The sequence below is a fragment of the Tiliqua scincoides genome, chromosome 14 (assembly GCF_035046505.1).
Source record: "Tiliqua scincoides isolate rTilSci1 chromosome 14, rTilSci1.hap2, whole genome shotgun sequence".
NCBI lineage: Eukaryota > Metazoa > Chordata > Lepidosauria > Squamata > Scincidae > Tiliqua > Tiliqua scincoides.
Window position 1 is genome coordinate 8,549,781 of NC_089834.1, and position 71,662 is coordinate 8,621,442.

Below are 71,662 nucleotides of genomic sequence, written 5' to 3' on the forward strand. Positions count from 1 at the left end.
GTAGGCAGGGAGGCAGTTCCAGGCATCACAGAGTGGAAGGGAGAGGTCGATTAAGGGGGGATATAAGATATATAATAAATGTATGCACGGTGGGCGAGAGAAAAGCTTTACTCCCTCTCTCTCTTTCTCGCAATAATAGAGCCAGGCGTTAGTCATGGAAACTGATTGGTCAGAGATTCAGGACTGGCCAGAGGAAGGGCTTCTTCCTGTGGTGTGTTGGTCATCTGTGGAATTCCTTGCCACAAGGTGTGGTGATGAGCTTGGATGGCTTGAAAAGGGGGGTTGGGCCAATGCAACAGAGGCTTGTCAATGGCTGCTAGCCAGGATGAACCTCTGGGTTCAGCAACACACACCCTGTTGGAGAGACCTTTCTCCCCGACTTGTAGGCTTCCTGGAGTGTGGCCTGCTATGGGAGACCAGCTGGTGGATGAGGTGTGCCTTGGGTATACCTGATCTTCTTATGAGTCATTTGAGGGAGACCTTTGGACAGTGAAGGGTGGTGGAGCTTCCGGTGTAATAGTCACAGGCAGGTATGCTACAGGTGACTCCTCCCTACTTATCTGCACATGGATCCTGACCAGTTCCCACTGCCTTGGTTACTGGAATCCACCCTTTGCTTTCCTTTGCTTTGTCTACTTCCTTGTATTGCAAGAAAATGAAATGCCCCAGGAAAGACTGCAAAAAACCCCATCCCGGAGGACTAGGTTAGTTGGTTCCCGTCTGCATATTCTTCAGGCAGCAAGGCTAGCCTCTTAGCTTCACCACTGGTCCCTCCTCGCCTCTGACAGGCTGTAAGTAGAGCTTCCTCTTCGGCACACGAGTGCCAACTCATGCTTCCTGTGTGTAGTAATTCACCCCACGTGAAGCCTCACAAAGAGAGAGAAAGAGACAGCGCAACATGATGCCACACTGTGCTTCAAATTGGAGAGGCAATGTTGATTGGAGTCCCACCGTAGGCACGTTTACTCAGAAGTAAACTCCATTGCATGTGGTGGAGCTTGCTCCTAGGAAAGCGTGCATATAATTGCAGCCAAGAAGGGGACCCAAGGAAGCCTTTGATCTCTTGGCTAGAGGCACTTCCTCCAGGTTCTTGTGAAATTTGGGGAGGGTCTTCTTTGCACCAAGCCTACATTCGTTGGTACAGCAAAAGATCCATTTCTCTATGATCTCATAATACAAACAACTGTTTGATTTTCAGCGTCACGGAGGAATTTGTTTGCTTCGGAACCCGCAGTGAGAAGGAAGTGAATTGGATCGGTTAGGGCATCTATTTTTTATTTGTCATTATGCCATCAGCATCCAGGGTGCTTTCTGAGAACGGGGGGCGGAAAAGTCTCTGCCCTGAGGGGCTTACAGTCCAGATAGATCAAAGGGAGATGCCAGGGGAGGGGAAGGGGGATGGAAGCAAGAGTGAGCAGGGGAAGAGAGGGCAATTGTAGTACTTAAACTTGCTGGCAACAGGGAAGGAGGCTGGATGCAATCCGGCACATGTCTACTCACAAGTAATAGTGATGTCAAAGGCCTCCCAGAAGATGTGGCTCTTAAGAAGGGATTAGAAGGAAGTCAGAGAGCAAGCATTGCACATGTTTTCTAGAAGGTAGTTCTAGGCTTAAGGGGTGGCGAGAGAGAAGAGTCATTTGAAGTAAACCTCGGTGTGTTCAGCGGTGCTTACTCCCAGGTAAATCTGCAAAGGATTGTTTCCTGAATGCAATTATCCCCACTTAAGTTAGAGTTTCCATTGCATTTGTTTTTAGAACTGTTTATTTTTGGGAATTTTCCCCCCAAAACAAAAATGCATACAACTGGATTTAAAAAAATGCTAGGAAAACGTGAATCTTTGCAATGGAGAGTGGAACCCCCCATTACAGAACTGCTAGTTTTGAATGGATTACTGTGCTTTGTGTTCACTTCTGTTTCAAAGCAACCATTTGAGGTTTGGGTTCAGTTCTGGGCTGCTTATCTCTCTTCCCCAAGTGATTTTTGCGTTTTGGTTCAGATTTGGTTTGGATCCTTGGGGGTGGGGTGGGGATGGCGGTGGAAGCTCCGGAGTTGCTGCAGTAGAGGGATGGAGGGAAGGGAGCAGCATGTTTCTGATGTGCTTTCCGTCTCCCCCTCCCCCAGCTAATTGTAATAGCAATGTGGAACTTCCATGTTAGTGAGCAGTCAACCTCTAAATACCAATTAACTGGGGAGGAATGGCAGAAGAGGGCTATGGCTATCATGCCTTGCTCAAGACTTTTAAATCTGCCACGTGTACTTGGACACGTTGAGAAACAGGGTGCTGAAACTGGGGGCTTATGTTTTCTGAAAACTTAGCTCCTTTGGTGCAAGAAGGAAAATATTTCTCTCTTCCACAGAGCCAAGAGCCTGTGTTTGGTTTGGGAGAATGGGGGAAGAGAGGCAGCTTTGAACAGCAGGTCTAAACCTCATAGCTTGCCACAACTATGACAGTTATCTGTTCTGTTTCACCCACACCATCCCCTGCCTCGAATCCATCACCTTCCCCCGTTGACTTCCTGGGTCGAATGAGCAGACTGTTCCTCATCAGACCACAATAAATGTGTTCCTTTTAAGGAACCAAATTCTTTATGTTTTGCTGCAAAAAGCTATGGGTTAGAGCAGTGTTCCCAAACAGTGAGTTGGGACCCACTGTTGGGCCACGACCTGATTATTGGTGGGTCCCATAGCAGCCAAGCAGAGCCTCCAATGAAAACATGGGGGATGGAAAGATCAGAAAACTAATTGCCTTAAGCCCTGAGGCTGTTCAAAAATCCAATCATCATCATCATCAACTGCTAATTGCCCCACAAAGAGCTCAGCTTCTTGCAAACTGAGCTGCTGTGATTTGCAGGCATGTATAAATATAGGGAGATAAATGTTTGAGCATCTTTTTTTGGGGGGGGGGTTATAATTACTTGCAAATAAATAAATAACTGTTTTATAGATCTCTTTTTAAGTTTCGTAAACCTAGGTGGGTCCCGATAAAGTGTCGTTTTAAAAAGTGGGTCCCGGTGCTAAAAAGTTTGAGAACTACTGGGTTAGAGCAGTGGTGTCATTAATTATGTCTCTCCCCACGGCGGGGGGGTCCCAGTTGACTGAAAAACTGCCTGGTTCTCTTGTGATGTGTGCCCTCTTCTGTTCTTCTGACTCGAGATCTGGGTCCCCTCAGCATTTTGGCTGATCAGTCATGCTTTCTCTGGTATGTGGTTTCTGAGCATCTCATCCCTATCTGCATTTGGATGGTCTCTGTTGCTAAATGCGAATTGAAGCCATTTCTGCTCAATGTTGCATATACGCAACAGGGATCGAATGTGTACACCCGTGGGCTGGGCAGAAATGGGTTAAACCATAATCAGTCTCCTGATGGGAGAGGCAGCAGGAAACCAGATACCGAATACAGTATGAATGAGACATCTTGCATGTGAGGAAAGGGCTGTGGGAGGGGGGGATAGGTTTGCAGAGCTGGGGAAAAAATGCACAAGGAGGCTGACACACATTTAATGCCAGTTTCCACCCCGGCAACAGCACTGACCATCAGAAACTTCTACCCAGTTCCCCGTTTGCAGAAGATGTTAAACCTGTTGACCTTTTAATCTTAGGTTAAAAAACACCTTTGGTTAATCCTGTCGAGCAACTTTGTGTGTGGGTCACACCTTCTTTCCCTTAATAGCAGAGTAAACTCGCCCTGAATTCCGCCAGGGAGAACAGGTCACAAGCAGCATAGGTGAGACGAGCAATTATGGGACGCATAGAACCGATATCCAATATGGCTGTTATCGCGCGGGGAAGCTGCCATTGCAACAGCTTTATCCAGCGCTGAATCCATGCTTTGATCTGTCACTTCCCGGAACCCTCTGAACATGAGGACCGACCAGCTTGTGGGTTCTCCTTTGCTTCTAGGGTTGACTCCTAACGATGCCCAGAGCCGTGCTGAAGCTTATCGTAACTGGAGATGACTTTGGCTACTGTCCAAGAAGAAACCAAGGCATTGTGGAGTGTTTCCTTGCTGGCGCCATATCCAATGTTTCTCTCCTGGTCAATGGCAGCGCTGTGTCAAACGCCGTAGAGCTGGCAAAGAGGTAAGAAGGCCATTTCCTTGGTATTACAAGGAAGAAGACCCTGGAGGGGTCCTTGGCTACCCCTGCTGTAGCCACACACTCCATCCCCTGCTGCCACCCTGTTGCCTACTGGAGTGTGTTGCACACTGAAATGGAGCAGGGAGTGTGGTCTTGGGGGACTTCCAAAGAGCTTTTCCACAAGTGGGCCTCCATTTCTGTTCTACTTCCATACAGTGGACCTGCCTTATCTGCGAGTCCGGCGTCCGTGGATTTCACTTGCAGGGCACTCAAAGACACTCTAGAAGCCACTTTCGGGTCATAACAGGGCCAAGGGAGGGGGTTGTGCAAACCAGAAGCGGCTTCCTGAGCACCACTGAGCACATGCCCTGCAAATGTTGAAGTTTTGTAGTGCTACTGTAGGAAAGGCTATTTTCTGACTTATTTTGACTTTTAAAAACACACTTAAAAGCAGACCCCGTTATCCGGGGAGGGGGAGCAAAACCGAACCTCCATGGATACCAAGGGCTGACTGTATTTGCAAAATGGCAGAGACGTCTCAATTCGCCTGTGTTCATCCAGAGGCCACCAACAGTGTGGGCCGAGCCATGACTACTCAGAAGTAAGGCCCATCCAGCCAATAGGACTTACTCCCAGGAAAATGAGCATAGGATTGCAACCCAAGTCTAGTAATGCTGCCTGCCTAACTCCTCACTGCTCAGGGAAGAGGGAAGCCCACAATGAGAGTTGGATCACCTTATTACCCCAGTGGAAATCTTAACACTATTTTTCCTCTTGCATGGGAGTAGGTGCAGTTTTGCTGGTGCTTTTGCAAGTGAGTAATCTCTGTGGATGGAAGGTGCAATGCCTGCCTAAGCATCTGTAGGACTGTTTCCTTGGCGTTACAGAAGAGCTCTGATCTGGGTCAATCTTTTTGCTTGGTGCCATGATAAATATAGCTGTTGATTACCAGCTCTTTAATCCTTTTAACCATCTCTGCTGACGGAAGAGCTTCTTCCCATTGCTCATTGGATCAGCGGCACCGTTTTCTGCAAGGGTTTTGAAGTTCCCCTCCATCTGCCGTGCATGAGATAGAAGCATGGACTGATGTAAATAAGTGGTAGTTGATGGGGAATGGGGCCACCCCCATTTTGTCCTGCAGCCCCCATGCTCAGCCAACTGAGCATGTTCTGGTCCAGTTCTGGTCGCTGCATCTCAAAAAAGACATAGTGGAATTGGAAAAGGTGCAAAAGAGAGCTACTAGGATGATTGCAGGGCTGGGGCACCTTCCTTTTGAGGAAAGGCTGTGGCGTTTGGGCCTCTTCAGCCTAGAAAAGAGATGCCTGAGGGGGGACATGATTGAGACATACAAAATTATGCAGGGGATGGACAGAGTGGATAGGGAGATGCTCTTTACACTCTCACATAACACCAGAACCAGGGGACATCCACTAAAATTGAGTGTTGGGAGAGTTAGAACAGACAAAAGAAAATATTTCTTTACTCAGCGTGTGGTTGGTCTGTGGAACTCCTTGCCACAGGATGTGGTGCTGGCGTCTAGTCTGGACGCCTTTAAAAGGGGATTGGACAAGTTTCTGGAGGAAAAATCCATTATGGGGTACAAGCCATGATGTGTATGCGCAACCTCCTGATTTTAGAAATGGGTTATATCAGAATGCAAGGGAGGGCACCAGGATGCAGGTCTCTTGTTATCTGGTGTGCTCCCTGGGGCATTTGGTGGGCCGCTGTGAGATACAGGAAGCTGGACTAGATGGGACTATGGCCTGATCCAGTGGGGCTGTTCTTATGTTCTTATGTTAACTGAATTGTCAAATGAGGTCTTGAAATGGTGCATGGAGCCCCAAAAAGGTGCCTTGGGGAGGTGGAGCCAGTTGCATAATATCTTCTTAAGCAATGATTCATTTTTTTAAAAATTGGCTTTATTTATTTTTCACATGGTTATCCTACCCTTCCTCTTGGGCTGGTGTACCTAGTTCCTCCCCTCCTTTTATCCTCACAACAACCCTGTGAGGTAGGTGGGGCTGAGAGATAGCTGCTGGTCCAAGGTCACGCAGGAAGCTTTGTGGCTGAGTGGGGATTTGAACCTGGGTCCATCAGGCCTAAATCCAGCTCCTGAATCACTACGCAATCCTGGCTTTACACACACACCCACAGTTTAGTACAGCATCTGGCTCAGGGTTCGGCTCATGTTCCAAACAAGCCTGGTTGCAGTTTGAACCTGGGTTCTTGGGAACTTGAGAAAAATAAAATTCAAGGCACAAGGGCAAGTGAGGGGGCAGGCCGAAGGTTTAGGGGTGGCTTTAGTGTTACCGAAAGGGCTGTTTTGTTGAGGGGAATTATTGCACTGCCCTCAATGGAACCTTAGGATCGTAGGCTGATCTCGGAAGCTAAGCAGGGTCATGCCTGGTTAGTACCTGGATGGGAGACCGCCTGGGAATACCAGGTGCTGTAGGCTTCTACCATAGTCTTTCGAGACTGAAGGTTGCCAACTAATGCAGAGAAATTCCCTTTTGCTTAAAGAGGAGACTGAGAGAAAGAAAACTTTCAATAAAAGATTATAGTTTTATTGCAGAAGCACAAAGGTAAACATAATGCACATGGAGAAATGATAAGTGTATGTTTCTTGGTCCTAGTACTTGAATCTAGTGTACCTAGCTTTCATGGTGGTTGCGTGTAAAGAGTATTTGGTGCATCCGAGGAAATTAGAAAAAGGAAAGGATGTAGGGAAGGATTTTAGGGGTTCCTGATCTGCCAACCCTAGCTGCTAACTAAAGATGGGGAGAGAAGGGGAGAAAAAGGGGGGGAGAAGGGAAAGAGTTCCAGGCTCAAGATAGTTACCTGTCCTGTAGAGCAGTTGGGGGGGGGGAGTCCTGTGTAGAGGACCCTCTGACGTGACACAAATGTGTTGGTCCTTGGAGGGAGAGAGAGAGAGAGCATGTGAGAGGATGCCTTCTCTTAAAAAGGGGTTTGGAGACGGTGCTGAGCTGGATGGTAGCTTGATTACTACCACACAGCAGGGTGCTTGGAGTATGTAAAACATTGAAAGAGGATCAGGATGTCAGTTATCAGCAAAATTCAATGGGGTCTATGGCTGGCTTCCTAGATGGGGGAACTTAAACAATAAACAGTGATTGGGTTAGGAGACACTTACACAGTGATTGGGTAAGACACAAGAAGGCAGTTCGAGTTTGCATACAGTTCTTAAACGGTGATTGGGTTAAAACAATACAATGAATACAGTAATGTAGGAGACACTTAAACAGTGATTTAAGACACCAGACTGTGTCTGGTGACATTAAGACACCATAATGTGTGACTATGGGGGTGGTGGTGGTGGTGGTTGTGTAACCCTGAGCTTGTGACTTGACCAGAGTTCTGGAAATGTGGCCTGTGTGCTGGGAGAAGTTTAGCCTGCACGATATTTTAGTCCGTAGTAACATAACCAGATAATAGAGAGAACATCACAACTAAAAGGCAAAAGGGGATTTTCACGTAACATTAGATCCCTGTCTGATCGACCTGTAACTCAGGAGCAAATTTTTCCCCACCCTCTTCTACCCTGCTCCATGTTTTGAATGTTTGAATGCTCCCCTTGTTGGGATGCTCAACAAGGAACTTCCCTAGCAAAAGACACAATCTTCCCTAGATATCCATCTCGTATCATGACAATGCTTCTTACAGGTAACCTGCATTTTAATATATTCGTTTTCTAGGTACTGCATCCCGATAGGACTCCACGCCAACCTTTCTGAGGGCTCCCCTGTTTGCCCAGCGTTAAAGGAGAAGTCCTCGCTGCTCAACAAAGAAGGCTTCTTCCATGGAAAAATGGGGATCAGGACCGCATTAGCAGAAGGTGTCCTTAAGATGGCCGAGGTGGGAGGAAAAAAACACGCAAACTTTCAGCATTGTCTGTAGGAGTTACCATATGGAGTTTATTAACTTAAATCACCACCTGCTATGAGTTTGGTCTCTCTAGAGCAGGGGTGCCCAAACCCCGGCCCTGGGGCCACTTGAGGCCCTCGAGGCCTCTTAATGTGGCCCTCAGGGAGCCCCCAGTCTCCAGTGAGTCTCTGGCCCTCCAAAGATTTGCTGGAGCCCACACTGGCCCAACGCAACTGCTCTCAGCGTGAGAGCGACTGTTTGACCTCTTGTGTGAGCTGTGGGATGAGGGCTCCCCTCCACTGCTTGCTGTTTCACATCTGTGATGCAGTAGCGGCAGCAAAGGAAAGGCCAGCCTTGCTTTGTGCAAGGCCTTTTATAGGCCTTGAGCTATTGCAAGACCTTCATTCATTCATATAAGTTCATCTTTAATATATTCATTTATGTAAACTTATGTAAATTTATTCAAATTTTAAATGTAAGTTAATTCTTTTTCCCCCCTGGCCCCAACACAGTGTCAGAGAGACGATGTGGCCCTCCTGCCAAAAACTTTGGACACCCCTGCTCTACTAGAGCAGTGATCTTCAACCTTTTTCATTTCACGGCACACTGACAAGGCATTAAAATTGTCAAGGCACACCATCAGGTTTTTGACAATTGAGAAGGCACACCATGCTGCCAGTGGAGGCTCACATCCCCCATCGGCCCTACTAACAAATGACCTCCCCTCAAATTCCTGTGGCACACCTGTGGACCACTCACGGCACACCAATGTGCCATGGCGCAGTGGTTGAAAATGGCTGCTCTAGAGTCATGCCAGCCTTGAGGCCCATTGGGCCTGTTGCTTCAGGAAGCGACTGGGGGAGTGTCACCTGCCTGCCTCTTCCTTCTCAGATTTTTAAAAAAAGTAGAGGGTAACAGAGCAGGCGAGGAAGCAGGAAGAAGAGAATAGGGGGCTAGAGTGTCTGCTGGTTTTAAAAAGGAAGAGGCAAAAGAACAGGAGAGGATGTGTAGGTGAGAAGAGAGTGGTTGGGTAGAGTGCCTGCTTCCTGGATTTGAAAAGGATGAGGGAATGGAGGAGAGTAGCGTGGTGGGCTAGAATTACCTGTGTTCATACCAGCTTTCATTCTTTCTTCTAGGTGAAACAGGAATTAACAGCTCAGGTTGATTTGTTCTTTGAACTAATGGGCCATGCACCTCATCACATGGATGGACACCAGCATGTTCATGTTCTCCCAGGTAGGGTGTGCTGCGCTAGGTGATCCGAATGTCCTCCTACACTTGGTAGTGTAGATGCTTGCTGGAAAAGAATCAATGCTTTGCTTTTGTACAAGAGGCACCAAAGATTCAAAAGCAAGCATGCCTTAGGAGGTATGGAGCATGTTTGTGTGGGTGCGTCTCAGCGCCTCTCCCCACTCCCAGCATGGATTTTCCATGTGGCCCAGAACCTTGAGATATCTCAAAGCTGCCTTACTCAAGTCAGACCCTTGACCAGTCAAGGGTTAGTATAATCGTCACTGATTGGCTCTCCGGGCTTTCAGACAGGTGGTCGTTCTCACCCTACCTGGAGTTTCCAGGGTCACCTGGAACCTTCTACATGCAAATCAGGAATTTGCCAGGGAGCTATGAGCAGCATTGGCTCAAAACATTTACAGCAATACTTTGACTTTCATCCACTTGACATTCATTGCTTTGCTCTTTCAGCCATTTTCAGTTATAACCATCTTTCAAATTTTGTCCGCGTGCTTTCCTTCCTTTGTCCGATTTCATCCAACCTTCCACAATGTTCGCCAATGTTCATACGTTTATTTTTATTTTATTTAGGTTTCACACACATTCACGTGTTATGTAGTTTTTTATGTACGTTAATGTGTTACGTACACTTTTCGCTGGTTCAATACGGCTCTGCTTTGATGTTCATTCATTTTTGACTTTTATCCATGCTCTGGTCCCTAAGCAGACAAAAGCACAAGGCATGGCTGTACTGGTTGAAACAATGGTTGGCAACCTTTAGTCTCGAAAGACTATGGTATAAGCCTACAGCACCCGGTATTCCCAGGCGGTCTTCCATCCGAGTACAAACCAGGCCTGACCCTGCTTAGCTTCCGAGATCAGACAAGATCGGGCGATAGTGTTCAGTATAGGGAGATGGTTGGCAACCTTCAGTCTCGAAAGACTATGGTAGAAGCCTACAGCACCCGGTATTCCCAGGCGGTCTCCCATCCAAATACTAACCAGGCCTGACCCTGCTTAGCTTCTGAGATCAGACAAGATTAGGCATGTGCAGGGTAACAGTTGCTGCAGTTTTCAAGTAGGGCCCTGCCAAGAAACCCTGGAGAACACTGACACTGGTATCAACCCTGGTTAGATGGTTGACAACTTGTTAATGACACTGACACTGGTTAATGTTGACACCAATGAGCGAGTTGGATCAATGTTCTGATTTGGCTTTGGAAAGCTTTATATGTCCAGTTTAATTAAACCAAGTCCAGGAGGACAGTAGAAATGGTTCCCCATCTGTTATTCATGCAAGAGCCTGTGGCTACATGGTCTCCACTTTCCGCTTGCCACAAATAGGAAAATAAGCTGCATCTTGGTTTCTGACCAGAAATAACCCTTTGCCTTTTTTCTCCCTATTTCCCTTCCAGAGATCAGGCATGTATTTGCACAGGTAATGGAGGATTACAGGATCACATACACACGTGTCCCCATAGAGCCAGACCTTCCCCGCTGTGATTGGATAGACCCGCCGCTGATGGACTTCTATCTCGGCGTGGAAAAGGATTCGATTGATACAGTGGATGTGTTCAGGAAGCATGGGATCAGGTGACTCGCCCTTACTTTGAAGTGATTTGTCTTGCCCAGGGTCAACCCAAGACCTCCCAGCTCCTGCAAGCCATACCAAATGCCACATACTCCCTATTGTAACCCCCACTTCTGCTGTTCCTCCTTGCTGGTTTTGATGAAGGCAACGGAGCAGAAGAGGAAGTGTGTAGGAGAATATAGTGCTTGGTTAGAGAGTCCGATGTTCTCCACGCCTCCACACTTCCCCCTCTGTTCTGTTCCTCCTTTTGTTTTCTAATTCAGGCTGTGGAGAAGCAGGTATAAAAGGTAAAAATAAATCCATTTGTGCTGCAGTGATCTCGAAACTGTATGGCTGGTAATTGTTTGGCCAAGACCGTGTTGGTGCAGCAATGACAGCGAAAAGGCTCCAGCAGCTGCGGTTTAACGGCTGTGTGATTTTAACCCCCTCCTGCTTCTCTTCACAGGTGGCCAGATATATATATTGGTCTGAGCACCATGGGGAAAAACATGTCTGTCGGCAACATCCTTGGCGCCATTGATAACGCGACAGCGTCCCTAGAGAAGCAGACCCCCTCCGTCCCTTCTAGTTTCGCCTCGTCCCCAGGTCAAGACATCAGAACTGTAACCATTGAGTTGATGACGCATCCAGGGTACCCCAGCGTCCCCCCAGTTGGAGGCTGCGGCGAGGGACCCGATGATTTCTCACAATCCTGGGAACGCTTGCACGAACTGGAGACGTTAAAAAACCCAGAGCTGCAAAGCCAGTACCACATTAGGAACATCCAGCTATGTGCGTTTAAGAACTTGGAACTGTGATTGTGAGAGGAGGGCACTTTCATATGTGGGTACTTGGTGGATTAATCATGATGCTAAGTTACGGTTAACGCCCCCAAATGTGGGCAACCGTGACGTGGCAGAATTACAGCAGAGTTTCCAGTTAGAGAAGTCGGAAGAGAAGAGCCTGAGCTCTTGCAGAAGGAAGAAGAGCTGCAGCCCAGCTTGCGGGAATAGCAGCGTTTGAGCTGCACTGCGTAGAAGATTCTAGAAGCAGGAAAGAATGTATGGGAGACTGTGCATGCTTCTCTCATAGCTGATCCAAGACTTCCTGGCAACTGGGGTGGTGTCCAAAAGCCCTCCCCCTTTACCGGACAGCACTCCAGCTGCTTCCTTGTCCTCCCTGTTCACTGGGTTTGCAGAGGAAGTGTAGGGGAGTGAGCACCAGCTTTCCTCTCCTCCGTCGCTTCAGTCTTCTCTTCCTTTTCAAATTCACGGAGTGGGTGGAGGGGAAGCAGTGGAGAAGGTCAGGCAGAAGTGGGTAGCCCTCCCCACTACTTTGCTGCCAGAGGCGTCTACCTCAGTCGGCCTCCTGAACGGGTCAGCCCTGCTTTTTATTCCTGGACGTATCCTTGTAGACTTGCCTCTGGTGCAAAGCAAGACAGCTGCAATGGTTAGCAATTTCTAGTCCGTGTATTCTGTGTTTTTGGCAGCCTGGCCCATTCTACAGGGTCTTTATGATCCTGCAAGTTCTGCCCTAAATCAAGTGAAGCTGCTCCCCCCCCACGTCCCAAACACCATGCCAATAAAAGCCAAATTCTGCAACCTGCGTAAATGGTCAGAATGTGCATGTTTCCTTGTTTGCATGCTTCGGGTTGTGAGCAAAAGGGGGAATGCAAGGCAGGCATGGAAGCCTGAGTTGTAGCCAGTCTACCCAGCCTTCCAGAGACACAATTTCCATAAGTTGCCTTATGCACATGGCAGGCTCTAGGCTTAGGGGATCCTCGGCAAACTGGCCTCTGGTGCACACCTTTTTCCCTGGACAGGAGTTTCTTTCATTTTTGGTGGTAGGAACAGGGCCTGCCCCCTGCCCTGTTCCCCACCCCCTCACTGTCCAAAACAGAGCTCTGCAACACTGTATGAGGCCATACTATATAGGGCCAGAGATGACATCATGGGCATTGAGGATCTGTGCCAGCCATTTTCAACCATGTTCATCTCATGGCACACTGACTAGGCACTGAAATTGTCAAGCCACACCATCAGTTTTGGGACACTTGACAAGGCGCACTGTGCTGCCAGTGCAGGGCTCAGATCTCCCAGTAGCCCTACTAATAAATGACCCCCCAAACTGCTGTGGCATACCAGCGTGTCACAGCCTAGTGATTGAAAATCACTGATCTATGCCCCTCTGAGGGCCTGTGAATGCCAAGCAATAAGGAGGACTTGCTGCTCATTTAATCTGCTCTTAAACTGGCTGGAGGACTGGGCCCATGGCCAGGACCATCCATGACTATCAAACCCGCCCCCACGCACAGCGAGCGCTTCTGTTTATCTGACTGAGAAGCATCATCGGGCACTACCTTGCCAGGAGCACCCCTGCACATGCCTAATCTAAGAAGCTAAGCAGGGTCAGGTCTGGTTAGTACTTGGATGGGAGACCGCCTGGGAATAGCAGGTGCTGTAGGCTTCTACTATAGTCTTTCGAGACTGAAGGCTGCCAACCAACCATGTCTCCAGACTCATCTGTGGGGCCAAGGTGGTCGATTTAGGGCTTGGCAGGGAGGCACCCCTCCACCCCCACCCACCTTCACATTCAGAAAGAAAGAGGGGAGTAACGGAGGAAGCACAGGGAAGAGAAGGGCAGCAGGCTACGGTGGAACAAGGACGATACACAAGTCTTTGCTACCGTTTTAATTTCAGCATCATCACTGGTACTGTCTGAACACAAAACATCAGTTTGGGTAAAGCAATCGCTTTGACTACCTGTATTGTCACCAGTCTCTGCAACTGCTCTACCTCTTAGCCTATCAAGGAGTCGATATTTCAAATTAAATCCCAATTTTTGTTGTTGTGGTGTGAAGCAGATGCTTCCGCCTACTTAAATTGGATTAAGCCATGCAATAGCCTCCTGGGTGCCATCTTGAAATGTTTCACAACAGTATCCTAGGTTCTAAGCAATTGACTTTGAACGCCCACACACCAGGCAGAACCACCAGGGCCTCTGATGGGGTGTCCAACGGCTCCTGCCAGAGCTTGGCAGAAGCTGCTCCGTGTGGCATGGCGTAGTTGAAAAAGAAGTCATTGATGTAGATAAGGAAGTATAGAGGAGCAGAGGATGGTACACCAGGTAAGGGGAACATATTTACCGCAGAAAAATGGCACCCACAGAGGTTGAACACTGTTGAGCCTTAGGCTTGCCCTGCACTCAGAGTGAAATGCCTGCCAAACCCCCCACCTATTGGAAAAGAATTCTTGGGAAACGGCAAGGGAAGGTTTGAGAGCATTTTATTCATTTACTTTTATTTCAGGTAGCAGAACGGAATTGCAAGAAAGCCTATACCAGTACAAGTAGGGCGGTGTAGACTCGGATCTCAAACTACACGGGTAGAATTCAGCTTCGGTTAGGGAACCAGCCAGAACCAAAAGAGAGAACACGCCTGAATGCTGCGTCGTCATTGCCTTGTCACCTCTACATTCGTGCATGCCACAAGATCACCACACTAAGGCGGGCTTGGTTTCTCTCCCCCCCCCCCCCCGCCACTCTATTCCTAGACAAAGTTGGCCTTGGAAGTCTTCCACTTTTCTCTGCTCCTCACTCCATGCCTTGAAGCAAACAAACCATCTAAAGCAAATGGATTTGACCTCTGAGGACAGGCTGTGGCGAAGTAAAGAAGCCTGAGGATCAGGCGTTTATTTCTATATTCAGAGCTACACCTCTCGAGACCTACCCTTCATCACACAACTGGAGAGTAGAGAGCAGTGTGAACAGCGGGAAAGTTAGTGTGGGTGCAGTGCTGGAAACACTGGTCCCTGTTGCAGCTGCACAGAAGTCTATCTCTCCTCAGCACTCATTACTGCGGATGTTTCACTGTCGCCCCGCTTCCCTTACTGCCTTTGAAAATGCCTGCCTCTCTCGCCTCTGCCTGAGCGGCAGGATTTTGTACTTGAGGGGCATTAACTGAAGATCAGTGAATATCTCATGGAAGAGGTACCGGATCAGAAGGTTTCAGGTTCAGGTTCTAGAGTTTTCTTCACAATGTGTGTTCCGGCTTTTGGGTGACCCAGTTCCTCAGAGACCCAGTTCCTTCAGTGACACATCTGCACTCAAGCTGAAGCAATTTGTGTGACTATAGAAAATGTGCTACTGTGATCACTAATCAGTTGCTTGGGGGCGTAGCCAATAAGGCCAACAGCTCAGATGCTGGACTGACGGGGGGGGCATGCCTGCCTCCACTGCTTGCTAGATTCAAGGTACAAAGCAGAAGAGACTGGAGAGAAAGGTCAGAGCAACCCTGGCATACTAGCTCACCACTCTCACCTCCAAGTCCAAGCACACCGCTGGGGAAGCCTCTATTGCTATGCCATGAGGTTTTGGACTAGAGACTATGGCTGTCACGCTGGAGGAACAGGGTCATGCATCATCAATGTAAGAAAATTCTAGAACACATGAATCAGCTCCTAGAAGCAAAAACTACTGTTGGCTAGCATGCGGTTTCAGGTTATCAGGAGGGGGAGGGATAACGGGAATTTTCTACCATCTCCTTTTTAGGTGCAAGGGAGAAGAGCACACCAGCATGGCAGAGATAGGTGTTAATTCTGAAACAGCATTTCTCTGAATTGCTAAAACCCGCCAGTTCCCTTTTTCAGACAGCACCAGTTCACATATATGCAGCTTGACCTGAGAGGTTGACAATTAAAGAGAAGAGAGAGATAATATTTCTCACTAGCAAAGTAACAAGAGCGACAGATAAAATGGTATATAGAGAAGTGCACTGAACAAGAGGCTAGTATGGCAACAGCTGTAACCAACGTGAAAATGAACACAGCTCATTTCGATGCAAGGCAGAACTTACATACACTTCAGTTCGACAGAAAAAAAAATTTGGCATTTTCTTTTTATTTTGAATCTGCGTGAGCGTGAAACTAAACAAAGTCAGTACCAACTTTCGGCAAATGAAGACACAAAAATTGTGGAAATTTTGGTAAATCGACAGTGCTGCTCACCAAGCCTGAACACACACACTTAGGAAATGCAAGTGTCCATTAAGTAAAGGTAGTTTTTTGTGTGTTTTTTTGTTTTTTACTTTAAATCTCCTACCAAAGAATTTGTCTAAGAACACTTAAAACAGAGATGCTTCATACCCCAACTTATAAGGAAAAAAAAAAGCTTTATAGTTCTCAACATAGGAACTTGGCTGTCAAATCTTTTATGGTCTTTAAATCATAGCTGGAGTAGGGAAGACAAGAGAGGGTCTATACAAAAAACATCAACACCCAGAAGGTTCCTCTATTGTGCCCCTGACACACAACAAGTCCTGAATGTTGCAAAGGCAAACTCTAAATTTCCAGACTCCTTACAACCTGGGTGCAGAGGGATTTATTTATGCAAGTTCTTGGAAAAGAGATATGTATTTCCCACTAAAATTTCACTGGGGTGGGGCCAAATCCTTGCTTAAACCAGGTGCTAAAAGTTCAGTTGCTCAGAAGGTGTGTTCTGGTCACACAACTAGATCACTTTTTAAGGGATTCTAAAATTTAAAATATTAGAAGTAAAAATTGAAAGCAGCTGTTCGGTTTCTAAATAGGAAGATTGAATCTTAAACTTATGCAGAAAAACCTGGGATAAGAAGAAAAAACTTGGTTGTCCCTTGAAATGATTTGATCTAATTCTGGAAGGCTGCACTTCATACAACTCTTTCTGAAGAGCAGAAGAGCAAGACAACTGGTCTCTTATTGCTTCATGGTAATTCCATAGTTTTCCAAGAACAGAATCACTTAACCCATTATTTGGGGAAAGTTAACTCCACAACAAAGAGGTAATTGGATGGAAACATGGATTCAAAGGACTAACTATTTTTGTCTCTTCAAAACTGACATGTCAGATATACTAACCCTCTCCCCTCCCTCCCCAAAGGGGGGAGGACAAGGAGGTTGCGATCTCCTGCTCTGGTACCTCTTGGTCCCCAATCTGAAATACTTTATGCTGCTCTGAGTAATTATGTCTCCTACATAGACTGCATAGATATTAAGAACAAAAGTGAACAAACAAAAGTTAAAAAAAAAATCACATTCCCCACTATTCTTTTGCTACAGAAAATCCTGTGTCAAAAAAAAAAAAGATTTCCAGAAGCAGGACATAAGCCATATTGTAATTCACGCATGCACACAAAAGCTCGGAGTTCCCCATTTAATAAACATTATTGTGGTAACATCAGCCAGATTTACATATGATCTGGGCTCAGTTCTGATTATTTCACGGAGTACACGTGGTGGATTTATTATTTTACAAACTGAAGTTAAGAGAAACTTGGGACCAAGTTCCACAAAGCGCAGTGCAACATTTCAAGAGGGAAAAAAAGGAAGCGACTGCCAGACATCCAACTTTTTTTCTTCTTTTTTGCCAGGACAACAATATAATTTTGCTAAGACATCAGTGTGATGGTGTTTATGAAGGGGGGGGGGGAGAAGGAAAAGGGGAGAAGACAAATTAAACGAAACAGAAAAAAAAGAACTGCAGGAGGAAAATAAGAAACAGCCACAACCTTTTTGAACTTTTAAGGGCAATTATAGGTCTAAGATACTTTTGATAAATTCTGACAAGAAAAAAAAAAGAGAGAAAGAAACAGCATCTTTTAAAGTGTATTGAAGCAGTGATTTTAAACAAAGAAAGCAGAACTAGAACATCTGAGGTTTTTAATCCTTTCTTTACAGGTTACCTAGACCACTTTTGATTAAGAAACTGTAGAAAGTTAGTAAGAGCCACAAGCTAAACACCGAGAGGTGGCACTTGTCAATTTTCCATAGAGTCCTGCTTTGTGGGGTGTCTGAAATGCACTGCTCCAGATCTTCTCTCACACATTTGCTGACATCAACTCTGTCAGATTCTTATTTTATTTTTTAATTTTTGTTTTTAGTCCACTGGTCGCTTTTCACCATATTTCTTTGTAAACTCTTCAGCGTTCTTACAGAATTTTTTACGGTCCTTAGAGTATTCTTCGGCTAGGTCAGCCCGAAGTGGATGCTCAGGCTGGGGGTCGTTCACCAGTGCTATGAGGGACTGGATTACTGCCAAAAAAAAGAGCACAAAAGCCATCAGTGTGGGCACGCACAAGGAAACAAATCTTTTCCATCTATCACGATGCGTCTCAGGTTTTGTTTCTGCAAACAGGAGGTGGGCTTAAGCAGGCCAGGATAAATCCATGATTCCACTTCAAGAGAGGCTACCACATTACAGGAAAAACTTCACACACAGTTGAAAGGTTGAGCTGCAAGGCTCGGACATGTCTGAGGAGTAGCATTGGACATGGACTGAGAAGAGCCACTAGGAATGAGAGCCTCTCATCAACATGTTGCAAGAGTAAAATAAGACAAGGGAAAGAAGATGGGCATTTTTGGGGAGGACATTAGCATTTTATCAAATTTTTATCCTAAGTGGGGCTTGCTTCCAAATTAAATCACCCCAAATTTGGACATCAGTTGAGTTGGGATGCAGAACAGAGGGAGTCTACCTACAGGTCCAAAAGGTATAAACGTATAAATCTTTCACTAAAACAAAAAATGAGAAGGGAAAATAGGGTTGGTGTGTCACTCTATTGACAGGTCAGAAGAGCAGCCCTGCTGAATCAGGCAAAAGGCCCATCTAGTCCAGCTTCTTGAAGCTCACAGAGGCCCACCAGATGCCTCATGGACCACACAGGACAACAAGATACCTGTATCCTGTTGCCACTCTCTTGCACCTGGCATTCTGAGGTAGCCTATTCCTAAAAGCAGGAGGTTGCACAACCCCATCATGGCTTGAAACCTGTGATGGACTTTTCTTCTTGAAATCTGTCCAACCCTCTTTTGAAGGCTAGGCTAGATGCCATCACCACATATCTCATGGCAAGGAGTTCTGCAGACAAATTACATACTGGATAAAGAAATATGTTCTTTTGTCTGTTCTAACTATCCCAACACTTGCCTTGGGCGCCCTTCGGGGAAAAAGGGGGAATATAAATCTAATAAAAACACACTCAATTTTAGTCGATGTCCCCTGGTTCTGGTGCGTGAGAGTGAAAAGAACATCCCTCTATTCCAATCTATCCAACCCCTACATAACTCTGTATGACTAAATCACGACCTACTCCCCACCAGGCATATTTTTTTTCCTAAAGAGCCCCAAATGCTGTAGCCTTTTCTCATAAAAGCTTCACCATCATCCAGTAGAATCATCTGAGCCATTCTGGTGCCCATCTTTCTGTTCTTGGGGACCAGATATGGTTACCACTCTGGTAGCAATGGCAACATATAGCTAGGGTGGGCAGAATGTAGACTGGGATCTACCAGCAAGTCTCTGGGCCATTTGCAGTACAAAACTCCCACCGGCAACAGCAACAAGGATCCCCCCTCCTAAAAAAAATCAAGCAATTCTTGGTTTAAATCTTAGGGGAAACCAGGAAAAGTTTTTGTGTAAAAGGACTGCTCCAAGCCACTGTTTGGCTCCAGTTGGCAGGCTTGAGGGCTTTAGAAAAAAAACAGAGCAGATCCCACACGCCTAAAGCCCACCCCTGCTGTACAGTACATTGTCTGTGGTTTTTATGGCTGCAAAACCCCAAGACTTCATGGCCAGCTGCTATAATGAACACGCAGAAAATTCTGAGGGCATGTTTGTTGCTAGATAGCCAACACCTCTTTCTCATTAACCTGTGGAGAAATGTGAATGCAAGAAGCCCCTAATGTGTTGATGTTATCCATTCTTCTTAAAGGAAACAAAAAAATTAACAAAAAAAGGTGGCAAGTGTCATAAAATATGTCAGATGCAGATTAGTAATGCTGCTGTATACAGAGTCTGACTAGGTCAGTCTAGTCAACCCTGACTGGCAGTGGCTCTTCAAGATTTTCAGGAAGGGGTTTTTTTCTAGCTCCACCTGTAGTTACAGCCAAGGATTGAACCTGAGCCCTTCTACATATAAAGTAGGCAACTCTGTTGTTGCGTTGAACTGTGACACACCCTTGGTTATACCACAGTTGGCCTTGGACAGCAACACCTCTGTACCAACACTTAATTAAAAAAGGGACAGGAAAGAAAAAAGGAACCGAAAAGGAAACCAGGATAAATAAAAATCATAGAACTGACAGCTTCTGCTACAGTCATGAGATTAAAGCTGCACTTCTCAGCATGTCTACTTGCAAATAAAACCCACTGAACCCCTTTGGATTTAATTTCTGCATAAACATGTATAGGGTTGCACTGTACCTTCCTCTATCTGTCATATGCTGAACCTGTGTACACCTTCAACCTTGACCCTCATCTGACAGGACACCCAAGCAGTGGCCGAGTTACCATTTTGTTTAGGGCAAGGGCTTTTTTTAAAAAAAGAAAAAAGAAAAAAAACCAAGATAAGAAAAAGTGATCAGAGGCAAGTTGTTACAGGACTGGCCTCCTGTAACAATTGGGCAGAGCAAAAAAGTCATCTCAGCATGTGCAGCCAGGCTCGGCTCTGAATGACAAGCTGCATCTATCCAAATTTCACCTGCTGTGCAGATATTAAAAGGCTCAGGAAGCTGGCCGTTGTCCTTTGCGCCCGGTTACCCAAGCAGGAAGAGAGAGGTGTATGGTGAAAAAAATTAAAAGCACGCACTCACAACACAAGCTGTAGTTAAAAGTGGGTCCAGTGCCTGGAAAGGGTTTGAAATATTGAACTTCAGACTGATTGTGCCCACAATTTTTAAGGGCCAAGTAATAGCCTGATGGTGCATCTGTCCCTGGGGCCAAGCAGTTCTCCGCCCAGTTCAGCTGAAGGGCTGGACCGGAGACTATCTGGGGCCCCCACAGAAGCTTCTCTGAGGGCCTCAAAAAAAGAGACAGGATGCCAGGAAACAGACAGGTCGCTTATCTGTAACTATAAAGTCTTTGAGTGGTCATCTGTGCAGGAAGCTGCCAGAGCTCTGCCAAGTGTTCTTGGGGGGGAGATCCTGTCAACACCATATGCCTTGGGACTGGGAACAACACTGGATCCCTCAGTTTCTTTGAGGCCTGCTCCTGCAGTTCAAACTGTGGCACATGAAGACAAATCACAGGCAGTTAACTCTACTTAATTCAGCAGAGACACACAACTCAGCAGGAGCAACGGTGGTCAGCTGCTGCCAGGGCCTTACCTTGATCAGTTTTGGTGGCCGGCTTCCAGTTTTCAGCACTAATTACTGGCAGACAAACCTGCCCCTTTTCATCGATGTTAGGGTGATAGATCTTTGTTTTAAACGTAATCTTAGGAGGTTTGAACGGATACTCTGCTGGAAAGTTGATTTCGATTCTGAACGCACCCTTGTCATATGGAGGATTGTCCTGCAACGAGAAGAGGAAGACATTAAGGGAGGCCCAAGGTTGGACTGGTTCCCCAAGGAATGCATGCTTCAGAACTGCGAAGATCCCTATGATAATAAAGCTCTTGCTGTACAATAACTTTTTCCCATGAATATAGGCACACTGCTGATATCCCACCAGATCCATATGATTATACAGAAAAGATCTTTGATGGATGAGGAAGAAGTCTGCTAAGAGCAAAACCCTGTGGGATAATATTTTTCAGGATAAGCTGGTTACCCAAAGCTAGAGATTTATGTTGCACTACTGCTCTAAGATGGGGTCTACTGCTCTAAGATGCCTGCAAGCCGCACCCAGCCCTCCACATAAGGTCATGCAGCCCACATGGAACACAGCTTGGGAGGCAAAGGCATCTGCCCAATTTGCTGCGCACTGGACAGGAACGGCAGAGTGGCCTAGCTTGGCAACCCAGAAGTTTGGCGATGACATCACTGTTGAAAGTCTGGCCCCTTTGCTGAAAAGGTTGCTGACCTCTGCTCCAATATTGGAAGCTTATTCAAATAAACCTCTCTCCTGCAACAGAACTGCAATTACCCATGTGCAGGACACAACTCATGGATTGGCTTTTCATCATTCTTTTGTACATGTTAGTGGTGTCAAAGTACCTGGGTTTAAAGAAATGCCTTACTATGGCTTGTGTTCTGTGAACAAACCCTCCCTCCCACAATATCAAGATCACTTAAATGTGAGAAGAGGGAACGCCTGGATCCTTCCATGATGTCTGTGTAACTTATCCCACTTAGTGCACCTGGCTATCCCAGAGAACATCCCTCAGCCAAGGAAGGCTCAAACACATGCAGAGTGCAATTCTACACCCTGCGTTTCATTACATGTGTGGCTTGTGTCACTATTTCCTTAACTCTCATTCTTTTTCACACACTCATGTGTCCCCCTCCACCCTGCTTCTATATCCCTTCTGACAGTCTTTCCTCTCCCTTTTTCCTCCCAATTTTTTGTACCTCTTGCCTGCCCACCCACCCCGACCTCCTGACTCTTTCTGCATAGTTGCCAACTTTGCAAGCACAGTGTTCTTCCCCTCCAACAGCCTATCGTCACTTGCTTTTTTTTTGAATGGTCTGAATGTATACACAGAAGTTTAAATACATAATACATGCCAACAAAATCACACCCCACAACAACAATGAATATATTTGAAGAAACATTGACAATAAGCATCAAAACGTAGTCATTTGAGACCACCAGGGGTGAAAGAAAAAAAGATTTAAAGTTTTGTTACATCTCTGTAAGTCTGAATCCAAACTGAGCAGCAGCGAATCCACCACACAACTAGTTCAGCAAACTCAAGGAAGGTTGGCACGTCCCCTGGCTAAACAGTAACACTCCAAGTCACACAGCCAATCAACTCCTGAAACCGAGAGTTTCAAAAGCACTTTCCAATATCGAAAAAGGTCTTCTACATAAAGGGAAAAAAGTGAAAAGCTACACTGGGTGTGTTTGCACATATGCAAGCCCTTGTACCTAAAAGTATCTCTTTGGATCAAAGTCAAAAGTGCACCCACAGTGCCATATACAACGTGGCAGTGGCAGCAGCGTATACAATGTAAAGTGGATGGCCCACTTCTATGGGAACTGAGAACCAGGAAGAGGGTCGGCAGCGGAGCACCACCAAAGCTCAGGGACATGGGGACACTTTCCATATAAAATCAACACATCAGAGCACATTTACACATTAGAAGATCTAGTTCTACTCTAAGAGGCAGTTAAGAACACATTTGTTCCTTCGTCCATATGAAGGGCTGTCATACGGAGAAAGACACAAATTTGTTCTCAGTTGCCTCAGAGTAGAAGTAGACCCAATGGGTACAAGGGGCAAGAGAGGAGATTCCAGATGAACATCAGGAAGAAATTCTTGATGGTCAGGGACAGTTTGACTGTGGAACAGATTACCACAGGAGGTTGTGGATTCTCCCTCACTGGCAGCAGAGGCTTGACAGGTATCTGCCTGAGAAGCTTTAGGTAGGATTTCCTGCCACAGGCAAGGGGGTTGGACCAGATCATCTTGTGGGTCCTTTCTAACTCTATGGGACTATGAACTCTGCAAGCTAGAAGAGGCAGTTCACAGGGGATATGGGCTCCTCTGTGAGACACCAGTCATGGATTTCAAGTTGGAATCGCTCCCTCTTCACTCACAGAAAAAAAAAGACCCGGCAACAAGAAGCCTTTTCCCACAACTGAACCAAATCTAAAGATCAAGGCGTTAAGCAACCACTTGGGACTTTCTCCAGGCTAAATGGGGAACGTCATCATTAATGCTTACTAATGCTTATGGTGCAATCCTAGAACATGCAGCTTTGCTCAGAATCTCGTGGCAATGTCTATAACCTCTTAGGTCTGGTCCCCACATGCTGCAGAATCTGATGGTAAAATGGACCACACCACTTCCAACCACGGGTGAAGAATATTATTTTTTAATGCCCCAGGGGGTAAAAAAAAATAAAAAAATAAAAAGGATTCCCTGTGGAGAGTTATCATAGCATGCAAAGTGTAGGGGAAAATGTGGGGAAATCAAACTATGCTCCCCTTGCAGCTTGCAGGGGTACATTCCAGTCTATCACCTCAGTATTCTACTACTGCATTTTCCACTTATGTATAAGACTATATTCGAACCCAGTTCACATAATACACAGAACAGAATTCTGGGTGTTCCATTGGGTGGGAGAGATCTTTTTTTATATACTCCCCACACACAGAAATTATCCCACATATAGTAAAACTAGTCAAATCAGGAACAGGTCTGTGCTAAACCTGTTCTCAAATCCATTCATTCAGCTACATGGAGCGAAGGGACTCTCTTTCTGGGCATGGGGAAGTACTGCAAAATATAGTCCATAGTCCAAAGCAGAGAAGTCCAGAATTCTACTCATTTCAGTGCGTCATGAGAAAACCATGCGCTGAAGAATCAGACAGAAGAGCTGGAGCCAGACTCCAGTTCCACCTCGGTTCAATTTTCAAAGACTTCATAATGAAATATGACCAACACCTGGAGGTGGCCAACTACAAGGCGGCCACACATTTATGGCTGTTTAGCATAGATGCTCACTGCAGGAGTATGAAGCCTGCTTGCAGAAGAGCCACTTGTTGTTCCTGGACACGGACCTCAAAAGGTGCTAAATTGTGCCCTCTGACAAAAGGAAAAATGAAGAACAAAAAGATCACCACCAAGTGGCTCCAGGTAACCTGGCAAAGTGTGCAGCTGGAACTAACAGCAAAAGAAACTGACTTCTTGGCCCTAGTTGCTGATCAAATTCCTCAGATGCTCAAGATAGGATTAAGATTTTAATGCAACTCAAAAGCTTGTGCTCTGTTACACTAACAATCCAATGCTAAGCTTCCCCCTCCCTCCCATGCCCCCCCAAGCACAGACAGTACAAGCATTCCACGGTATCTGCAGAGGATACATTCCTGCCCCCCCGCAGACACCAGAAACCACAGATAACAAGGACCCTATCTCCACAGCCACGCCCCCCGACCCTTTCACACCCCATTCCCTTTGTTTATGTGGATTATATTTGTGCAAAGTCATAAGGTGTCTTGCCTGTAGAAACACTATGAGCAAAACGCTTACAGCCAGCCCAGCAGGCAAGCAGGTTGCATCCTAGAAGGGAAACTCAGAGGAAATGTTCACTTCCTGTTTCCTGGTGCTCTTAGTGTTCCTTCCAGGCTGCTTGCCTGGCTATAGGTTTTTTCCTTTGTACAAGTAAGACACTTTATCAACTGTCACAAACATAACCCACATAAAAAAAGGTAATGGGGCATGGGAGGGATGGGGGGGTATGGGGAACCAGATCAGCAGATACCAGGGGCACCTGTACTGGCAAGGCTGACTATCATTCCACTTTAAATAACATTAGACATAATATGTAAAGGTGTATAATCCATGCTGAACCATCATTTGCCAGGACATGTGGGTAACTCTTTAATGTCATAGGAAGCAACCTTACAGAGTCAGACCCTCCTTTCACCTAGCTCAGCACTATCAAGTACTGAATGGCAGCATCTTGGTGGGGTTCCAGGTAAGGGGACTTCCCCACCCTAGCTGCCAAGGGCTAAATCTAGAGCCTTCAGAATGGCAGGTGCTCAGCCATTATATTACAATCCCTCCTACATAACCCAAAGACGCAAGCCAAAACTTCAACTTGGGGGGTCAGCACTTGATTTGGACAACACAGAAAATGATGTTTCTGTGTTGACCTGGAAATGAGGAGGGGCAGCACACAAGCCCACAGTACTTTCCTGATCCACCAAATCATACCCAAGATGTAGTCCTCCATTATGATAAGAATTGACATTTTACATCCATCCATCCCTCCCTCCCTCACTCACACAAAAGGAATTGTCTTTAAGAACATAAGAAGAGTCCTCCTGGATCAGGCCACAGGTCCATCTAGTCCAGCTTCCTGTATCTCACAGTGACCCACCAAATGCCCCAGGGAGCACAAAATAATAATAATTTTATTTTTACCCCGCCTTTCTCCCTGAAGGGACTCACAAGGCAACAAGAGACCTGCATCCTGGTGCCCTCCCCTGCATCTGACACTCTGAGGTAGCCTACCTCTAAAACCAGGAGCTTACACATACCTACCATGACTTGTAACCCGTGATGAACTTTTCCTCCAGAAATTTGTCCAATTCCCCCTTAAAGGCATCTAAGCAAGATGCCATCACTACTTCCTGTGGCAAGGAGTTCCACAGACTAATTACATGCTGGGTAAAGAAATATTTTCTTTTGTCTGTCCTAACTCTCCCAACACTCAGCTTTCGTGGATGTCCCCTGGTTCTGCTGTTGTGTGAGAGGGAAAAGAACATCTCTCTATCCACTCTATCCATCTCCTGCATAATTTTGTATGTCTCAATTATGTCCCCCCTCAGGTGCCTCTTTTCTAGACTGAAGAGCCCCAAACACTGTAGCCTTTCCTTGTAAGGAAGATGCCCCAGCCCAGTAATCCTTTTGGTTGTTCTGCACCTTTTCCAATTCCACTATATCCTTTTTGAGATGTGGTGACCAGAACTGGACACAATACTCCAGGTGTGGCCTTACCGTCAATTTGTACAATAGCTTTATATTATCCGTCTTATTCTCAGTACCTTTTCTAATGATCCCAAGCATGGAATTAGCCTTCTTCATTAGTCTTTGTACAAGCATAACTTTTTTCCTATGCCTTTATTGAATCACAGATTTTGATTGTCTTTGCCTACCTTTATTGAATCATAGATTTTGATTGTCTTTGCCTATTATGGTCTTGTCAGCTAAAGGATAAAACTGTAAGAGTCAATGCCAGAATCAAACTTTGAGAATCAAAAGTTCTCCAATAAGGCATAGAAAAAAAAGTGACACTAAAGTTCAGAGATATAAAACTGAACACTGCAACTTTCCCTGTAAGATCTTGAAATGAGAACCACTAACAGCTTTCAGAAACAAGACCATCTGACTACAGAATTCAAGTTTTATGTATCACAGAATACAGTTGATAACCTCCTTCCATGAAGACTATAATCACCAATTCATTCTGACTGGCAGTGGTTCTCCGAAGCCTCATGCGAGTTTTCTCCAGCATGTTTCCTGGTCCTTTTAATTCAAGATGCCAGACCCTAGAATCTTCTGTATGCCAAGCATGTAGTCAGCCTCCCAATGAATGGCAGCAGAAACTCCACCATTCTCAGAGAGGGATTCCATGCCCATTTAACAGGATGATAAGAAACCTGGCTTACCCGCCCCTCAAGCTTGACGTAACAATTGGATTACAGCCAGAATGGAAGTAACTCGTAACCCATTCCAATGAGTCACCAGGGGAAGTCTCTAAACACTAGGGAATCACCTTCCACCCATGACTAGGCAGCCTAAACAGCTAAGGGACAGATTAAGGTCTCTTCCTTTGAGGCAGTGAGCCTAAAAGACTCAGCTAATTTGACAAACATAAATTCCTCCTAAAATGTTCAGGATGGATCTTTATCATGGCAAGCCTCTAGGTTATGGCAACAATGTTTTGAAGTCTTTCTGAGGGCCTAGTGTGACATGCTCTTCTTCCCTTGTTTACCCCACACCCCTCTCCCACATGTCAATTTCCAGACTGTAAGCTCTTTGAGGCAGGGACCTTTCTTTTTACTCCATGTAAAGTGTCATTTACACTGATAGAGCTATATAAATTAGTAATAAAAGAAGACTTGACTGAGTCTGGAAAATATCCATTTCAGAATCTCCCCCCCCCCCCCAAAAAAATTATGTGAAAAAATTCTCGTTCAATTTTTCTGTAGCCCTTTTCAAGTGATAGTCAACTAATTAAGTTTCAAGTAAAAATACCTACACAGCCATGAGGTACAAAGGAAAAACCAAATTAAGATGGGAGAGCACAAAGTCTGCTCTCTTTAGTTCTCACTTGTTAGTTTCTCCACCGTGGGTATATTACTGGAATTCCACCCCACCCCACCCCGCCCAAAAAAGGGGATTTTGTATTTGCCCATATATAGAGTAGGAACCTGTCTTGCTCATAAATGCTTCTTCAAAATTTGCATTAAGAGAACCTACAGGTTCTGAAAACAACAGAATATAACACGGTTTTTTACAGCACTTAAGTTACCTCCTGGCTCCATGGAACCAAAAATATTACAGGGAACAAGAAACTCTTCTATGCCTGTCTTCCTGCTTACTCAGCAAGCTGTGTTTTTCTTGTGATGAAGGACCTGCTGGAGGAGGAGAAGGAGCCCTGCATGAAGGCAAGATGAGTTGGTGAAAACAGCCCATCTTTTTTTTCTCCCTTTGAAAATCAGCACCATGCAAGGACACACTTCTATTGTCAAGATGGGATTTTCATTTCCGTCCTTGGCTCGCTTTATGCGTGGAATAGGTGCTTGACTACAAAAGCTCCTGAACTACAATGAACAAGCCCATCTCAAAAGGTGCCACAACGGTTTATCTCTCACAGAATAATAAAGCTATTCTTCTGGAAATACACAGATTGAAGTACCTATATATTAAAGGAGACTTCATCTCTTTTCCACAGCAAGACTTTTACTGCTGAGTAGGTGAAACTCTGTTTCCATCATCCAAGTACTGATCAATTAGGCAGGACCCTGTTATGGGTTCCAGTTCCTCCTTAAAGCAAAACTGAAACTACAAACTATGCTCTGAAAGCTGTAGGAAACTTGATCTCAAATGAAGGAACGTCAGGAAAAAAAATATTTTCCCTTAATGTACAAGAAGATAGACAGCTTACTTGTTCAAGCAAAATGACAAGATGTGAGGCAGAAAACTTCATCCAGATTTCATAAAACTAGCTCTGACACACATTCATGAAGAATTCTGGGGTCTGTAGAAGGAGCTAGAAATAAACCTTGAGAAGGTCAACCTGCTCCCCAAACACCAGCTAAGGACTAAAGAAGAAGAAGAGGAGGAGGAGGAGGAGGAGAAATAAACTCACACAGTTCATAAGACAAAACCTGAGGCATTTTCTCAGTTGAACCCAGAACCTAGGTCAATTTTTTCCTCCGAAACAGCACTTGTTTTGACAAGACCCATATATTTGTCCTACCACTTTTGAAAGTGACAGGTTAAACTCTGTTAAGGGCTCCCCTTAGCAAAGACAAAGAGCCCCATACAGTATCCCTGAAATGATAATAAGTTGGTTTTCACACTCACAGGAACAATAAGCCCTTGCCAAGTCAATAAGTTAGCTTCGTCAACTTGGATATTACGGAAATTCTTCATTCCACATTTGCGGATTTCTTCAAGCTCCTGTAAAAAAACACAGCAAAGGGGCAGGTTAGCAAAAACTGCGAGGTAGAGCTATTTGTTAACAGATCTGGAAGCATTACAGTTTATTCCCCCTTTCAGACTGAATGAACTGGTTTCACGCATGCACACACCTAGTTTTGTATAGCTTAGAGTTATTTTATTTGAAAACATTTCTACTCCACCTGGCCCAGTCCATAGACAGTATATAATAAAATGAAAGCTGTTTTAAAAAAACAAAAGCAGCACATCAGATAAAACAAAAGCAATAGAAACAGCATCAAAACCATCCCAAAACCCACCACCCAGATACCAAGTAAAATATCCTCACTATAAAGGCAGCTATTGGCCAACCCCCACCCTAAATCAAACAAAAAAGCCAGGTTTTCACAGGTTTATGCGTCACACAGCTACCTTTATCCAGGAATTAAAAATTACCTTGAGTATAATATAAAATAAAACAATTTTAAGCACTGGAATAAACTGTACAGGTAGCAACTCTATCCATGGATTCCGCATCTGTGGATTTGACTCTCCGCAGGTTCCAAACCCACAGGTTTGCCCCACTGAAGACCTCCCAGATGCAACCAGAACTTTGTTCAGGACATATCTAAGATGTTTTCTGAGCCTCAGGTTTTTCTTGGCCTCTCCAAGGTTCAGAATGCTGCTGGGCGCCCTTTCCAGACCTGAAAACCGCCAATTTCATTATTCACAGTTTTCTGTATCCACAGGAGGTCTGGGAACAGAACCCCTGAGGATAACAAGGGTATAAACATGTATTTATATTTCTCTTGCACTAAAAGATACACATGCCAGATGCAAAACAAGGAAACTATCTAAACAAAACTTTTAAAAGTAAATATTTACACTGAGTCTTATATCTATACATTTGCATAACATAGACAAGCACTTCCAAGTTCCATTAATTTCAACTCTCCCACTGATATTAATGGGTCCTGAAAACACTCCCATTTGCTTGAATAGTGCCCTGGAGCGTTCTGAGGGTTCCACATACATTTAACTAGGTAACTAACCACTGCCACGTAAAATAGGTCAACATTATTATTGCTGTATTACAGAAGTTGGGGCTTCTGTAACAGAGTCCAGGAGTTGATTGCTACGGCACAGAGCAGCCTGATTTAAATTAAGGCAATCAAAACAACTGATTTAAAATTACTGGGGAGGAGGGGGGAGAAACAGATTTAAGTCAGTTTTTCATTTCAGCAGTGTTTCATCATGAAACAGAAAGTTCATGTTTGTTGGTGGAGTCATAGATATTTCTAAGGTGAGAAGAAAATGTATTTCAGAACTCAGGTACCTGAAGGGCATTAAAAATGGAAGGGATGTCCTGCTCACTGGGACATCAAATTCTGTTGCTAGTTACAGAAATCCCTAGTAGCCCAGAAAAAAAGGGAAGGAGCGAGTGCTCAAAGAGTGGGTGTGGACGAGCTCCCTGGGGCCACCACAGACACATGGTTAAATTTAACTTATATGTCTCCCATTCCCCACCCCCCAAAAGATAACTGCTCAAGGAGGTTTACAATGCAATTAAAAGCAACAAGCCACAGCAAATCACTAAAGGAACATAAAAAATAAAAAAGTAACAGGACGACAACAAAGGCAACTCCATGACAGAAGTTTTTGAAAAGCACACCTTAACCTCCATCCAGTGAAAAAATCAGAGTTTTCAGTTGGCATCAGAAAAGACAAGCAATAGCTCTCTATTAATAGTCTTCAGTAAGGAACACTCAAGTAGATCTAAGCATATCTAGACTTGGTGAAGAAAGCTTCATGCGTACTCATGAAGTGTGCTCCCCCAACCTTGTGTTGTCCCAACACGTCTGCTTCCTTATGCACATTAATAAAAGATATGGCCATTGCTCGATCAGATGGCAAACATCTGGACTGACAAGTCTGCCCAGGGAAAAGCAGCCACAATCTGAGCCAGAGCAGTTTATCGCTGTATTTCCACAACAGCGAACATTACTTCTTGCTCACTTACAGAGACTCCTGATCTAGTGCAATTAAACTGGTTGCAAGAAGCACAGGTGCCATAGGGGAGGGGTGTGCACAACCCAACAGCTTCACTGTCAGAGAAGCCAAGACTGCTATGAAACTGAGGCCACACAAACTGGCATAAAGGAAGTGCAAATGAAATACATGCTGTCCAAACTTACAGGAACAAAGGACACTAATTCATTTTTTGAAATACATGAGGAAGAATATCCCACACATTAAGGCAGTGCTATTCAAACTGGGTGTCGCGACATAAGAACATAAGAACAGCCCCGTTGGATCAGGCCATAGACCCATCTAGTCCAGCTTCCTGCATCTCACAACAGCCCACCAAATGCCCCAGGGAGCACACCAGATAACAAGAGACCTCATCCTGGTGCCCTCCCTTGCATCTGGCCTTCTGACATAGCCCATTTCTAAAATCAGGAGGTTGCGCATACACATCATGGCTTGTACCCCGTAATGGATTTTTTCTTCAGAAACTTGTCCAAGACGCTGCAGCCTGAGGGTGCTGGTCTCTGCCCCCTTAAGGGGCGGGGGCAGCCTATAGGCAGGGGAAAGGCAGCAGCCCGATCCCCAGGATGACGACACTCAGGGGGCTGCACGGGCTTGGGTGCACTTACCCAAGCCTCCTGCAGCCTCCCCGGGGTGCAGGGAGCCCAGCGCGACTTCTGGATGTGAAAGTGGATGCTGAGCGATCACGCTCCACTTCCGCTTTAGCAGGGGCGGGGCGCAATCGCTCCGCATCCACTTTCCCTGCTGCTGGGAGCTCTGCCAGAAGTTGTGCCAGGCTTCCCGCACCCCAGGGAGGCTGCAGGAGGCTTGGGTAAGTGCACCCAAGCCCCTGCAGCCCCCGGAGCACCTTCCCCCCGCCCCCGCTGCCTCCTCCCCCTGCTCCTGCAAAGACTTACTGGCTCTCAAAGTCTCCCAGAGAGTTTGAGAACCAATGCATTAAGGTCTTGGGCTGCAAAGCAAATGTTTTGCAAAAATAAAAGTTGGGTCCACTGATATCCCTTGCACAAGCCCCCAACAAGGGCCACCCTAAGTACAGCTTCTTCTTTTGCCCTCCTCATTAACTGTGTGATAGAAGGAGAATCCATCTCCCATAACAACTGGCCACACTTGTCTACAAGGCCTGCCTCACAGTCTGAGAAGCCTTACACCCAACTGTAATAATAATAATAACTCGGTATTTATATACTGCCTTTCTGGTCATCGGATTACTCCTCTGACTTTATTCAAGGCAGTTTACATAGGCAGGCATTTCTAAATCCCTCAAGGGGATTTTTACAATCATAAACGGTTCTCTCTTTCAAGAACCACACAACATTTCAGATGGATCTTCTGGGTCTGATCTCACTTCTGGCCTCTAGTGCCTCCCACGCAGGCTGACAGCAGCTCCATCTCTCACATGGAGGGCAGCCAAGAGGCTTCTTCGCTCAGAGCAGATGGAATAACTCAGCTCAGCTTGTCAGCTACTTCAAGGTCTCGCCGTCAGGGAGCTGCCGGTTTTCTCGAACTGGCGACTTTCTGATGTTATCTTTGGGCTAACGGAGGCTCTACCCCATAGACCAGACCTCCTGCCCAAGCAAGGGCCAAGGACCTGCCAAGGACCTCCTCCTATATCAAGCAATCTTATACCCTACTGGTCCACCTAGCCCAATACAGTCACCTCTGACTGGCAATGGCTAATTTCCAGCCCTGCTACCAGATTTCATTTTAAAATGAAGACACCAGGAACAGAACCGTGCTCTATAGCTGAGGAGCTATGGAGCCTTCCTGATTTAATTAAACCAAAGCTGTCACTGGCAGATAAGATTAGTGACTAGTACCAAAAATATCTCGGCAATCTGGTCTTACCATTGGTGTCCACTCTCATAAGAACTCAAACAACCAACAGCTCTTAGCATCAAAGATTCCCCCCCCCCCCCGATGCATTACCACTGAAGAACCCATTGGAAAGGCACCTCAACTGAAATATATTATATGGCTTAATGAACCTCAATTGAAATCTACTGTATGGCTCAAATGCCGTATTGAGCATCCAGATCTACAAATCTGAGGTTGTCCATCCCAAGCAGACCCAATTAACAGAACAACTCTCAAGTAGACACTTTGGAAGCTGCTAAAGAAATATGATCTAATCACTTCCTTAGTTATAAACTACTTTCCTCGTCCTAAGCCAATAAGCCAGTGTTTCTCAAACTGTCAGTCAGGGCCCACTAGATGAGTCACCATTCATTTCAATATTTTATTTTTAATATATTAGACTTGATGCTACCATGGAATGAGACTGCATTTGGGGAAATGTTACAGACCTGTACTTTTAACAAGCTACTATGTATATTCTTTTACCAATGATAGTAAATGGGACTTACTCCTGGCTAAGTGTGGGTAAGATTGCAGTACAGGATTGTTTAAAATGTTCCTGCTTGATGATGTTACTTCCAGTGCGTTCTGACAGATTCTCATTCTAAAAAGTGGGTCCTGGTGCTAAATGTGTGAGAACCACTGCAAAAAGCAATTCTGAATTCAAAAGTAGTTTAAAGGACTTCCTAACAAAAGCAGACTAGAAAGAGTGAACACACTAAAATACTACCAACTCTTGCCAAAGGAAACATGATGTACTTAGATATGCTACCGCAACACACGCACAGACTGACACCATAGTAATGCCTAAATGCCTTAAGAGTCAACTCACAGAGATAATCAGCCTGGATCAGGCAACTACAGAATCTCAAATGCAGCTGGTAAAAGGACAGTTGACTGAGAGGCTGAGCTGAGAATCAGGACTTCCCTGGTTTGAATCTCACCTTTCCCATCACCTCACTGAGTGGCCTCAGGCAAGCCACTACCTCTCAGCCTCAGTCTTCCCCACCTACAATATGGGGATAATGATACTCACCTTACAAGATTGTTGCAAGAACAACATTAAGGTAATATGTGAGAAGCTCCCTGCACTCCCAAACTGGGCTACACCAGAGCAAATCATTAACTCATTTCTGCCCAGCCCACATTTTATCCCTGTTGCGTATATGCAACGCTGGGCAGAAATGGCTTAAGTAGTCAGGGAGGCAGCAGGGCTGCTTGCAAAGCAGAGCAGGTGGTCCTGAGATGAGAGAAACTCCTAGCTCAGTCATTCACCAATGAATATGGATGTTCACTAAGGACTGGACTGAGCGTGTGTAACAGATCTCTTTCCATTCCTAAAAGACAGAGGCTGCAATCCTAACCACACTTTCCTGAGAATAAGCCCCATTGAACAAAATAGGACTTACTTCTGAGTAGACCTGGTTAGGATTGTGCCCAGAGACTCGTAGACAAGCGGCAAAGTGGAATCTCTAGAACAGCTCAGTCATTTGCACGCCTGGTCTTACCAAATATTCAGAGCCATGCATATCAGAACTGGCATGATGCTGTCTCCTGACAGCGGCCAGCCAGGTGTGCCTTGGCAAGATTCACCATCATGAATTCTTGTAGGGCTACCCAGAGCTGCCTCATAGACAAGCAGGTGAGAGATACTGACGCTTTCAATAAAACAAATCCCAGTTTCTGGGCACTCAGATATAACACAACCCACAACATGAAGACTGCCTTACTTGCCATTATGGATCAATCGGCATTTTGATCTTCCAGCTTTTTTTCTTTACCAGTTTGTGTGAATTGACATCACAAAATTCAGAGGAGTTCCTAGTTCTTCACTATAGCTGTGCATCACTTAGCAACTGACTGGATATACAACGGTGGTCATTAGCCAGCAGTTAGTGATTTTAAGAAGCAAGTTGAGAAAAAAAAGCAATTTAAAAGTTCTTTACCAGGTGCCAGGATGCCTCTTAGAATGGGCAGTGTCACACAGCATCTCTGCAGGTCCACAGAAGCCTCTGGAAGGAACTTCCAGTTTTCAGAAGCAAACAGGGATGAGGCTTCCAAAAAACCAGAAGTGTCTTCCAGTGGCTTCTGTGGGCCACTCTGAGGTCTGCAGAGGTCCTGCACAACATGGAGGAGGCCTCCAGGGCCTTCCATGAGGTATCCTGGCACCCAGTAAGTCATTTCATTTAGCGACCAAGTTGCTTAACGATGGGGTTCGTGGAACGTAACCTGTATTTAACACTCCTGTACTTCCTTTTGCCTGTTTTTTACTGGCATGGCCAACAGAGACGCTAGTCTTGGGAGTATGGATTCCACCTCCCCCATCCGACTCTGCATGCGACTACAGCTTCTATAAGCCTAGTATTTCATCCCAACTTCTAGTCACCATGCTCTCAAAAGAAACTCAACTATTAATCCAGTGATTTCAACCACTGTATTGCAGCACAACAATGGTTTGCGGGCATGCTGTGGGCATTTGGGGGAGAGTAGTTTATTAGTAGGGCCATTGGGGGATGCAGTCTCCCCTAGCAGTGCAGTGAGCCTTGTCAACTGTCAAAAAAACTGATGGTGAGCCATGAAAATTTTAGCACCTTCTCAGTATGCAGCAAGATGAAAAAGGCTGAAAATCCCTGTGCTAATCTTTTTCCAAAAGAAAGGTTTTCCTGCCACTCTGTTATTTTTCAACCAGATTTTTTTGTACATCTTCCAGTGTCACCACATCCCTCTAGAGATGGAACAACCAACACTGCACATAGTGTTCTCCAACGTAGATGCACCATGCTCTTACACATGGCTAGATATTTGCTTTATTCTTGCTGAACAACTGCCTGTTTTAATGACAAACCATTAGTACAGGTAGATTACCCCTTATCTGGACGCCTGAAATGCAGACTATTTCAAAATCCCAGACGTTTTTGTTCAAGACTTTTAAAAAAACTTTATGTAGTGTGAACACTAGAGGGTCTTGTGCTTGTTCCCATAAACAGTGACAGTACAGGCTGTAAGTTTAATTCTCTGCTCTGTGGTGTGTACCTGTATGGACAGTGTTGAAAATGACAGAGGCCAGCAGACACCCAACAACTAAAAGTACCTGAGGAAGCATTTCTCATTATATTTATGCAATTATTCCAAAATCCAGACAACTCCTAAATCCAGACACCTTCCCATCCCAAGCAGTCCCAACAAAGGATACCCAACCTGTAGTACGTTCCCTGCCCCACTACCCCTTCTGCTTAATCATTCACAACGCATCCTGTAGCTGGTACACTGCCAGAGTGTGGGGCCCGTTGTTCAGAAAGATTCATACAGAACACACAGTAAAGACCAGAAGATCTCATTTAATTATCCAAGCAGCTACAATGGATACAAACACTGAAGCGTAGCTGTCGTACATGCAGCACCTTTAGGACAATTCACACAACCTGTTTTCCACAAGGCAAGCAGCAGCTACGCTTAGCACTGCCTGTTACCTCCACCACGAATACCTCTCAACCTCAGTGCCCATCAGCCACACATCCTTCATTCTGCACTTTGCCCATCATTTCCTTTTCAGACAACAAACCCTGCAATAAATCAGAATTATGAATCACCTAAAGTGACCAGTGATGCCACCTGTTGAAGCTGAACGGCATCCCTCCCCCTTACAGAGAAATACCCACTGCCATGACAAAGAGAAGGAGAAGCCAGAACGGAATAACTCCTGTCCTTGTACTTTTTTATTCTACTAAGCCAGGTCCCCCCAAACGACAGGCCGCATCCAACACATTCTGATGAGCCCAGTGAACTATAATTCCATGCACACACCCCATGCTTCTTCCTCTCTCTCCACACCCTCCCAAAACCTATGAACCTTCTTCTCTGACAGTTGGGCTGGGCCACTCTTGCTGACAATAAAGCTGACAGAGACAGCAGGCAGCCCCACGACTGCAAACATTAAGTGACGCTGTAGTCTTACAGTGAACATACTTAGAATAATGTAGAAGACAAGTTATTTTCTATAACCTACTTTAAGAGAGCAAGTCTGAGTGATGTGGCCCCGGCAGTGGAAAATTTGTGGATCCCTGTACAGATATGTAGGAAAACCACCTGAAAACCACCACTGGAACCTCCCAATCATGAGGAAGGGGAATGGCAGGATATAACTAGCTATCTAACTAAATATATAAATATTGCTAAATTCAAGCATTCAGACTTACAGGATATATGTAAGATTCTCATTTGCTTTCTCACTTCTATATCTTGACTACACACTGTTGGTAATCTAGAAAAAACACGCCTGAAAGGGGTCATGATTGAGATGTGTGAAATTACACATGGGATGGATAGAGGGATGTTCTTTTCCCTCTCTCACAACATCAGAACCAGGGGACATCCACTAAAATTGAGTAGTGGGAGGATACTGGTCTCTTGTCATCTCGTCTGCTCCCTGAGGCATCTGGTGGGCCTCTGTGACATACAGAAAGCTGGACTAAATGCATCCCTGATCCAGCAGGGCTCTTCTTAGGTTTTTATGTTCCTTCCACCCAGAGGCCATATGCAACTTGAGAGTCTTATAATGCTATTCCTGATTTAACAATGAGCCTGGAACCCCCATACAAGAATCAGGTACAGATTAAACCACAGTTAAAAAGGGAAGTAATCAAAGATTAGGAAGTCTTCTACTTTACCTATGAGGAAACCAGGAATGGCATCTCCACCCCCCAATTTTGGAAGTTATATTAATGTCATACATAATTCCAAGAGAGCAAAAGTCAAGGCAAATATTCAGAACAACTACTGTACTGTCAGCGCCGCTCCTTCCCAGTGACAGTGACCATGCATGCGTGTTGCAAATGTGAGATATCACACATACATAACTCAATCTCACTTTGCATAAATCTAAATATTAATTTATGCTGGTAAGCAAATTTTGAAATACTGTAGCATTTTAGCTGACAGCAAGGCCCCATGGGCTAACACAGATTTTTTTCCCCCTCCTCAAATGGGCTGGAAAAGCCAGCTAGACAACCAGAGACATTTCCAATGATGTGGGGTGGAAACATTTTCTGAAGCAATATGCTCATTGCTATATTTTTCAGTAGAAATACTATTTTCCTAACACTACTACTCCTTTTACACAGTAGAAAAGATTGTGAAGACTGATTACTATCCCAGGTTGCCATGAACATTCTAAGCATCCCACCAGCAGCTGTTCCTTTGGAGCGGAACTGGGAGGCTTTCAGCTCAGCCAATACAAAAAAGAGCAGATTAACTCATGAGTATGCTGCGTAGCTGGTTTCTGTTCTCAAAACCATCGCTCCTGAGGGTCAGTCACACGCACAACTAAAGAAGAGAACGAAGAACAATAATTTGCCCGTGTCTGTGGATTTGGTGGCAGAACCATCCTTGAGCAGAGGAACTCTAGAAGTCTTGAATGGAACCCCTCTTCAGTCATTCTAAAAGTGGATTCAGGATACCCAGTGAGGGGGAGAAAGGAAGCACTCCTCCAAGCCAACATGCTCTGCTGCCATGCTTTTTTCTGGGTTCAAAGATTGTCTGTTGAGACACAGACTTAACTGAGAGAGTTACAGAACATGGGAAGAACATCTCCTCAGGTTCCACCCTCGCCTCTGCAGACTAGCACTGAACCTAGAGAGAACAAGGTCCATGGCTGGCCACTGTGCTCCTGTTCTTCCTCTCACTAGGTACATGCCATGTTCACTTTTGCTATCTGAATGGGAGCTAACAAGCAGTGTTCCTGTACAAATTACAGGGACTGAGTGGAACCCGATCACACTGCACTTGGCTATGAGGTCACCATCACCACCAAGCTCTGGAGCTCCACGAAGGCAGCTGCAAGGGGCTCTGAACTGAGCTGCAAATAAGTGCTAACAAGTAGCATTCGTGCTGCCGCACAGGAAAAATGAAACCAAAAGTGTTCTAAGAACCTCAAAGAGAAAGAGTTGAGTTATGTGGTACTAGATAACTGCATCAGCTCATGTACTAAAACTAATACATCAAGAATAACCCCCAGTGCCTGCATTTTAAACACATTAAATGTGGCTTACTGATCATGTTTTCCTCGTCAAATAGTTCAGTTCAAATAGCTGTGACTATCATGAACGTTTCTGGGATACTTATATAGTGCATAAAATGAACACAGGGTACTTTACGTTTTGTTTACTAAATATGTAAATCAAAACAAACATGCAAAATCAGATAACCATCTATTTAAGACACTGGAACAGTTTTCCAGGAAGTACTTCCAAGAATTTCCTGATTCATGATTTTCCAGAAAGCTCACATCACTAAGCCAGATTTCAACCTTTGATCTTGACTCTCCTACACCTGAGCTTTAAGAACAACTGGTGGTATTTGTGGAGTCACCCCCAGCCAAAGCACTAGTTCAGGAGTGAGACTGCCAGCTACACTGAAAAAGACCAGCATTAAAGAGTAGATCTGGTGGAAAGGAATGGCAAAGTATACAGGGATAGAACAGTCTGGAAAGTTTTAATTGTATTAGCTGTCTTGGGTGCCCTCCAGGGTGAAAGGCAGATTACAAATCAAATCAAATCAAAAAATAAATAAATTTTCATTCCAGCCCCAGTGCTATGGACTGAGGCTACAATCCTACACACTCTTACCCAAGACTAAGCCTTATTTAACACAGTGAGTGGGACTTACATCTGAGAAAACATGCACAGGGTTGCTGGTCTGGGACTGAACTGAACCAGGATGCACAGGGCTACTGGAACAATGGATAGTAGCATACAACTGATAGTGAGGGTTTCAAGGTTGGCCTGGCAAGGTGAGCCCACTGGTGGGTTTGGGCCATAGATCAGTGCCCCACCTGTCCAATCCCTGACACATCATATCCAGGCATCCAACAACCATGTGCATACATACCAGATTCAAGTAACTCTGGAAATCATTTACAAAAACATTGTCACACACCCCTCATCAACAAGCTGATGTCCTATTTACAAGGCTCTGAATATAAATGTACACCGTTAAGGTTAGTTACACAGGTGTGGTGAGCCATTGTAGTTTATGAAGTAGTTTCAGCTGCTGAGTAAATGTTTGATTATATGGCCATTCAAGGAAAGCCTTTTTTTAAAAAAATAGCACGCTTTTGGTTTTTTTTGCATTTAGGGCAGAAATTAAAAAACAAATGATGCTCACATTTCAAATAAACGAAGAACAAGATTATTTTCATGAAAATTCAATATTATGCTTGCATGTCACTCACTGGTCACCTATTTCCAACAGAGCTGATGCCACAAGAAGATAAAAATGTGTCTTGCGTACTAAGCAATGCCATTTTCCACACCAGCCTTTCCAGGGAACATATAAAGTTCCAGATAGCCCAGAATCCTTCCTGACATTGGATATTCTTTCTATTAGTATTTCTACATAGAAATACTGTATTAGCTATGGAAGAGTATAAAATAGGAATGAAAGGAGGGTTTTCAGAACAGGTTCAGACATGTAATGGCCTTCTAAGATCATGGCTGCTGGCAGATTTAGGTGGAGGGGCTGTTTGAGTAAACTGGTGCCTCCACATGGGTGGCCTATACACAAGTGCCTCAATTCCCAGCACTCTAAGGAGCATTTGCAGACAGCGGTTCTGTATGAGCCCCCAGCGGCAGCCCTGCATACTCCCAAGATGCTTGTGTGGGGGCTGCTGTGCGCCTAAACTGCCTTTATGATCTGAAGAACACATTTTTAAAAAATGAAAGGCACAATCCTTATCAATTGGCACATCGAAACAGAAGCTGGCAGACACCAACACAAGCATCCTAGCAATGGCACCTGATCTTTGCGCTGGTAAAACAGTAGCTGCCGACAATGCGGTCCCAGAGCTTGCCCTTGGCCCTCAGCATACTATACCCCCTTAAAGACGTGGTCCAGTGCTGGCGTGTACATGGACATCCCTAAGTTGTTTACCAACACAATCTTTAAACAGCAACCAACTCTTGTACTTCTGTGACCAAAAGTCACAATGTGTTACGTTGTTTGGATACCAAAGAGACTGCAAATAGTCTGTCTTCTTTAAAGAAAACAGACTATGTTATAAAGCAATGGAAAAATGTACAGAAAACAGCACTGGGCATATTGCTATTTTCCCTACTCTTACAGTGACGCATTCATGCATTTGCTATGCACTCTCTTAGCTCTATGGTTTTTGTATACCATGTTGAGCACAAGGCTTAAGTGTTCCTTTTGTTTGCATCTCAGCGAGGCAACAAGAGACACTGCCAAACAGCTCCATCCCATCTGCTCTAAAACACAAGGGCAAACTCTTCTTGCTATACTATGCCGCCATAAGGAGCTTCAGGATGCCCTGTCTGTTGCTGCAATGAAGCTCAAAGCACTACCCTGCCTTCCATCACCTACGTATACTATGAAACCCCCCCCCCCGCCCAATGCTGGGGATGATCTCTAGCACTGAAAGAGGAGATCATTGCTGTCCTTGCAGAAACAGCATTATGCTAGAACAGCCATTTTCAATCTTTTTCATCTCGTGGCACACTGACAAGGCACTAAAATTGTCAAGGCACACCATCAATTTTTTGACAGTTGACAAGGCACACCATGCTGCTGCTGGTGGGCTCACATACCCATTGGTGCTACTAAAATATGACTGTCCCCCAAACTTCTGCTGCACACCTGCAGACTAGTTGCGGCACACCAGTGTGCCACGGCACAGTGGTTAAAAATGGCTGTGCTAGAATGATATAGTGCAGGAATATTCCAAAGCTTTCAAGAAGCATTTAAAGGAGGGGAAAGATCGCCACTTAAAAAACCCCAGAACTTGAGCAGGCATAGGATGAACACTTGTGCCACCATGCATCTTGCAGGCCAACACTGCACAGATGTGCATGAAACTTAAGACAGTCACATTCCACACTGAAGATGCAACAGCCATGGATGAGATGGAGGGTGGGGCAGGAAAGCGACCCAGGTACAAAATATAGGTCAACCAGTGCTCAGGAAATGCAATCATGCTATTCCAATAACATGAGGGCTTCATGATAATCATACTTCACATTTGAAAGGTGTTTTCTGATTGTGCAAAGTCTTCAACATGTATTATTTTGAAGGAACCCCCACAACTTACTTCCAAGGCAAGTACATGTCTGACTTACAGAAGGATGCTCTGCATGAACACAACATGTATTTTACTTGAGTTTCCTTCCAAGCACAATTGCGTTGGGCCAGCAAGGGCCAGCCTATGTCAGTTTTAAATTATGAACATGTCTTTGGAATCTAACCTCTCTGTAAGTATGAACTTAGTGTACTACCTTCGTATCATAGATGGGGAAGGGAGTGGCTTGCTGAAGGCCCCCTGGTAGGGTTACGGCAGAGCTGAGACTTGAACCGGGGCAGTCCCTATATGCAGCTCAGTACCATGCATGTCTACTTAGAAATATATCTCACTTAGTTCAATGGGACACATTCCCCAGGTAGATGAATACAGGATAGCAGCATTAGAGACCAATCCTATGCCTGTCTATTCAGAAGTAAGTTCATTATAGTCAATGGAGCTTACTCCCAGGAAAGTGAGGATAGGCTTGCAGCCTGAGGGCCCAATCCTATCCAACTTTCCAGCACTGGCATAGCGCAATGCCGCCCCTGAGGTAAGGGAACAAATGTTAGAAATATACTTAGAAATATATCTCACTTAGTTCAATGGGACACATTCCCCAGGTAGATGTATACAGGATAGCAGCCATAGAGCCCAATCCTATGCCCAATCCTTATTCAGAAGTAAGTTCATTATAGTCAATGGAGCTTACTCCCAGGAAAGTGAGGATAGGATTTCAGCCTGAGGACCCAATCCTATCCAACTTTCCAGCACTGGCATAGCGCAATGCAGCCCCAAGGTAAGGGAACCAATGTTCCCATACCTTGAGGAGGCCTCTGTGACTGGATTCCCAACACAGGAAGCAGTGCATACCTGTAAGCACAACACAGGAAGCAGTAGCACTGTACCTGTACCAGCACTGAAAAATTGGATAGGATTGGGCTGAGTCATTGATCTACACCAATATATGTGTAGACATATACACATACATTGTAGACAATGTATTGTCCTACACTAAATTGAGAGGTTTACTATAACAAAACCTGAAAACCTCTAAGATAGACACACATTTCAGCTATATCAATCCTGACATATTAGAAAGTCAAGGATTTGCAAGGATTTTCAGCAATATGTACACTCATTTCAATGAACTATAAAAGAGAAGCATTTTCCTTTTCAACAAGCAGGGAAAAAGTACTAATATGGTGTTCAGATTCAACACTTTACCAGCTTTATTTTTTATTTTAGTTACCTCAAAGTATGTGAATAATTCAAAAGGAAAACTGTTCAGTTAGAACAGCTATTGCATAGAAAACAAAAGGGGGGGGAAGGGCATTTCCCTCACTTTACTGGTTGGCAACTGAACTTTTATCTTTTATAGATTCTTTTTCAGAATCAAAGCCTTAACAGCTCAATAGTGGAAGGTACAAGCATAATCCTAATCAACATAAACGGTGCATACATTTAAAGCAAGCTCATGGCTCAAGCACCAAACATATGATTCAGGGTTTAACATTCTCATTGAAATCAATGTTTCAGGGTGATCACGCTTGAGCCTTACAGTTACAGAATAACTATGAGCAATCTAATTGGCTGTGAAATAATATTTGCTCATATTGGGTACAAGCAAACTAGGTCCAGACTTCATTTTCATCTGTACAATTAGCAGAAGTCATTAAACTGACAATTACACCAGGCAAATGTCAAACTCAGTTATTAGGAGCTGTCAGAATGAAAGACTCCTGAGTTCCACTTTCCTTTCATTAAAACTTGGTTTCTTTCTTGAGTCAGTCCAGAAAGCAAATGTCACCTTCTTCGCTGTAACAAACCGAAATATATGGGCGACAAGGGAAGTTTCATACATTCATGCACTGAGACAGCATTTTTGACCTCAGTCTCTTAAAGTTGTCTATGTTATTAAATAACCCAGACTTGTAGCACTGGGGCTAGCTTCTTATTCTGGAGAACTGCAGAAGTTATCCTTCGGCTGCAATCCTAAACACACTTACTAGAGAGTATGCCTAATGAATACAGTAGAACCTATTTCTAAGTAGTCTGGAAATGCTACAAATTATTTGAAATCAATTTCTAGCACCACTCATAAAAACCTATCACTGACACCTGAGGAAAGCAATTTTGATGACAATGCTAATACAATCCTAATCTACAGAAATAGCTCTTGTAGGTCATGCTTAGGTAAATATCGTAACAGTAGCACACACCCTTGAGTTGCAATCCTATCCACACTTTCCTGAGTGTAAGCCCCAGTGAACAAAATGGGACTTACTTCCAAATAGACAAGGACAGAATTGTGCTGCCAGGTTTATAACAAGTTATTAAAAACTTGTTGGTCTTTAATAACTTGTTATTAATAACACTATGAATAACTAGCTTAAAAACAGGTTTATAACTATTAAAATAGTTATTTGTAAGAGTTTCAGATGATCAATCACTGTGAATGAGTGAGCAAACAACAGTTCTGAAGAATAAAGAATACTTGATGTTTTGGGATAACACATGTGCATGCTCCTGCAGACATCCTAAGAGATATTCCCTCATGTGCAAGACGCAGAAAGGGGAGCACCTCTATTCAAATGGTGCTGGGAATGCATGGTTGCTATAAATATTAGTATTTTAAAAGAATAGTTGTTTGAGTCAGTGAAACTGCTGCCTGGATAATTAAAGAGGCACCTCCAAATGGCTTTTAATCAATTAATTGGCCAATCAATTAAAAGCTGCAGTGTGGTTTACAATGCAGCACACCAGAGCATGATATTTTACATTACAAAGACAGCAAAAATAAAAAAATACAGTTATGTGGACATCAGCGCTATAGAGATTGGCACAAGGAACGTAACTCAGTATATGCGTTAACAGGACAAGCAGAAACTGCAGACACCTATTCAAAGCATCTTTCAAATTAGATAACCAAACTTCACAGCCCAGTGAACACCATACCCAATCCTTACACAGCACATGAATCATGCACTCTGGCTACCTCCGGAAGTAGATCCTGCTACCTCCAGGATCCTAGAGAGAGACAAATATAACCTGCGATGACGGTGTTCACACTGTTTAAAGCCAGCGAAACAGAAACTTACTCACAGGAAGTCTTCCTTACACAATCCTAGAACTTAAAAAGGAACTGCTGCTTCTACTTGGTCGGTGGCTTCCCTCTGTAAGGGACAGGGACCTTCTAAAAGGGACAGGGATCTGGTCTATAAGACCAGGAATGTTTAGGATAAATTTGTTCCAGGTCTTTTTTTCCCCTTGGGTGCCACAGAGGGCTCCTTCATTGATTCTGTACCAAGAGAAACATCTTATTTTTGACAGAAGCTTCAAAGAAAGATGTAGAGGATGAGGGAGGGAGGGAGGGAGGGAGAGAAAGAAATAAATAAGTGGGGATATATATATATCTCTGAGAGAGAGAGAGACAGAGAGAGAGAGAGAGAGCGCGCACTCACCTGAAGTGGCCTTTTGAACCCCATTATTAAAAGGAAGAACATACTCTCCCCCCATACATTCTTCTCCCCTCACCATTATAGAAAGATGCTTTGTATAAGGCTGCCATCCAAGTCATACCTAACCGGGAGTAAGCCCCATCAACCATAATGGGACTAACTTCTGAGTAGGCATGCATAAGATGCTCCAAGGCTACAATCCTAAACACACTTACCTGGGAGTAAGCCCCATTCGCCACAATGTACCTTACTTCTGAGTAGACATGCATAAAATTGGCCTGAAACCATGTTCTTGGAAAAGGGGCGAGGGAGCAACCCCCCACTTACCCCAAGGCTCCCCCAGGGGGCAACCCCCCACTCACCCCACCCCCACACGAAGCAGCCTTTCTGCCCCCTTGGGAGCTCGCCCTCCCCTTCCTCCTGGGGGCTCAGAGGGGGCGAGGGGTTGGGGAGCCCCAGGGAGCGCGGCCTCCCCGCCCAGCCAGCCCCGGGGCGGAGGACAGCCCGAGCGCGGCCCGGCCCCCCCCAAGGCGCCTCCCCCCGGGGGGGCGGCCCAGCTGCCGGGGGGGCGGACCCCGCCCGCCCGCTCCCCCCACCAGCCGGCCCGCGACGGGGGCGGAGGGACCCCTCGGCGCCGCGCCGCCCACTCGGCCCTGCCCGGCGCCGGCCCGCCTGGATGTTACCTTCATCAGCCTCCTGCTGGCCGCCATCTTGGATCTGCTGCCGCTGCCCCACAATGCATTGCGGCGGCGGCGGCGGGCGGGAGAGGCGGCGGCGGGCGGCAGAGCAGCGCGTGCCCCTCCCGCCCTCGAGCGCGTGCGCGACGCTCCCAGGAGGCGCGCGGGCGGGGGCGCGCGGAGGGGGAGGGCGGCGCGCGCAGCAGCCCCTGAAATGGCGGGAAGGGGGGCGGGGCTGCTGGGTGACCGCCTCTCCTGCCTGGGAGGAAGCCCCACTGACTGCAATGGGGCTTACCTGCACAGGAGGGCCCTGGGGCTGTCACTCCTACCTGGGAGTAAGCCCCACGCACTCTAATGGGGCTTATTTCTGAGGAGACCTGTGGCAGCCCCAGGGCCTTCCTGTGCAGGTCTCCTCAGAAGTAAGCCCCATTAGCGTGAACGGGGCTTACTCCCAGGTAGGAGTGGCAGCCCCAGGGCCTTACCTGACAGGAAGCCCCATTCACTCTAATGGGGCTTACTTCTGAGGAGACACGCATAGGATGGGGCTCTGAGGCTACCATGCTTAAGCCCCATTGACTAGAATAGGACTTACTTCTGAGTAGACAGGCGCAGGATTGGACTCTGAGGCTGGAAATCCCATCCACTCTTACCTAGGAGTAAGCCCCATTGACTATAATGGGACTAACTTCTGAGGAGACATGCATAGGATGGGGCTCTGAACCTCCACATGCAGGGTTTCCTCAGACTTTGTACTCACACCTCTTCCCCCCCTCAATAACAACAACAAAAATAAAATAACAATAATTTATTATCAATAATAATAATAATAATTCACCTTCGTCGTCATCAACCGAAATGATGAGTGGGGCACCTCCCTCATGAGGAAAGGCTGCTGCATTTGGGGCTCTTCAGTCTCAAAAATTGCCTTAGAAAAAACATGATTGAGACACTTAAAATTTGGCATGGGGTGGATGAAGGGAGGCTCTTTTCCCTCACATGTGACACCATAAGCAGGGGACAGCCGCTCAAAATGAGTGTTGGGAGAGTTAGGGCAGACGATAAAAATTCATCTTTACACAACATTGATCTTTGGAACTCCTTGCCACAGGACGTGATGGCCTAGAGGCCTTCCAAAGGGGATGGGGCAGATTGATGGAGGAAGAGGCCATCACAAGTTAGAAGCCATGATGGGCACGTGCAACATCCTGGTTTTCAAAGTAGGCTCCCAATCCTCTCCAACTTTCCAGTGACAGCATGGGGCATGTGCTGCATTCTGTGGTGGAGGGACGGTCACAGACGCTTTCTCAAGGTAGGGGAACGTTTGTTCCCTTGGGACTGCACTGCGCTGAAAAGTTGAATAGGATTGGGCCCTTGGAAGGGCAGGTGCAAGGGAGTGGCAAGAGGATGCAGGTCTCTTGTTGTCTTATGGGCTCCCTTGTAGCATTTTGGTGCTACTTGAGGAGCAGCCTGAGATGCTGTGTTGGTGTGGCAAAAAAGTCATGGCAAGAATTAGACAACAGACACAGGTTTCAAAGAGGTTGAAAGTGCTGGAAGCAGGAGCAAGAATGAAATCAAGGGAGAAGTGAAGTGCCGTCTCCCGGCTCCTGACCCAGCCTTTTATTAAGTCTCAAAACACATGATATAAGGTTACGTAGTTGGGGAATTTCCACAAGGATGCTACTTTTCATACCGGCTAGTTCTAGCTTAACCACAAACACATTCCTAGATAAGATTCTCCTTAACATCCTGTGTTTACAGGCTCTGGGTGAAGACCCTCAGCGTATCATCAAGCCCAAGAGTGTGCTCTTGTTCAGACGCCGGTGTGCCTGCATCATTATTGCCAAATACTGCTAAGACATCTTAAAGCCCAGCGCCTGTATATTCTATATCTACTACACTCCCTGAGGTGTCTGGTGGGCCACCACCAAGCCAGACTAATGGGTGATTGGCCTGATCCAGCAGGACTCTTCATAGGTTCTTGTGGGATTTCCTACTACAAACAAACATCTATCACTGTTTCTCATCCGGTGGTACAGGTAGCACCAGTGGTACGTGAGATGGAGTCTGGTGGTACTCAGGAGACCCCTGCCCCCTGGCAGTGAGACCGGGAATTCAACACAACAAACAGCAGTAAGAGGCTCTGCTCACTGGGCATGCTTTAATGTACTTGAAAAAGCCCTTCACCCTGATTTTGGCTGGTTATTGGTGTTGGCTACATCACATCTGGCCTCCCAACCCAGAAGTAACTGGTTATGATGTCATCACCAGTAACTTCTGATGGAACTTCAAATAGGTGGACCATGTGAAGTGGTTCCTAACAACACAGTCCTGGAACGTGCTGGAATCCCTAGCATGTATGCACTGCTGAAACAGAGACGCCTGCGTTGGCTCGGTCATGTCGTGAGAATGGATGATGGCCGGATCTCAAAGGATCTCCTCTATGGAGAACTCGTGCAAGGAAAGTGCCCTACAGGTAGACCACAGCTGCGATACAAGGACATTTGCAAGAGGGATCTGAAAGCCTTAGGAATGGACCTCAACAAGTGGGAAACCCTGGCCTCTGAGCGGCCTGCTTGGAGGCAGGCTGTGCAGCATGGCCTTTCCCAGTTTGAAGAGACACTTGGCCAACAGTCTGAGGCTAAGAGGCAAAGAAGGAAGGCCCATAGCCAGGGAGACAGACCAGGGACAGACTGCACTTGCTCCTGTTGTGGAAGGGATTGTCACTCCTGGATTGGCCTTTTCAGCCACACTAGACGCTGTGCCAGAACCACCTTTCAGAGCGCGATACCAGAGTCTTTCGAGACTGAAGGTTGCCAATAATAATAAGTGAAGTGGTATGGCCGAGGACAAACCTTGAGAAACCTCCCTCTGTCACACAATACAAGGACTTGCAAATAGAAATTAAAAAGTTGTGGCAGAAGAAGACCAGGGTAACCTCTGTGGTGATTGGCACCCTTGGTCTAATACACTAACACCTTAAAGAGCACCTTAACAGCATAGGGCAGTGTTTCTCAAACTATGGATCGGGACCCACTAGGTGGGTCACGAGCCAATTTCAAGTGGGTCCCCATTCATTTCAATATTTTATTTTTAATATATAAGACTATGCTACCATGGCATGTGACTGCACTGAGGAAATATTACAGATCTGTACTTTTAACAGGCTACTCTGTATATGCTTTTAACAATGATAGTCAATGGGACTTACTCCTGGGTAGGATTGCAGCCTAGGATTGTTAAAAAATTTTCCTGCTTGATCATATCACTTCTGGTCATGATATCACTTCTGGTGGGTCCTGACAGATCCTCATTCTTAAAAGGGGGTGCCAGTGCTAAAAGTGTGAGAACCACTGGCATAGGGGCCATAGGAATTACCATTCACCAGCTACAAAACGCAACTTTACTGGGAACAGCTAACTATTTATAATATCAAAATAGGAAAAGCCAGGCATTTCAGGTGGTCTATGGCCATACTACCCTGAATGCACCTGATTTTGGAAGCTAAGCAGGGTCAGGCCTAGTTAGCACTTGGATGGGAGACCACCTGGGAATAGTGGGAAGGGCTCATCATCTGGATAAAACAAACCCGTGCAAAAATCTCACAATTTATTGTTATCATTCTGCTGCTGCTCAGTCTGTGCCCATGCGGCTTCTGCTGCTGCTCCTGGCTTCATATCCGCACCTTGTTTTCTTTGTCTTCTGCTCCTGGCTTTGCACCCCAGCATTCTTCCTCTTTATAGTTTATTCATTGTTCTCATTTTTATACTGCCCTCCCTCCGAGGAGCACAGGCTGGTTCCTCCCCTCCTTTTTTTTGTCCTCACAACAACCCTGTGAGGTAGGTGAGGTGGGGAGAGAGTGACTGGGCTCAGGTCACCCAGGAAGCTTCATGGCTGAGCAGGGGTTTGAACTCTGAATCTTCCAAGTCTATCTTTTGCTTATGGATATCTCTGGCTTCCAACTCACCTTCTCATCTGCTTTGGTCTTGGCCATCTTCTTCAGATGCCCCTGGCTTCACATCCATGCTGCTGTTGCTTCCAGTGATGATGATGATGTTGATGCTCTTAGCCTCAGACTAGCACATCTTCCTTATCTCCATTACCTTTTCTGCTGTTCCGGACTTCACACCCATGCATTCTTCTTTATGGCCTTATCTTCTGATGGATGTTCCTGGCCTCATACTCACACTTCCTCCTCTTCTTTGTCTTGGCCATCTCCTTATGCATCTTATACCTATGCATCTTCATCTTCTATCACCATTGTTCTCCTCCTGGCTTCATGCCCACACTTCCTCCTCTTCTTTGTCTTGGCCATCTCCTTATGCACCATATACCCATGTGTCCTCATTTTCTATCACCAGTGTTGTTCTTCTCCTGGCTTCATATCCACACTTCGGGCCCAGTCCTATCCAAGCTTCCAGCACTAACTGTACCAATGGAGTACACACTGCCTCTTGCTGGGGGGGGGGGGGCAGCCACAATGTAAGATTACTTTTGTTCCTTTACCTGCATTGGCACTGAAAAGTTGGCTAGGATTGAGCCCTTCTTCTCCTCTAATGTTCTGATGGCTGCTCCTGGTGCTTCACACCCTCCCTGCTGCTTCTTTCAAATAATGATGGGGATTTTCCTACACTTGCACCCACACTTCCTTCCAGTGGCAGGGGGGACAGCAGGGGCAACTTTCAGGCAGCTGTGCTTTCATGGGATGTGTGTGAGTCTGGCTAGCTAGGCAGGCTGCTGCAGTCAGTGCCTGTGTCATGTCACTAGCCCATGCCGTGGCCTCCCAGCCAAGTGTGCCTGTTTGTAGTGATGCAAGATGCTAAATGCCAGGTGAGGTGCACATTGCTTGCCTGTTGACCAGCCTACGATGTGACAGATGCCACGCTGGTGTCTATGTGATGTTGATGCAGTGTCCGAGGAGGATTGGGCCTTAAATGAAAATAAAGAAGCATCCAGCATGCAAACACCCCCCTCCCTTTATAAGTTGCTTGGGACAGGAGCTTCTCTGTTACTTACAAAGCGCCATGTTACATGCATGGCACTCTGTAAATAACTGCATCAAAAGCCCCCTTGTTTTATTTTGTCATTTCCTCCTCCTGCGCAGGGTTCCTGCACTGCAAAGCCGTGAAGATTCCTAGTTCAGGTCTTTTCTTACTGGTCCTTCCCTTCATACTGATCTTGGAATGGGATTTGTTTGCTTCTCAGTGTCCAGGCCTTCATTTTGGAATAAGCATCATTTTATGCTTTGTAACTTTTGGGCTCTTTATTTCTGGCATGGAAATTATAAAACAAAAGGAAGCACACACACCCCCTTATTGAATATCTCTAAATACCTCCTGTAAATGTGCTTGCAGTCGGGCTTTGTACACACATTTATCTTTTTTTAAAAAATATATTTTATTTATTTATTACAGATACAGAAAAGGAAATAGGTTTAACTTTGGGTGGGTAAAACACAGGTTACACATAAGGTTTGGCCCCAGATTCCAACATACATCATTCAGTTAACACAAAAAAAAACACCATCAATACAAAGGCTCACATATTTATCAATTTAAAAAATTGACTTTTACGAAACACTCAATCTTATCTAACTAAATTTATCTACCCAATCATAAAAAACTTCCAATATTTTCTTAGTCTATCTAAATCTCTCTCTTTCATTCTTTCTGTTAAGACTTCCATTTCTGCTACTTCATAAATTTTGTCTATTAAATTTTCTTTAGTTGGCAGATCTATAGATTTCCATTTTTGCGCAAACAATATTCTTGCCGTTGTAACAATATGTACAGCAAGATGTTTCTTAGATTGATCTTTAATTTCTGATATCACATTGAGGAGGAATATTTCTGGTTTGAATGGTAATACACAATGCAATATCTCTTGCAACATTTTATGTATCATTTTCCAATATTTCTTTGCTTTTTCGCATGTCCATTACACACATTTATCTACATGCGTGTTTAGAGCCCATCCTTCCCAACTGTTTCAGACAAGCTGATGCACCCTGACATGAGGCTGTGGGGTGGTGGGTAGGGCATAAAGGGGAAAAAACTACTGTAGGAGCATTCAAGTAATCAGGAAATGGCTAGTACTGCAATTGAGGTCACAGAGCTTCCACTTTCGTTTTGTAGGAATAGACTTTTGGTAATTTGAACCTAGGACTAGCATTTGCTTTGCAATCCACTGAGAAGGCTGCACCCTACTGGACTTGCTTGAATAAATTTCATTTTTCAGCTTAAAACAGGGATTTCCAAACTTTTGGGCAGGAGGGCAACATCATCTCTCTGACACTGTCAGCGGCCAGAAAAAAAAAGAATTAATTTACATTTCAAATTTGAATAAATTTACATAAATTAATATATTAGAGATGGAACTTATACGAATGAATGAAGGTTTTACAATAGCTCGAGGCCTATAAAAGGCCTTGCATAAAGCAAGGTCAGCCTTTCCTTCACTGCCGCTGATGTATCACAGACGTGAAACAGCAAACAGTGGAGGGAGCCCTCATCCCACAGCTCACATGAGAGGTCGAATAGTCACCCTCATGCTGAGAGCAGTTGCATCAAGCCAGCATGGGCTCCAGCGAGCCTCTGGAGGGCGAGAGGCTCATTGGAGACTGGGGGCTCCCTGCAGGCTGGATTGGGAGGTCCTGAGGGCCACAAGTGGCCACCAGGCCGGGGTTTGGACCCCCCTGGCTTAGAACAATGTTTCTCAATGTTTATCCTGCCGTACCACTTTGCACGGACCACCTATTTGAAGTACCACTAGAAGTCACTGGCAATGACATGCAATGTGACACACACCAGTAAGAGTCTCAGGGTGGGTGGAAGGGCTTTTTTGAGTGCAGAAAAGCATACTTTGGAGCCTTGTACTACTCTTTGTTGTGTCTCATTCCTTGGCTTGCTGCTGGGCGGCAGGTGTCCAGTGGGCCTGTGAGTACCACCAGACACCACCTCAAGAACCACTGCTGCTACCCATACCACTAGTTGAGAAACACTGGCTTAGAATATAAAGGAACTGAATTAGAATCGGTGCTCTGCCCTGAGGGTATGCACACCAGCTCCCTCCCCCCCCCCCCCGCCCACAGGAAAAAGCATTGGAATGGATGCCTCCTCTGATCCTGCCCATATGCCCCTATACTTATATAATTTTATATCAAGATTACAGCCAGGATATCTATAGAGTGAAAGAGATTTTCACAGGAAGTGAAAAGGTGGTAGCAGAGTGCCAGGCAGATTGTGTCAAGGATGTGAAAGAAACCCAGGGGCAGAGGATGGCATTGTGCAGCACTGGCCTATCCCTACTTTCTCTGAAGTCAGTTCCACTGATCTCAATTAAATATGTGCAGCATTGCAGGCTTCACTGAGCTCATCTGTTTTGATACAGAATGATCCTCAAAGCACAGCACGTTCTTATCAGGTATAGTTGGGGGCCACTCTGCCAGAATGGTGGTGAGACGAGTCTATCGGGTGTCTGCAGTTTTATGCCAGGGTTCCATCACAGAGAAATAAAAATTGCAAAACAATGCATTCTTGACTGGAATGCATTTTCAGCACTAAGTAACCATAGTCAAGCCCCTGGATTTCTGGATGATGCAGGGGCGCCTGAAGAAACCCAACAGGGGATGGAGTGGGTGGGAGAAAGTAGTGCCATTGCATGTCACTCACTTGCCATTTCATGTCACTACAACCACTTGCCAGCTGCCAAGGGACTTCACGGATTGGCTCCTGGGCTCCTAGGTAGCTGAAGACTGTTGCCCAGTGCCTGATCTGCCCAACTCCTGATGTCTCCCATGATCCCACCGTTCACTGCAGGGCTGGACTTAGGAGCTGCAGGGCCAGTGCAAAACGTTTTTGTGGGACCCTCACTCCCCACATGGGGCTCCCCTACTCACCCGAATGAGCAGCAGCAATGAGCCCAGGGTTGATGGTGCCCTGAGCAAACCCTAAAGTAGGTGGCAGTAATGTGATGATGTCACCGCCAACTGCTTCCAGGGGCTGATTTTGAGCAAGTCAGACCCAGGGGCAGGCAGGAAGGTCATCTGCTCGGCTTGCCACGCTCTCTCCGTGACACATTGGCATGGAAGATTCTGGAGTGCTGAATTGGCCCTAAGGCCAGCCCTGGTTCACTCTACAGTCCCAAGGCAGCCAACAAGAGCATAAAAGAATATAAACAATTCCACAATTTAAAATTATTTAGAAATAGAACCCTCCAACACACACACACACACACACACACACACACACACACACACACTCCCTGAGGCAGGGAGTTCCATATCTTGGGTAGGTGGGGCTAGGATTAAAATTTAAGATATCTGAAAACAAATGTGGTGATGTGAAAAACTAGGGTTACCAATAGAATCAGCACCTCTAAATTGTAGAAGAAGCCTTACAAATTCAACATAAACAATTTTTGTTGTTATCAAACTGGTATGTTCTTCATTGTGTTAAACCCTGTTAAACCCTTAGAACAATGTTCCAGTCCACCACTAGATGGTGGTGAAACTCAAGACATTAACTGATGTGACTTTCATTCAGGGCTCTTTCCAAAACCAGCAATTCTAAATGTCACCTCATCGATAGTCTCTTACTTCGCCACATCAGAAGTAAGATCATGCCAGCAGCGTAAAAATGCAACTACCGTAAACACCTCAAAATTAAGCACTTTTGCTCCATATTGCAAATCGGAACTCAGTTCCCCCAAAAGTTGGATTCTCTGAGCCAATGGAATGCTCTGCAAATGACGCCTTCCTTTTCTCTAGGCCCCCTGCCAGACTTCCAAACCCCCTCCCCACAAACTGCCCTTTACATTAAAAAGATAGAAAATCTGCTGCCTACTTAACAGCCCATTCCTATGCACGTCTACTCAGAAGTAATCCCCATCATAGTCAATAGGCTTGCTCCCAGGTAAGCGTGGATAGGACTGCAGCCTAAGGGCCTAATCCCATCCAACTTTCCAGCTCTGGTGTAGCGATAGTGCAGTGCTGTGGTAAAGGAACACGTGTTCCCATACTTTGAGAAGGCCCCAGTGACTGCCCGTCCACCACAGGATGCAGCCCCCACCCCACCGGCACAACTGCACGAGCACTGGAAAATTGGATAGGATTGGGCCCTAAGCCATTTCAGCCCAACATTGCATATGCGCAACAGGGACCAAACGTGTATACCTTTGGGCCAGGCAGAAATGGGTTAAGTACTGCCACCTATTTATTTGATCCAAATGACACCTTCCTAGGCAGGAAAGCTCATCTGACTCATGAATAACTGCTTAGTCAGTGAATCATTACAGCTCTCTTTGATGGTCTACCTCGAACATGAACTGAGGAGCTGCTGTATGCTGAGTCATGCCTCAGACCACCCAGACTGGCAGCAGCAACCCAGGCTTTTGGGCATAACTCAGAGATGCCAGAAATTGCATCTGGGACTTGTGCGCATGACATAAGAACATAAGAAGAGGCCAAAGGCCCATCTAGTCCAGCTTCCTGTATCTCACAGCGGCCCACCAAATGCCCCAGGGAGCACACCAGATAACAAGAGACCTGCAAGGCATTCTGGGAATTGTAGTTAAGAACATAAGAACAGCCCCACTGGATCAGGCCATAGGCCCATCTAGTCCAGCTTCCTGTATCTCACAGTGGCCCACCAGTTGCCCCAGGGAGCACACCAGATAACAAGAGACCTGCAAGGCATTCTGGGAATTGTAGTTAAGAACATAAGAACAGCCCCACTGGATCAGGCCATAGGCCCATCTAGTCCAGCTTCCTGTATCTCACAGTGGCCCACCAGTTGCCCCAGGGAGCAGGCATTCTTGAGTTAGCCTCCTTCTAAAATCAGGAGGTTTCACATACCCATCATGGCTTGTAACCTTTTCCTCCATCAATCTGCCACTTCCCTTTTAAAGGCATCTAGGCCTTTAAGTGCCATCACCACATCCGGTGGCAAGGAGTTCCAAAGATTGATGACATGCTGGGTAAAGAAATATTTTCTTTTGTATAATTCTCCTGACATTCGATTTTAGTGGATGCCCCTGACTCTGGTGTTCTCTTGCTGCAGGCCCCCTCCCCAAACCACTCTGCACCACATGCGTTGTTGTCACTCTGTGCTCCTGGCTGCAGACCACCTTAAATGCTTACCCTGCCAGGTTCCAAACTGGGCCTCTCCCTTTGCAGGGCTGCCCTTCTGGTGACTCAATCCCATTCCTCTGTTGCTTTTAACCCGCTGCAGGTCAAGAGTTTAACAAAGTGACGGTGGCCAAGCGCCAAGTCGCCAACCCCTCGTTCTGCTGCAGTCAACATCTGGAATGCATTTGCGACCCATAAAAAACAACAGCCGCCCCACCACCAACCAGCCCCCGAATGAATGTGCAGCGCCTGCCAAAGAAGCAATCGTTTTTGGCATGGGGAAGCCTGGCTCTTTACTAGATGCTTCTGCTGGAACAGGGAAAGGTTGCTTTCATGTTTCGGATTAAACAGAGTACAAACTGGAGCCAACAGCCAGGCTGGGTGAATAATGCAGAGTTTGCTAACCACTGGGGAGAGAATGGTATGGAATGAGTTGCGCTGGTCCCCTGGACTCCGAAGGGTGTATCGGCACTTCTGTCTTATTGAATTTCTCCCTCCCTCTATCCCCCACACCTTTGCGGACCCAGTGCACAGCTGCCTGCTTTTCACATATGCAGGCAATTCCACCCCCCAGAACTGCAGGCTTGGAATTTATTCGGCACGGCTTTTTCAAAACGCTGACTGTGCATGAATGTAGCCATACCTGTCTGTTCCCAATATATTTGGTGCAATGTGTTGCGTGGTGGTGGGGGGGGGGGGAGGAAGGGGGAAGCTGAGAGAGACCGGATTGTGATACAAGTACAACCTGTGACTGTAGGTCTGGCTGGCTAGTGAAGGGCCAGCTCACATCCGTGATTGGGACACACTGCCTCATGGAGCTGCAGTTAACAGAGGCCTCAGAGCATGGCCAGATCAGGCACTGCCTGTAGGCCTATCCAGGGGGCACCTGGCCAGGCCCCATGGGGGCGGGCAGTACAGCATTTCCCCTGAGTGGTGCCAGCAAGATTATGATTACCAGACCTCATTCTTTGTGTCAAAGCTCTTAGCCCTTTCTCAAAGTCTTCAGGATAAAGTCATATCTCCAGGTGAGAAACAGAGAGCTTAGAGAGTAGTCTTGTGGTAAGAGACTTTTTAAATGCCTTCTTCCACCTTCTTAATCTCAACCCATCCTTTGCCTTTCTCCTCCATCTTCCCATTTCTCTATAGTTCCTCTTTCTGCAGTTGTTGTCAGGGACGGCCCATCTATGAGGCTCTCTGAGGAGGTTGTCTTAGGTGGTTAAACTTAGGGGGCACCTGCTGCCTGCCTGCCTGCCTCCATTCCTTCCCCCATCCTCCTGTTCCATGAACTCTAAAAGAAAGAAGGGAATGTATCAGCAGCAAACATGTGAAGAGGAAGTGTGACAAAGACATTCTAGCCTACCACTCTCCTCTCCTAGAGACCCTCTAGCCTCCCACTCTTCTCTTCCGCACTTCCTCTTCTGCTCCTCATTTTGTAAAGAGGGACATGGAGAAAGAACAGCAGCAAAGGAGGTGGTGGCTAGCACAGTGTTGGGTAAGAGGGGGCAGCATTAACCACGGCAAGGCCCTGGGAGGTCTTGGGCCTGCCCTCCTGGTTGTTTTTGTGATTTCTGTAGTGTCATCTGTGTTCATGGCACTTTCCAGATTATAAGACAGGTCCAAGAGGCTCCTGATAAAAAACTGAGACAAGGGAGGAAGGGAAAGCAAGAATAAGTGGGGGGAAGACAGGAGGGAGTCTAATGTAGCAGCCCTTCTCAGGACTAATAAAGGCATCTGGACCAATAAAGGAAAGAGGGCAATTACAGCTCTTTTTTAAAATGCACACATATGTGTTCCATTAGTCCATGCTCTAACTGGTCCCCAAATCCACTGGTGTTCCAAAGCTCCATCTCTGGGTCTAGCAGTCTGCATTGTCCAGGGCTGGTCTGAGACTTTCTGACCGCCTAAGGTGGTGTGCCAAATGCCGTCTCCCTGACCAGGCAATGGCTAGCTACCTCCTCTATCTCTCCTCCTCCTCCTCCTCTCTCTTCCTCAAGGAAGAGCAGAACTGAGCAGAGCGGAAGAGGAAATGTGGAGAAGAAAATAGTGGGCCTCCTAGGTCTCTTTTGGAGCCTGGCAAGCAGGAGGAGGTGACCAAGCAAATGGAAGTGGGCACCTTCTCAATTCGCTACCTGAGGCAGCCTTCCCAGTTGGCCTCATGGATGAGCCAGGCTTTGCGCCCGTTCATTCTGCTTCTTGACCACTGCTTCATTCTGCTTCTTGACCACAGTTTCCCCCCACTGCCTGTCTCTCTGCCCAGACTGAGTTAGTTAGCCGGTTACAAAAAGGCCATCTTTTTCTGCTTCAAAAAGGCCTGGAAAACGGCGATTCGTACATTGTTGACTAACGGAGAGGCAGATGCAAGACACATTTGTCTTGTATTTCTGGCACAAGGCAGGGTGTGAAATAGCTGAGATGCAGTATTGCTGGCTTTCTTGCCATGTGTGTGTTGGGAGGCAGGGAAGCCAGATGTTGAGATAAAATGTTTCACCTGGGACCAATTACCAAGGGGGGGGGAAATACAATGAGCAATTGCTAAAGCCAACTGAATATTTGTGTGTATGTGTATTGTGAAAAGGATGCCTTCAGATCTAGCAGAGGAGGGTTCATGGCCCATCTCAATCACACATAGCCCAAGATCTGGGCACACCTGAGAAAGGGTACTTACTGCGATGCCTTCCCCTCTCCAATGCTGCCACCTTGCTTCTCACCTGTGGCATCGCACACGTGCCTACCGGCTGCCACTGCTCTGACCTCCTCTTCCTGCGCCCTCAGAACTGAAACAGCAAGACAGGAACGGCACAGGAGAGGAAGTGTGGAGGAGAAGAGGGGCTAGAATGTCTCTTGACTAACAAACCCTTTTAAGACATTTCTCTTATCTCCTTCAAGACAAAATAAGGAATGTTTTACCAGGGACAAGGGCCAGAAAGAAAAACCACCACTAACTCTGGCCAACAGGAATATTTGGAACATATGGGATGAATATGGGAGCCAGCAGTTGGTATGTAATCCTCCCAGCTCCTGTGGTGCAGACAAGGCAGGCAAGCCCAGTAACAGAGCCTACCACCAGCCTCGAGCTGAACGACAGATTGTTTGCTTGTTCTAGGCATCCCCACATCCTTCTCCCAACAAACAGCATTCACCCAAGCCCTCCCAGGACCAAGGTGCTGCATTAAACATTGCCCCCCATTATCTTTTCCTCTGCTTCCTCCCTGAATTTGAAAAGGAAGAGGCAATGTGGAAGAGAGGAGAGCGGAGAGGGCTAGAGTGTCGGAGATGCTTGAATGGAGCAGAAGAGGAAGTGTGCAGGAGAGAAGAGCTGAGTGAGGCTAGAGTGTCACCCTCCGCTCTCCTCTCCTATACACTTCCTCTTCTAATTCCTCTATTCCTTTTCAAACCTAGGAAGTGGAGAAAGGAAGAGCGCATAGATAGGCGGGCAGGCAAAAGTGGGCACCTCCTATCAACCAACTGCAGGTACCCTCGTGGATAAGGCATCTCTGTTCACAAAGAAAATGGTTCGTATGACTAAGGGTGCAATCCTAACCAACTTTCCAGCACTGGCATACCTATGCCAGTGGGGCATGTGCTGCATCCTGCAGTTGGGTGGCAGTCATGGAGGGCTCCTCAAGGTACGGCAATGTTTGTTCCCTTACCTTGAAGCAGCATTGCCCTTATGTCAGTGTGGGAAAATGGGTTAGGATTGTGCCCTAAGGCTGCAATCCTATCCACACTTTCCTGGGAGTAAGCCCCATAGAACACAATAGGAGTTACTTCTGAGTAGACATGCCTAGGACTGTGCCCTGAGGCACTTTACCTTATACCAGAAGTTCCCAAAGTATGCGCCGTGGGGCCCCATGTGCGAAGAAGTGTGGCTTCTTCCTGGCTCGCTGAGCTGAGATCTCACAAGATTTTGTGTGATCTTACCCTGGCAAGCCAGAAAAAAGAGGCCGTGTGGTGCCCTTGTGTGTGCAAAGCATGCCACAGACCCCGTGAGTTTGGGAAGCAATGCCTTACACCCTTTTTAAAAAACTTTTTTTTTTCTTTTGGGAGTGAAATGAGCACAAAGTCCTGATTTATTCCCATGAGTTTTTATCCAAGGGTAGCTGGATCATTTTGAGCATCTTCCATCTAAATTAGGATTCCAGGGAAGGCCTGGTTGGCAACCTTCAGTCTCGAAAGACTATGGTAGAAGCCTACAGCACCCGGTATTCCCAGGCAGTCTCCCATTAAAGTACTAACCAGGCCTGACCCTGCTTAGCTTCCGAGATCAGACGAGATTGGGAAATAGTGTTCAGTATAGGGAGATGGTTAGCAACCTTCAGTCTCGAAAGACTATGGTATAAGCCTACAGCACCTGGTATTCCCAGGTGGTCTCCCATCCAAGTACTAACCAGGCCTGACCCTGCTTAGCTTCCGAGATCAGACGAGATCGGGCATGTGCAGGGTAACAGTTGCTGCCAGAACTGCACAAAACTGTAGCAGTCTAAGGGTTAAGAAGTCTGAGAAGGGTGGAGAACGGCTTCAAAGCCAGCCTGATTTTTGACTCTTTGGCTCAGTTTCATACATAGGCGACACCAGCCCAGATTTCCCACCCCACCCTGTTGAGATAGATGGGGGTACTTACCAAGCTGTATGTCTGGGAAGGGCTGCACGAACAGGTGTGAGACCTGTAGCAGCAACAGCCCCCGGGACCTGGGCAGGGGGGGAGGGGAACGGCAGTGCCAAGTTCTTGCTTTCCCTCTCACGCACACACTCAAGAGTAATCTACAACTGTCATACCCTTACCTGAAAGAGAGAGTAAAATTAACTCTTGCAGTTAAAGGCCCTGTTTGACAATCTCTGACAAACCAGTGGAAAGATTTTCTTGCTTCTTTGCTGCAGGAAAATGCAGTTAAAAATGAAAAGTCTTGGCAGAAGGAGCAGAGAAGGCCCAAGAGTCCTGGCATCTGGGGCAGGGCATCAAATGCCATCCCTCTTTATCTGATGCCAGCCCTACTTACCTTCCTCTGCCTCTGATTCTTTCTGGTCCCTGAACTCACAGAAGAAAGTGGGAATGGAATGGAAGAGGAAGTGTGGAGGAGAAGAGAGTGGTGGGCTAGAGTGTCTCTGATGTTTCAGTTCTAGCACACTCTCCTTCTCTCCTCCATGCTTCCTCTTCTGCTCCGTCCTCTTTTCCTTTTCAAATCCAAGGAGCAGAAGGAGGGGGTGAAGGTGGCTGGGCAGATGGTGAAGGGTGTTCACACTTGAGGCAACCACAAGGATTGTGGTTACTACTCAGGAAAAAGAGCCTTTTCTCCAGAATAAATTTTGTTGGTGCTCAAGGAGTGAGGATGGCAGGTGTGACCATACTATCCTACCTCTGTGCACCAGGGAAGAACCTGTATTCAAATCAGACCTCACTTAGAATCCCGCAACCAGATTTGGTGTTGGCATCCTTCAGTCTCGGAAGACTATGGTGTCACGCTCTGAATGGTGGTTCTGGAACAGAGTGTCCTCTCCAGTGCGCGAAGCCTGGGTAAAGTAGGTATGGAGGATAGGCTGTTACCCAGGCAGCAAATCCCCCCTCTCCACGTCTCTGAAATGGTCCAATGGAAAGGCAGAGGCCAATACGGTTGGTTCCAGCGGCGTCACAGGAGTTGCCAGAACGTGACTGTGTTCAGCCATGAACTGCCTCAGGGACTCCGGCTCCGGATTTTGCCTCGAGGTTGACTCCTGAAGCCTTTTCCTTAACTGGATGTAGCCACAAGGCAGTGGAGGTTTGGGATCAGAGTTTTCCTTCTCTCAGATGAGCTGCCTTCCCAGGCTAACGAGTCCCATCTACCCGGTGGCTGTTTAGTCGCCTCTTACGACAAGTACAGCCAAACTGAGGGCCTAATCTTATCCCCAGCCCCCAGGAAACCAGATTTGGGCACCATGTTTTAAGGGTTAGGATTTTGTGGCCACTCACACTCCACCCTTTCTTTGCCCCATTTTGCCCCCTTGCTGCCCCTGTTCCATGCTCCCCCACCCCCTTTCACCTCTCCCACTGACTTACCTGCTTTGACGAGCGGTAGGAGACACAACAAAGTGGGTGGCTTTCTGCCCAGCACTCCCAGCAGTATATCAACACCTTGTCAGAGCGCCTTTTACAACTGGAGTTGAATGCTTTATGGCAGTCAGTGCCAGCGGAGGACCAGAAGTGACAACAGCCAGTACAGGCATACCCCCATATCCGTGGGTGTTCCATTCCAGACCCCCCCAGTGGATACCACAGAGCCATGGATCTTGGAGATACATTTTAAAAATGTGGAGAAAGTACAAAAATAGCTTTGTCTACCCTCCTGCATCAAAACCGCTGCATTTAGAGGGCTGCAGATAGTTGTCTGCATTCTGGGGTGACTTTGAACAAAGGGGGGAGTCTAGCGTGATCAGGAAGAGACCGCAAGCAGCTCAGAAAACTACCTGCATTCCTATGCAGCTGTTTCAAGGCTGGTGGGGAGGCAAAGCTATTTTCAGCTGTTTTATTCACTTTCCCCATGTTTTTAAAGTATGTCCCCCAGATTATAAAGTATCTGCAGAGCTGTGGATAACTGAACCCACAGATGCCAGATCCACAGATACCGGGGTACACCTTATAGCAGGGGTGCCCAAACCCCGGCCAGGGGCCACTTGCAGCCCTTGGGGGCTCCCAATCAGGCCCTCGGGGAGCCCCCAGACTCCAATGAGCCTCTGGCCCTCTGGAGACTTGTTGGAGCCCATTCTGGCCCAACGCAACTGCTCTCAGCATGAGGACAACTGTTCTACCTCTCACCTGAGCTGTGGGATAAGGGCACCCTCCACTACTTGCTGTTTCACGTCTGTGATGCAGCAGTGGCAGTGAAGGAAAGGCTGACCTTTTATAGGCCTTGAGCTACTGCAAGACCTTCATTCATTCATATAAATTCCAACTCTAATAAATTCACTGATGTAAATTTATTCAAATTTTAAATGTAAATTAATTCTTTTTCCCCCGGCCCCCAACACAGTGTCAGAGAGATGATGTGGCCCTCCTGCCAAAATGTTTGGACACCCCTGCCTTATAGGATTGGGCTCCAAGATAGTGAGTGTCTGAAAACCACGTCCTATAAGGAATTGGTCTGTTTAGACTGGAGAAGAGGGGATTAAGAGGAAGTATGATAGCCATCTTCAAGTCTGCAGAAGCAGAGGGAAGGCACTCTCTTTGGCTCCTGAGAACAGGACTAGAACCATTGGGTTGAAATGGCAGGGAAGCTTATTTAGTCTAGACACAAGGAAGAATTTCCCAGTTGTAAGAACCATCAGGCAGTGGAACAGCTTGCCTCTTGCACTCCTAGGCTCTCCCTCCTTGGAGGTTTGCAAGCTGAGGTTGGGCAGCCAAGCTTGCACCGTAGCTGCTGTACCGAGCAATGACTGGTTGACTCCAAGTCTAAGGGAACAGGGCAGGATTCGAATTTGGTGCCCGGCCTTAGCTGCCTCAAAAGTCTCAGTCCGCTCCCACCGTCTCTACAGCCAACAAAGCTTTCAAAGCAGCTGAGACACAGAGGTGTTTGAAAATGGTGTTGTTTGCTTTACTCAGGAGTAAGCCCATTGTGTTCAGTAAGACTCAGGCTATAAACCTATCATACTCCCTGGAAACAAATACCTCTATGTCTACGGTGTTATTTGTCTCACTCGGTCTGGATCCCTGCAGCGACCCTTTGGTTCTGCAACCTGCATTCCTCGAGCAAGAATGACTAATGAACTCCTTTCCATCCATTTTCCTCCTCTGTCCCTTTTGTGTCCCCGTGTTCTTCTTCGGCACCGTCCGTCGTCGTCGTCTTCCCCGTTGGTCTTCCTTTAAATTAACTGCAGTCAAGCCCCAACACATCATCTTGGCGGAGTCAGAGGGCTCCCTGTGCCAGACTGCACATTCCTGAAATACACAGCCCGCCAGCACTGTAGTCCAGCTCGAAGGCAGAGACACCGCAGAAACCGGGCAACTCTCCCGGAATTTAAGAGACTTCCAGGAACTGTTGTGAAAAAGAGAGAGGCAATGCTGTGGCCCCCCCCTTTCAACTCTGCAGAAAGGCTTGGGGTACAGAATGCCCAGTACTGGTAAACGTCGGGGCTTCTTGCTGTCAGATTTGGTAACCAGAAGAAAGAAAGCCCCCTCCACGGCCCAACATTTTGTGTGCATGGTTAAGAGAATCAGGGCAAAACCAGGCACAGTACCACTGACACCCATACTTATGGGGTCCTGCATTAAAGAATTGCTGTCTGACAGTGCAATCCAGTCCGTGCACCAGTATCACGACCGCTGCGCTGGCACATGCCATCACAAACATGCCGCAAAGCGCATTGCGACACCAAGGAAGGTGGCGTGCCACTGGGTAGGTCTGTGCTGACCCACCAGCACCAGTACGAACATACACACTGGAGCAAGTAGAAGCTGCTCCGAGCACCGCAAGGGCAGGGTGGAGGTGGAGGATTGGCAGCAGACACACACCATATCCTATCCCCCTCCCGGGCTTGGAATCCCAACATGGCTCTACTTGGCCTTGCACCAGCAAATTAAGAACACAAGAGCATAAGAACAACAGCCCCACTGGATCAGGCCATAGGCCCAGCTAGTCCGGCTTCCTGTATCTCACAGCGGCCCACCAAATGCCCCAATAAACAGGCACAGATCCAAGTGGACCAGTTGCGCAGGCTGGGGCCGAACAAATGTCTCCGTAACTTGGGGAGACCTCCAGACTGCTAAATCCCAGCATAGGAGGCAGCACAACCTCCCTGGTCCAGCTACATCACTGTTGGTTAGGACTGAGCAGCAATTCTCTTGTTGTGTGTGCTTCTGCTTTTCTGAATCCTCCTTTGTGATCTTTCTTTCTGTGCGCCTTGCACATAAGACCGAACAATCGTGCCTTCCCGCTCTGCCTTGGCCCAAGATCATTGCATTCCTGTGCATATCTATGTGCATTTCAATCATCTCTGAGCTGCAATGTTGTGTTAACCGATAACAGATCTAGGACGGGAAAGCCAGCAGGGATACCAATACTGAACATGGGGGGGAGGCGGGAAGGGGGTTGAACCATCTCTCACCTGATGAAAGGAGAGAGGGGCTTGTGGGTTACTTGGAAAAAGAGGTGGAGGAAACAAGACAGGGAAGCCAACATAAACGGAGCGTTTGCCCTCAGTCTTGGAAATGGAAAATTTAGGTGCAAGCAAAGAAAACACAGTGAGTTCCTTTAAACATGCAATTTCAGCATTACCAAGCAGGTTGCCACTTGCGACCCGATGATGTACAAGACTGTCCTCCCACTCAGACTAGAAAAAGGGAGAGAAACAGAGTGGGAGAGGAAGTGTAGAGGAGGGGAGAGTGGTGGGGGCTGTAGCCCACCACTTTGCTCTCTTCCACTCTTCCTCTTCCCCTCTGCCCCCCTTTCTTTCCAGTCCAGGAAGTGGGAGGAAGAGGAGTGGAGGTGAATGGATGGAAGAAGGTGGCCACCCTTCTCTTGCTACCTGCAGCAACCACCTCAACTGGCCTAAAGGATGGGCCAGGCCTGCTCCCAAGGTTGGAGCAGGATAAGAGAGTCTTTCTCTCTGGGTGGCGTCTCTGTTTACAAGCCACATGGATTCACCGGCTTTACATACAGACAGCCTTAGACACCTTGACAACGCTACCACCGCACTGGCAGTTTGGCTACGTGGCTTTCGCGACGTCTGGCCACCCGGTGGCAGGCTCAAGCTGCCTTTGTGACCATCTTTGTCAACTTCAGCCAGCAAATGTAGCAACCCGAATGGGGAAATGATAAATCAGCTGGAAGTCATCCGTCACTGTGTTTTATGGTGTGCGGTGTGACATGTCCCTTTTTCCTCTTATTAAACATTATTTATGAAAGAAAGAAGCGTTCGCCAACTGGGGTTAAAATCAGTCACACTTCACGAGACCTGCTGCAAGTCTTCAGTTTCATGTGAATGTCAAGGAGTCTTTAATTGAAGCAAGCTGAGGGCAACTCGGAACCAGTGCTGATGGGATGCATACTCCAGCTCCTGGGGAGCTAAGCCGTGCACTAGCCCCCCTAGGCCTGATACACACACACCCCCAAGTTTACTGGGTTGGGGCAGAGGACATTGACACACCTCAGTGTCTCCCATGTCCCCATTGGCCAATGGGAACATCCTTTAGAGTAGTACCCTTCAGTTGATGAAGTGGAACCCACTTCACATCCCAAACTGGCACCTGAAGTGGCATGCCACAAGGCGCCCCCACTTGCCTGGTGAAGTATCAGCCTCCCCACTTCTTCCCCTGCTCTTCCTGTCACTCCCTAGCTTGGAAGACGAAGGGCGGAGGAGAGAAGAGTCGTGGCCTAGAGCAGGGCTGCTCGAACTCCGGCGCAGGGGCCAGATCTGGGGTTTGGATGGAACCATCCACCCAGTGAGTGGATCTTTTTGTTCTGCCTCTTCGTAGCTACTCTTCTGGATCGATTCGGGCACCAGGACACTATGGTCTGCCTGGTCGTCCTGTCATGCAGCTTTCTCAGATGTGACTTCCCAGAGTGTCCCGGTGCCCAGGTCTACCAGGACGAGCATGCAGGGGTGGAACAAAAAGATACAGTCCAGACAGGGATAGCATTTTCTTGGGACCTTGGGCAGGGCGTCCTAGAGTGTCGGAGATGCCACAGATTGACTCCATCCACACACTTGTCTTTCCTGCTGGTCTGGATTGAGAAAGGAAGTGAAGAGATGGAGCAGAAGAGGAAGTGTGGTGGACTAGACTCAGTCAGCCTCATGGATAGACTGGCCCTGCAGGGACCTTCTGTAGCCAAAGGGTAGCAAATCCTTGTCTAGAAGCACCCATTGTTGAAAGCGCACACACACGCATGCACGCACGCACGCGCGCGCACACACACACACACACAGAGGATGAGGATTTTTCCAGGGCATAGTCTGAGAGCATGACACAGAGCTAAGCAGTGCCTAAGTGGATGACTCCTGTCAAGGCCTGCGAACGGGAGAGGCGTCACCCCTGTGAACTGGGCAGAGAGGCACATGCTCGAGTGGTGACTCTTGTGTTCCCAGGATTAAAGAGGGAAGGTCTGGGAGGGAGACAAGACCAGAAAAACCACTCTAGGGAGGGAAAAGGAAAAGGGGAGGGGGAGTGCTCACATTTGTCTGCAAAAATTCACCTGGGGCTGTCATTTTGCAAACAAGCGCTCAGGTGCAGAGCAAGAAGAATAAAGAAGGATGGATGAACAGGGCAGATGCGTGCAAACCAACTTGGGGGGCGGGGGACACCAATGTCACCTGCTGGCCATGTTCAGTAAGCTGAGCACAAAGAATGCCCAGCATGAGCGAGTTCATTTTTCCCCCCACATCTCGAGCCTGCGCAAGACACGCACATATTATCCATGTACCATCTATACAACTTCCCTTCGAGCAGCAGCCTTCTACAGGCCACATCCAACTCACCAATGCATTTTGGTTGGTCTGCAGAATCCAGTGACATTATGTGTGCACCCCAATTCCTTTCTCTTCTCCCTCCCGCCCCCCCCCCCCGCACCAGGCAGGCACCTTCTGCCGGATAAAGCCATAGGTCAGCTGGATCACTCTGGCCAAGACCTTCGCTGTGAGCAAGCAAGTGGAAAAGTGCTGTAGCAAAATTTTGCTTGCGTTTTGAAAATCCTTTTCTCCCATTTTGAAGAGGCTTAAGAGTATGCATTCAAGCTGACTACAGCTTCAGCCCCTCGCTGAGCAAGAGTGAAAGTTTGGGGACACCTTCTCTAGAGGCTGCAGGTCAGTCACTTTTAAGAACATAAGAACATAAGAACAGCCCCACTGGATCAGGCCATAGGCCCATCTAGTCCAGCTTCCTGTATCTCACAGCGGCCCACCAAATGCCCCAGGGAGCACACCAGATAACAAGAGACCTCATCCTGGTGCCCTCCCTTGCACTGGCATTCTGACATAGCACATTTCTAAAATCAGGAGGTTGCGCATACACATCATGGCCTGTACCCCGTAATGGATTTTTCCTCCAGAAACTTGTCCAATCCTCTTTTAAAGGCGTCCAGGCTAGACGCCATCACCACATCCTGTGGCAAGGAGTTCCACAGACCAATCACACGCTGAGTAAAGAAATATTTTCTTTTGTCTGTTCTAACTCTCCCAACACTCAGTTTTAGTGGATGTCCCCTAGTTCTGGTGTTATGTGAGAGTGGAAAGAGCATCTCCCTATCCACTCTGTCCATCCCCTGCATAATGTTGTATGTCTCAATTATGTCCCCCCTCAGGCGTCTCTTTTCTAGGCTGAAGAGGCCCAAACGCCATAGCCTTTCCTCATAAGGAAGGTGCCCCAGCCCCGTAATCATCTTAGTCGCTCTCTTTTGCACCTTTTCCAGAGCTCTTGGAAGCAAAATGCTCTGCACTGGAGAAAATGACTTGCAGTCCCCCCCCCCACCCCTAATGAAATGAAATGTTTCACAGAGGGGTCTAACCTGGAGATGCTCTCAGGCACTGAGCCTGGGACTCTATGTATGCAAGGCTCAACCATCAAACTTGAGCCCCATCTCCACAGAAGACAATCCAGGCTCTGGGTATTTACTTACAGCAACTTCAAACACTGGGGAATTTCCAGGTGTGCATGTTTTTTGGGGCATGCAAAGCCCTTGTGGCGCTGCTTTAAAAAATAAAAAAAAAGCCACTTGGTCTTTTTTCCATGAGATATGTATTAAAAAAAATAGAATGAATGAAAAATTGATCTTTGGCTGAAAGAAAAGAAGCTGTTGAGAGGGCCTGAAGATACAAACGTTATGGCAGGTGGCTTGGGGTAAAAATGGTTGGGGAGGGGAAGGAACAGGCGGTGGAAATCAGGACAGGTTTAGTCAGTTTGATTCTCGTCGTGTCCGACATCTTCTGGGCGCTCAAGAATGCTGTCTTTCCACTTCCACAAAACTATGAAAACAGCTCGGTTCAACAAAAGGGTTGGCTGCTGCAAGTACACCAAAAGTACTAGGATGATAGAAGGCCCCCCCCCCAAAAAAGGGGGAGGCAAGCCCTGAAAAATTACCCTGTTTTACATCAGCCAATGTTTCAGCCCATCAGAGAGAGAGAGAGAGAGAGAGAGAGAGCAAATATAACTCCCCCTAACAGCATCCATGAGGCCTGGATCTGGTTGGATCTCAATGGAACAGAATCCTACAGGTTTAAACTCACAGAGGCTAAAATGTGGCAGGAGTTAATTTTGAACTAATATGCCCGAGAGAGTCTAACCCAGTGATTTTTCAACTATGGTGCTGCCATGGCACATTGGTGTGCTTTGAATGGTCCGTGAGTGTGCTGCAGGAGTTTGGGGGAGGGCCATTTATTAGTAGGGCCCCTGGGGGACGCGAGACCTCCACCAGCAGCACTGGTGTGCCCTATCAATTGTCCAAAAGCTGATGGTATGCCTTGATGATTTTAGTGCCTTCTCTGCATGCCATGAGATGAGAAAGGTTGAAAGTCACTGGTCTAACCATTTATTGCCTCTTGATTCAACGTCCTTTCAGACTGTCATTGGCTCTGTGCGCACCTGCAGGCATGAATCTCTAGCACCAACAGAGAGAGAGGCAAGAGGGGGAGGCCTTCTCCATCAGCCTGACATGGACCAAAAGCTATTTGGCCTCTCCCCTCTGAGAACTGTGTCACCGCCCTGTGGCCATTTGCACCAGGCTGCAGCAGAGGGAGAGAGGCTGCCCACCTTGTGCCTGCCAAGAACCACTATGACATTGTAACAAAGCCCAGACAGACAAACTGTCAGAAAAAAAATCACACACAGCAATACCATACCCTTTTATGTGGTTAGGGCACACAGCATGGATGAAAGTCCAAAATGAATGTCAAAGCAAAGCCCTATTTAGCTTGCAAACTTATTTTGGCCAGCAGAAAACATAAATAACTCTATAATACATGCAAAACCTAAATACAGTGGGCCCTAGCTATTTGTGGATTCAGAATCCGTGGATTTGATCATTCACAGGTTCCAAATTCACATGGATTTGGGCCTACCTGGCTGTGCTCTGGTCAGGTCCAGAGGGTGATCTCAGGCCCAGGGAAGCCATGCAGGGCTTTCCCAGGCATCCAAATGCCTTATAAGGGCAAAAAAACTCATTAAAACTCTTGGTTTCCCTCCAGTATGGAGGGCTTGGGGTGCCCAAATTGGTAGATTTGACCATTCATGGATTTCAGTATCCGCGGGGGCTACAGGAATGGAACCCCCATAGATAACAAGGGTCCCCTGTAAAGAGAAATAAAAGAAAAATAAACATAAGAACATCAACAGATGTTGTGGATAGTTGGATGAAATTGGATGAAAGAGGAAAGCACATGGATGAAATTTGAAATGTGGTTCTAATTGAAACCAGCTGAAAGAGCAAAGCGATGAATGTCAAGGGGTTGAAAGTCAAGGTATGTTGTATTCTTCCTTGACCTCCATGTCCCTGTGTCTCTTTGCGAGCTCCTTTGGGATGGAGAAACCTCTTCTCGTTCCTTTGCTGTGCAAATAGCTTGGAGAACTTTTCCGTTGGTAGAAAAACAGCATGTTGAATATTCTAACGATCAATTCCAGTAAGAACATAGACAGCACTTGAACTTTTTGGGTAAGTGTGGCCCTTCTCCTCCTGCAGACAGGCAGATGAAAACTGACAGAAAAAGACAGTTAATTTGATTTCTACAAGTGCATTGTCCATGATCAAGCATGGCTAACAACATAAACACAGAAAGTGAGGACTGTTACCTGATTAAATAGATTTTAGTTTATTAACCGTATGAGTTTATTGAATTGGTAAGAACATAAGAACAGCCCACTGGATTTGGCCATAGGCCCATCTAGTCCAGCTTCCTGCATCTCACAACAGCCCACCAAATGCCCCAGGGAGCACACCAGATAACAAGAGACCTCATCCTGGTGCCCTCCCTTGCATCTGGCATTCTGACATAACCCATTTCTAAAATCAGGAGGTAGCACATACACATCATGGCTTGTAACCCATAATGGATTTTTCTTCCAGAAACTTGTCCAATCCCCTTTTAAAGGCATCCAGGCCAGATGCCGTCACCACATCCTGTGGCAAGGAGTTCCACAGACCAACCACACGCTGAGTAAAGAAATATTTTCTTTTGTCTGTTCTAACTCTCCCATTTTAGTGGATGTCCCCTAGTTCTGGTGTTATGTGAGAGTGGAAAGAGCATCTCCCTATCCACTTTATCCTTCCCATGCATAATTTTGTATGTCTCAGTCATGTTCCCCCTCAGGAGTCTCTTTTCTAGGCTGAAGAGGCCCAAACACCATAGCCTTTCCTCATAAGGAAGGTGCCCCAGCCCAGCAATCATCTTAGTCGCTCTCTTTTGCACCTTTTCCATTTCCACTATATCCTTTTTGAGATGTGGCGACCAGAACTGGACACAATACTCCAGGTGTGGCCTTACCATCGATTTGTACAACGGCATTATAACATTAGCCGTTTTGTTCTCAATACCTTTTCTAATGATCCCAAGCATAGAATTGGCCTTCTTTACTGCCACTGCACACTGGGTCGACACTTTCATCGACCTGTCCACCACCACCCCAAGATC

At 46.5% G+C, this 71,662-nt stretch overlaps 2 protein-coding genes and 2 pseudogenes across 2 annotated transcripts; 1 reads left to right on the forward strand and 3 right to left on the reverse strand.

The window, feature by feature from the left end:
• The first annotated feature begins 3,915 nt into the window (after window positions 1-3,915).
• Window positions 3,916-11,576, forward strand: YDJC (YdjC chitooligosaccharide deacetylase homolog). The gene is made up of 5 exons (XM_066610030.1): window positions 3,916-4,079; window positions 7,790-7,949; window positions 9,095-9,194; window positions 10,604-10,781; window positions 11,225-11,576. The coding sequence occupies exons 1-5, from the start codon at window positions 3,916-3,918 to the stop codon at window positions 11,574-11,576; spliced, it is 954 nt and encodes a 317-aa protein (XP_066466127.1).
• On the reverse strand, window positions 10,142-10,261 carry LOC136634984 (5S ribosomal RNA; annotated as a pseudogene).
• Window positions 11,577-15,633: 4,057 nt separating the features above from the next.
• UBE2L3 (ubiquitin conjugating enzyme E2 L3) lies at window positions 15,634-46,079 on the reverse strand. Its single transcript, XM_066609933.1, has 4 exons — window positions 45,964-46,079; window positions 28,775-28,870; window positions 20,895-21,081; window positions 15,634-17,822 (listed from the first exon to the last, which is right to left on the reverse strand). Exons 1-4 carry the CDS (start codon window positions 45,988-45,990, stop codon window positions 17,668-17,670), a joined length of 465 nt encoding a protein of 154 aa, XP_066466030.1. The 5' UTR covers window positions 45,991-46,079; the 3' UTR covers window positions 15,634-17,667.
• Window positions 46,080-60,419: 14,340 nt separating this feature from the next.
• On the reverse strand, window positions 60,420-60,539 carry LOC136635035 (5S ribosomal RNA; annotated as a pseudogene).
• Window positions 60,540-71,662: the final 11,123 nt, after the last annotated feature.

Coding starts and splice junctions, on each gene's coding strand:
- YDJC (XM_066610030.1), top strand. CDS start 3,916: ATGCCCAGAGCCGTGCTGAAGCTTATCGTAACTGGAGATGACTTTGGC. Junction 7,950..9,094: donor GTGTCCTTAAGATGGCCGAG/GTGGGAGGAAAA, acceptor TCTTTCTTCTAG/GTGAAACAGGAATTAACAGC. Junction 10,782..11,224: donor TTCAGGAAGCATGGGATCAG/GTGACTCGCCCT, acceptor TTCTCTTCACAG/GTGGCCAGATATATATATTG.
- UBE2L3 (XM_066609933.1), bottom strand. CDS start 45,990: ATGGCGGCCAGCAGGAGGCTGATGAAG. Junction 21,082..28,774: donor GGCAAGGGCTTATTGTTCCT/GTGAGTGTGAAA, acceptor TTCTCGTTGCAG/GACAATCCTCCATATGACAA. Junction 17,823..20,894: donor GGCCACCAAAACTGATCAAG/GTAAGGCCCTGG, acceptor TTTTTTTGGCAG/TAATCCAGTCCCTCATAGCA.